Raw genomic sequence first — 72,089 nt, 5'->3', positions numbered from 1 at the left:
GGGGATCACTGCAGTGGCTCTGCTGGACAGAGGTGCAGGGAACTAATGGCTCTGCTGGTCAGAGGCACAGGGAACTAATCCAAGGGGGTGGCAAAAGCCAACCCACTCTGGCTAGGCTTATAAATGCCCTTGGGGAGATAGCCTAGTACTTACCTATGAACCTATGAACCTATTCATCTTGTATTTCCCAGGAAATAACTGTGAGCAAATAAGTATATCTGTTAGTAGTTGATGACATAATACATCACAGTGTAAAACAGTACATATGTCTGAATATCTCTGCTAACACCAACCATGTAACACAAGCAGCACAGACAGCAATACTTACAGTATCCCACTATCTGTCACCCATTGTGACTCCATATTGTCAACCTATATACAGATATCCTGCAGAAACAGGTTGCCATCTGTAGGTGTATAACACCAAACCCTGGACTGGAGTACAACCCTACCTGGAATGGATTCACACACTCAGTACAGAAGGTCATACTGGGCATGCTCCTACACTTAGAGAAATGAAGCCTATGTCTGACAACACAGTGGATTACACATATTTGTCATTCGCAGATGTCTGTGCACACACACCAAATTGTACACCATTCATGCTTTGCACACACACTGGATAGGAATACTCACACATATACAAGGCCAACACATTATAATATGTCAAACATACACACACAGAGATGTGGGGAAGAGAGAGACAGACAGTGACAGAAAGATTTCCATTATGAGCCCTGTCCCACCCACCACACATCCAAATGGCCGATATCACATCATGTGCTGATGTCATTCACTGTAGTCATTCCTTTTGGTAGCCCTCAGCCCAATAGTGTCAGTGGTGCTTGTGATAACTGTGTAACATGATAGTACAAATCAGTATTCATCTAGCATTTGTATACCCAGTCCTGTCAAATGTAAAGTTGTGTGTGTGTTTCCAGAGGAATGATTTATGGCCCATTCACACACACAACTTCCCATTGCCCATGTTAGCACTCCTGCTGATGTCAGTCACCTTGAAATAACCCTCTGGGCAAGTCTCAGCCCTATAAGCTATGTGGCACTTGCAATATGTGTGTAATACTGTAGTGTAGAAAACTAGTCAGGCAGGAGTTCTAATCCCAGACATGGCAACTGTGAAACTGTGTGTGTGTGTGTGTGTGTGTGTGTGTGTGTGTGTGTGTGTGTGTGTGTGTGTGTGTGTGTGTGTGTGTGTGTGTGTGTGTGTGTGTGTATGTGTAGATGAATGATTTTGAGAACATTCACACTCACTATACCTCCCATTGCCCTACTTTAGCATGCCTGCTGATATCAGTCACCTTGAAATAACCCTTTGGCCAAGTGCCAGCCCTATAAGCTCTGTGGCACTTGTGATAACTGAGTAATATTATAGTGTAGAATCCTAGTTAGGTAGGAATTCTAATCCCAGACATGGCAACTGTGAAACTGTGTATGTTTGTGTAAGAGAGTGTGTGTGTCTTTGATGATACCTGATTTTATGGACATTAACACTAACTACTCTCCCCTTACCCCTCTTTTAGCACTGCTGCTGATGCTATTCACCTTCAAAAAATACCTTGGCACAGCTCACCAACATGTAAGCTCCATGGCACGTGCCCAAATGCTGAACAATGTAGTTGCAATATCTACATAGGTATGGGTTTGAATCTCATCCGAGGCAAGTGTTTGTGTGTGTACATATGTATGTCCGTACCTCAAAGATTTTGGCCCCATTTACAACCAGTACACATCTCAGTGCCTGACTTTAGAAGTCCTGCAGATATCATCCACCTTAAAAGTACCTGTTGCCAACCTTAAACCATGTAAGGTCAGTGGTGCACGTGATAAATGCATAACATAATGGTCCGAAAAGATTGTTAGAGAGAGAGAGGTTTGAACCTCACCCCTGGCAAATGTAAATGTGGTATGGCAAAATTATTTTTGGGATCTCTCACCCACTACATCACCAAATGCCAGTATTTACAAGGGCTGGTGATGTTCCTCACCTTAGAAGTACCTTGGGACAACATACATCCTATAAGCTCCGTGGCACATGCAATAAATGCAGTACACTGTATTAACAATACATAGCTAGGTAGAGGTTTGAATCTCAGTACTGGCAAGTGTGTGTGTGTGTGTGTGTGTGTGTGTGTGTGTGTGTGTGTGTGTGTGTGTGTGTGTGTGTGTGTGTGTGTGTGTGTGTCTGTCATCAGTATCTTGTGTGGGGGTTGCTGTGATTGTGTAATAACCGGATCCATTGTGGGGTGGGTTTTGTTACATTATTATGTTGAGGACATAGTATATGTCACAATGTCCACATTACAAGGCCAACAGATGTCAAACACCAAAGAGGTCGGTGTAGACAAGCCACAGCCCTACATGTGACAGTATGGATTAGTGAACAATATAGACACCCTTCTATTACTCAGAGAACACTCTCCACCCATGTATCATACACAAACACACTTGGCTAGGCAACAACCACTGTATTGGTAGTTCCCTGGATATTGCCTCACAGATAGTAACCACAGTGTAATAGCAGTGGACTACATGCCTGTTGACCACAACAGTGCCACTGACATCAGAAAGTACTTTGAAGTGTTATATCTCCTGACTGAATGTGTGTTATCCAGCAAGTAAAAGGAAATGGCACCCTGTTCCATCCCCTCAGTAGCCAAATAAATGTATCCAATGGCCCTTTTGCCATGTTCCCCACTGGACACCTGCAACAACTGTAGAGTCTGCAAACGTACCCCACAAAGGGAATACCATGCCTTATACACATGCCCTGTATGGACAGATGCCACTAGCTCCACTGAATACCCGTATCATACTCTCAATCTAGGTGCAATCACAACCTCAGTTACACAGCCAGGTCTCACCAAATGAGGTCAGGAATGCTATATCAGAAGATAACAATCTGTCCACACAACATGCCTCAGAGACCTCAAGTACTCTTCCACATATCAAAGAACATGCATGTTGGACATATGCACAACCTAGACACTGTTCATGTTATGGAATATAGATCACATACATGGGAAGCAGTGCACATCACTGGCCACCCACAATAGAAACCCAGATGAGTGGATGGTGAATACAATACCCACCAGTGGGGACCACTCCAGGGACAACACCCCTGAGCCACACTGGGGACTATTGTCATGTGGCCTGATGCCAAGGTATTCCCTTGGCCTAGCCTTTTAGAGCCTTCAGGTCCATTCACCTACTACACACCTGTGAAGCAATGAACCTATGGCTCTCAGTACTGGCAAGTGTGTGTGTGTGTGTGTGTGTGTGTGTGTGTGTGTGTGTGTGTGTGTGTGTTTGGAGATGAATGATTTTTGAGGCCATTCACAGTCACTACACCTCCCATTGCCCTACTTTAGTATGCCTGCTGATGTCAGTCACCTTGAAATAACCCCTTGGCCATGTTTCAGCCCTATAAGCTCTGTGGCACTTGCGATAACTGCATAATACTGTAGTGTAGCAAACTAGTTAGGAAGGACTTCTAATGTTGGTCCTGGCAACTGTGATACTGTGTGTGTGTGTGTGTGTGTGTGTGTGTGTGTGTCTTTGTTGACACCTGCTTTTGTGACATTCACACTTACTACACTTCCCTTACCCCTCCTTTAGCACTACTGCTGATGTTACTCACCTTCAAAGATATCTTTGGACAGCTCTCCAACATGTACGTTCTGTGGTGCGTGCGATAACTGCGTAACACCATAATAGCAATACATAGCCAGGTAGAGGTTTGAAATTCAGTACTGGTAAGTGTGTTTGTGTGTGTCATCAGTATTCTGTGTGGGTGTTGGGGTGATTGTGTAATGACAGGATCCATTGCAGTGTGGGTTTTGCTACATTTCTATATTGAGGACCTATATGTCTCAAAGTCCACATTACAAGGCCAACATTTGTCAAACACTGTTGAGATTGTTGTAGACAATCCACAGCCATAAATGTCTACTGCCATGTGCAATTACTATGTGACAGTATGGATTAGTAAACAATATAGGCAACCGTTATAATACTCAGATACCACTCTCCACCCAAGGATCATACACAAACATGCTTGGCTCTTTCTCTCTTCCTTTCTTACTTTCTCTCTGTCTGTCTCTCCCTCTCTGGTAGATGTGGAAAAATACATCTGTTTTGCATAGGCAGCAGCTTGACTTTTGTAGGTAATCCTCATGATCAGCTGATGGCCTGTGCACGAATCGGAGTCCCCTACTTGGTAATTGCATGTGGAACAGCTGTGGTATCATTTCTATAGCCACATGCATGGAAACACACTCCTATAACTGAGCGCTTCATGTGGGTGTTGGTCCTTTACCTTCATTGTGAGCAGGGCTTCATGTGGGTGTCTGACAAACAGCATCAATGAGGGTAGTTGGAAATACCTCTTACAGCAAACACTGTGGACACAGGCCAACAAACAGGAGGGGGTATTCCAGACATGGGGACAGAATGTAAATATTGCTGTTCTACATTTGAAGTAATGTTGGTTTAACAGGGTTTGTGGATATGGCTGTTCTGCATGATTTAAAGTCTGGCATGACAGTGTTATGTGGTTGAGGATACTCTCACCTGCAGGGCTATCTGCAGACTGGCTAGAGTTTGGAGTCTTATATGTGGTGTGTTACTCAGACATTTTCTGTCTTTAGAAATGGAGTAGCATACTGTGATGATTGCAGTCAGTAAATGGTGACATCCATGAGTGTTACTGACTTCATATCCCTCAGAAGAGATATGTCACAACAAACCCTGTTACACCAGCAATTTTCTCAGTTTATCACAGCAATATGTCAATACTGGCCCTGTGTTTGTGCCTCTGTCCCCCAAGTCTGTCATCCTTTGTCCATATGTCATGCAGCAAGAGGTGCATATGTGCAGTATATTATTATTTACTGACATCATTCCTGATAACAAGCCAGTGATATATCAGACTGCTGGACATGTTATGTATAGGAGGCCTTATATTTGAGGACAAAACCTGGACATTCTGTTGTAGTCTGTACAGTAGTGAAGTCTGTGTACTTATGATGATTGTTGACAAAGTGTCAGTATTGTGTAGCACTGTATTGTGAATATGTTACTTGGCCTATGTACAGACTGGGGTAGATGTCAATGTTCTTGGTCCTGTTCTGTCTGACATTGCATGCTGCTCCAGTTTCTGGTACCCTATCATCGTATATGTTTGTAGGGCCAGACTGAGACATGCCCCATACCACAGTCAGGCATCAGACTACATTGTGAATTGGGCCAGTATATGTAGAGTTAGTGTGTGAGTGGTAAATATGAGGATGGTTTTGTTCACACAGTCCATATACTGTACTGTTAATTAGGTTTACCATAATGTGACTGTGACTGTGTTCAGATTGGTTGTGGGTATGCACTTTCACACTGCTGTCTGTTACTCCATGCTGTTACATGCCTGTAGTGCCTGCTATATTTGCAATTACTTGTGCATTCCCTCATAGGAAACTTGCATCAGTGTTGTGGCAGTCTGCCTGTAGTTTACACAGTGCTTGGTGACATGCCAAGCAGCTCAGTGTATTTACCTAGTGTGATGTTATGTCCAGTTATTTGTCAGATGTACTGCTGCCTGACCACCATACGTGTTGTGTATTTCTGAGAAAGCAGTGGGATGCTGTGAAGATGTATGTTACTAAGTAGTGGGAAGTATGTGGGCTTGGGACCTCTACTCCTCCAGTTAATATATGTTAGGACAGACAAGAGGGTGTGAATGCATCAACTGTGTGAGCTTATCTACTCCACTATTTATGATATATCCCCATTTTCATGGCTGTAAACACCCCCTTTGTTAGGCTTGGCCACACATCTTGCACTAAGGAGTTCTATGTATACCTCTTAACTGACCAGATTGTTTCAGACTGTCCATGTTTATTGGACATATTTCTGCTGTATTCCACAGGATCATTACTGTGATTTGTGTGGAACTTCACTATGATGATTTCATGATGTCTGTCATTAACTGATGGTGTACATGTCAGTTTCAGAATAGCCTTTTTACACATGTCTATTGAGACAACCCCTGTTACTGTAGCAACATTCTACATTTATAACTGCAACACTTACATTATGTTCCCTTGCACTAAGAGGTTGTGAGTTATAGTGCTGAGGTATGACTCCACTACATGTTATGGGCATATGTTTATATATATATATATATATATATATATATATATATATATATATATATATATATATATATATATATATATATATAAATATATATGTGTGCATATACATGTATACATATATATATATATATATATATATATATGCATATCCTTATGTGTAAACACGAGTGTTGTATATACCTTTTCAGATGTATCCCACCATATTTATCTGATATGTGTATATTTAGATATAAAAATATGACCGATTCAACACTATTTTCACTAACAAGTAGCAAACAATTGTAGTAGTCAATGCAGTTGTTCACTTCTATTCAGTATGTGTACTGAATAATATAGTTGAAAAAGCAACATACATTTTTACATCTCAGATGGCTTAGTGGTTAAGTGTTATGACTATAGTCTAGAGGGTCCTGGGTTCAAGGACTGTGTATTTTGTTACTAGGCAGAACAAGGACTGTTGGATATGGAGTGGTTAAAGCAGTTCTGAGCAGTTTTAAGAAGGTTTGCATGGCGGTAAGTGGTGCTAATGTACAGTTAAATGAAAAGGTGCTTACACCGTGTAGGCTTCACTTACCAGTGTGCAAATCTGCTTAGCATTTACATTTAAGGAATACTTACACCTGCTGAGCATAGCTCAGCCCTGGTAATCAGTGATCACATTCCAGTCTGATAAAATAACAGGGTAATGACATCTTTAATAAGTGTATTTAATTCCATGTACATAACATGCTTCTATATGCTGTCATTACAGTAGCAAGGGGTGTGAGTATACTGTATGGGACACATGAGTATACATGGTTAGTACCACAATCTTTTCTCTTTGTATGTGTTTCATACATGGGTAGTATCCCAAGTTATATGCAGTCACACTTGCATGTATTGTATTATTATGTTACTACTTTTAACAGTGCTTTTCCAACTAAGAGTAGATTGCAGTACTGGAACCATACACCTCTGCATGCAAAGCTGGACTCTGAGTACAGACTATCATGTTCTTGGTGTGTGAGCTGTATGTTTTTAAGTATCTCCTATTGGATATTGATCTGATATGTTGATATTAACTGTAGACTACTATGTGTTTAGGACATGTCATTGAAGACTGCTGTCATGTAGTAATGGCATACCTATCAGTGTCAGATGTCTATCTGTCAAAACATTCATCCTAATGCATAACCTGTTGGCTAGCTAATTTCTGTCTGTCCTCTGTTCAGATGTGCAGATGTCAGGTATCCATGTTGGCTGCTTACAGGCAATCTCTGATTGACTGACACTGACATGTCTGCCCAGCTGTGTTATGAATGCCACAGCTAGGAAACCCCACACTGTATGCACCACATGCCATGGATACTTCAACCAGACTACCACAGTCAACAGAACATGCTTGGGTATAGGTCCTCTAACCCAGATAGTGGCAATGTTATGCAATATATGTTGCATACATGCCAATTGGAGCACCTCACTGGCCCACTGCAAGAGAAAACCAGATGATTGGATGTTGAATTTAAATGTCACCCTGGGGATCACTCAAGTGGCATTGGTTGATAGATGGCCTGCTGACAAATGTCAGGTAGCATGATACCAGTGTAACCACATGCCCTACTCTCCTTATCTCTCCATGGACATTAACCTGGTACACACCTAGGAACACCTGCACCTATGGACCTCTGTACTGACAAATGTGTCAGTGTGCATTGCTGAGAATAAAATACTCTGAGGGCCTTCTCCCTGACCACACCCCCACTGCTATACTTAGAAATGGTGGCTGCTTTAATTGACATTAAATGTATCTTATTACACTCTTCACCCTATGGGTGACCTGGAGCTTGCAGTACCAGAATAACACTGTTCTACAAATAGGTAGATAGCCGTGGGTTACCCTCTGAGTCCTGGCAAATGTGAGTGTGTGTGTGTGTGTGTGTGTGTGTGTGTGTGTGTGTGTGTGTGTGTGTGTGTGTGTGTGTGTGTGTAATTGTGTGTGAGTGTGCATATTTGTAGGAGACAGCATTCTGAGGCCACATTCTACAAATACAATAAACCTTCCCATAAATTATAAGGGATGCTGATGTTGCTGACATTAGGAGAGCCATGATAAACCCTCACCCTACTATCCCTGTGGCATGTGCAATAAATGCATATCCCTGTAGTAGCACTGATTAGATAGACATGGGTTTGTATTGCAGTCCTGGTCAATGTGTGATTGTGGGTATGTCAGAGCATTATCATGGGTTTCAGTGAGTACAATATCCAATGTGGGGTGTGGCTGCTGGGTATACTGTCTTTACACCATGGTACCCCCAGCACATGTCCCAAGGTCAAATGTATGAAGACCACTGTCACCATCAACCATACAGGCAACTGATTACACTATCCAGCCCAATGATGCATGTGGTGTGTGCAAAAACTCTGTAATTTATTTATTTTTATTTATTTATTTTATTTTACATTTGTTGACCGGGCTAGTCTAACTGGATACATGTCCATTTTCAGTACAGGCCCGGGGAGAAAAGCTCCAAGCATAGGCAACAACATAACTTACAACATAACATACACTTTTTACAATAGTAAGATAATAGTAGGACATTGTTGAGATTCTAAATATGGAAAAACTTATACAGAGTCCATTTTTTTTTTAGGAAAGCTAATATAAAGATTCTTATAAAGTAGTAAGAAGGGAAACTTGTTAGATACTAGTGGGATGTTAAATAACTGGTTAGTTCAAGTCAACATCCATGTACAAAAGGTTAGCAAAGTATGAGGAGAGCATGATTGGGGAAAGAAGTATTAGTCAGGGTTAGAGCAGGGTAATAGTATAGACTCACTGACAAGTCAGTTAACACTGCTAAACCTATGTCTGTCAAATGTGTCTATGACTGTATGTGTTTGTCAATGTGTATATGACAGTATGTCATACTATGTATTGTTCATTATCACCCAGTACATCCCCCATTACCATACTGTACAAGGCCTGGTGATGTTCTTCACTTAAGAGGAAACTCGGGACACACCTCACCCTAAAAGCTCTGTGTTGTCTGCAAGTAAGGCCAAACACATTAGTAGCAATAAGTACCTAGGTAGGGGTTCTACTCTCAGTGTTGCCAAGTAAGTGTGTGTATGTGAAGGGATCTACTTCATTTTGCAGAAAATATATGTCCCAGGATATCATTTGTCTGAGAACTAACTGGCAAAAGGTAACATTTCAAAGCAATCACCTTGTGGAAATTCATTCCATCAACTAGTAGTTGATGTGTAAATTCCCTCTTCCCCACTGTACAGCGATACTGGAGTTGGTATATATAGTTGGGTATGGTTGTTGTGGGCAGAGCCATCCACATTGGGGTTATTGTGTGTATCCCCCCGCTTAGTGTACTGTTATACTGTAGAGTTTATGTTAACAGGTTAAGTAGTTGTTAATCACACTATGTGTGGTGCTACGCCAGCCCACACACTCCAAAGTGGGGGGCTGTGCCACTCACACCAGTACACCTATGTTTACCAACTCCAGGATTACATTACATTCGGGAAGAGGACATATACCCTGCCAGTACCACTGTCAATGATATTAAACTGGCGGACTGATTATTTACTGATGTGTTGTTTTGGCAATTTGGTCTTGGTGGAATTACATAGGCCAAAATGAGCTCACTGCAAAATGAAGTACATCCATGTGAACAGTATTCTGTGTATTACATCAACACCAAAGCCTCAGTGTGTGTGTTATTCACAAACATTTGGTGTGTGCCACACAGTACACTTACCATTGTCCACTGTAGAAAAGCTGCTTACATCAGCCACCATGCAATCTCCTCAGACCTATCAGCCATGTGGCACATGCAGTAACTGTTATACAGACCTGTTACTTGTGTTCAGCTGTATCCAGGATATGACACAGTCAGTGTGTAACCACAGTGCCACACCCCTTATAGGACAGGACAACAGACCAACATCCCACTGACACACTGACACCTAGAACACATAATATATTATGGAGACCACAATAAGTCAGTGTTAATAACAGCTATAATGCATCATGGCTGGACAGCTACACACCCTGACGTGTAAGCAGTAATCATTCCAGCTGAAAGCACGTTAAACAGCATTACATTGCTAAATCTTAGTACATTCACACTGTACATCAGAATCATATTAGCATGTCGCATCGATGGTATAGATGACATGGATGTGGCACAGGTATCATCATAGGCACAGGGTGTGTTGCCAGAGGCCTAGGCTGAGCCGTTTGGTTGACATCATGTGTGTGGGCATTAGGGGGTTCTTTATTAAATGCGCTATGCAGACGTGGTGTGTGTAAGTATGGAGGTGCTCTAGCTGTTTTGGTGATGTGTGTGTATATGAATGCACACATTTCTGCCATGTGGTTGCCCTATACAGGAGTTTGTTGGACAGCTGCAGACCATACATGGCAGGGTGTACAGTTCACCATGTCCGGCCACAGATAGGGGAACTGTGCCTGCCAGGGGTTCCATGGGCACTACCAGGCAGAAGCCCAGATATGGTATTCTCCCCTGATGATAAATGTCTGCTGGATCCGCATCCCTGTTGGGACTGGGCAGGACCACGTGCACGTGGCCTGCTGTGTTGTGCTGTGGACAACACATCCCCTGCAGTGTTGGTGCTGGTACTGCCACTACAGGAGCAGCTGTGAGTTGTTGCATGGCCACATAGACCACCACCTGTTGGTGTTGCTGACCTATGTTCACATGGCTGATGCCCTATTCCCACCACATGCTCTACCACAGACATCACATGTTTGAGGATTCCCACCATCTCACCCAAATGTCTATCCATGACCTCTGCAAAATAACGGTGGGCACCTGCAAGATCACGGATGTTGTCATGTGCAGCAGGAAGAGTAGCCCTCTTCAGCCTCAGACTATCTCTGGTATAACATTCTATATGTGCCTGTGCCTCCATGATAGCCCAAACATGCATCTGGTGACACCTGTTGTGGCACTTCTGCCAGGGGCATGATGGCCAGCAGCCCTCCTACGAGCACCCCTGTATATCTGCCTGTGTGGTAGCTCGCCAGTCATCCGGCTATGGCTGCTGTGTACAGACACACTTGCCATATTCACCACACTTTCCTGTCCCATGCCACCACCCGCCAACTGTCCCTCATCTATGGCCACTGGTGATGGTGTATGTATGGGCATTGTGACTGTGTGCAGGGATGGGGTGGATAAAAGTGGGATGTCAACCAGTGGCACAGATTCAGCCCCTGACACCCCTGCCTGTGTCTCACCATGCCTATCATCATTGTCAGAGTCTGAATGGACACTAACATCAGTTTGCCTGCAGAAGGGACCCTGACCGACCTCGCCACCTGTGAGGGGCAGACAAAAAATGTAAATTAAGACTTGTATGTTATGGTTTACTTCTATACACACACACACACACACACACACACACACACACACACACACACACACACACACACACACACACACTCTTACAGGTGGGGAGGCACAAAGATATTACACAGAGCTCTCATTACCCAACAGTCAACATGCATGACATATGGCACTCATCAGCATGCAGTGCAGCCATACTCAATCCTTGTTACCAACATTATACATCTATATGATTCATGAGTTGTGTTATTTGGTGATGTCCCTTCCCCTGGAACACACTGCACCCATGTACACAGTATTGCTGTGCACCTGTACAGTACACTAGCATGTACTGTGCACCATACCTCACACATGTATGTATTATTGCTGAATGTGTATATGTGTGGCAGTTATGTTTGCTCTGTTGTTCATAGCCCCTATGTGTTTGTCTGACACATACCTGGGATGATATGAGGACCAATGTCAGTAATCAATGCCTGTCCTTTGATTTGCAGATCTCATCATCAGCAGTGCATGTATATGCAATAAAATCCAGTTACACAGACAACCTTCAAAGCTTAATGTGAATCTGAGTAGTGTACACACCCTTGTTGACATGCCAGCCTCTTCTATGATATGCAATGGGGCCACAATGCTGCATTTATTAACATTACACACACCTGATATGTGACATATGACCTGTACAATCCAATGCAGTATCAAACAAATGTGTTAGTTATGCAGATACTGAATGAGATGCATATAATATGTGGTTTGCATAAGTGTGCACACCCTTAACACAATGGTTCATTGAAGCATCTGTTAAGTGAACTACAGCAGTCACTATTCCTGGAATTGGTATACTAGCATGGCCCATCTTCACTTGCCATTATTTGGAAACTCTGCCCTACAAATGTCCCCCAACTCTGCCAGATTGCAAGGTCAGCTCATGTGCACAGCCCTTGGAGGTCACACAGTGGCTTCACTATTGCTGTAGAGTCAGGGCACAATTCATAACCTTCACTGTGTTCAAATACAGCCATTATTAGCAAGCTTTGGATGTATGCTTCAGTTCACTGTTATGTTTCAAGCTGACACCCCTCCCCATCCTCAGCTTTATTGCAGATGCTTGACAACTATGGGCCACACATGAGTGTTATTTTGCAGTGTTCCAAATTCCAAACACAGTGTCTACCGGCCTAGTTCCAGTTAATGAACAGTAAACCTAAAGGTGTAAACTGGCACCAGCAAGCTAAATATTGGGGATGGTGGTCCTGAGGTGGAGTGAGGTGTTGCTTGTGCACCACATGTATCTTTATGAATACTGGATTTAGGTTTCAGCCTTGGTCTCATGACACCATTGCACATTGTAACACATGCCTTTGGGAGGCTTGATGTTATGCTTATGCTACCTGTAGAGAGCCCTGGATGATGTATCATGTGGGAACAACTCTTCTGTCTTATTACCCTTACCCATAGGCCACACTTATGCAGAATCCAGGCAATTGTCGACACAAGTACTGCACAGGCAGTACTTGCTAGACATTCCTGCAAGTCCCTCAGTGTTGCTGCATGTTTCTGGGCAGCCTCCATGACCAGTTTGCAACATGTTTTGCCATCTGTTTTGGATGGGCATTTGTTTATTTTCTACATCAATGTTGTCCCATACGTCATACTCACATACATGACTGTCTGCACTGTTTGCCATGGTATATGCAATGGTGAGGTAAGGCTACTTTTCCCACTCCTGAGTGCTACCTTTCAGATATGGGATCCATTTCATGGCTTGTAAGATGTGTGCAAGCCACGACTGCCTCTGTTGCAGGTGAGTGGGAAAATGTTATGGACATACTTCTTGGACAGCAGACCATTATTTGGTGTGACACTGAGGCCCTGTACTAGATGGAAGGTGTGCACTCAAGAAGAGTGGATGCTGTCAGTACATCACAAGCTGCTTCCACAATATGTTATTTGGAGTGTGTGCACACATATGCTTCCAGTGTTTAAGGTATGTATTCCCCATATTTGTTGTCCGAACATAGGATTCCATATTACACATTCATTGCTCATGTTAGGATCACATTACAGGTTGTAAAAGGTGTGGAATGTGGTACTGTGATTTGCTGTTGTTTATATCAGGAACAGTTGCCATTGTAATAGTGGTGTATACACTGATGTAGCCACTGTATAAGGGTAATGTTTCAGACATGCCACTACTGTAGGCAATTTGTCCCACCATTATGTTCATCTCTGTCCACACATCTTGCACTGACAGGTTGTTAGGTATATTGCGGGACTCTTAAATACCCTTCAGACATGCCACCATAGTGACTACTGTGATGCAATGAAGTTGACACCAACAATAAGTTAATATGTACAGCATGCATTATGGGTAGGTGTGTTAAATGAGTACATGGCAAGTAGCATGGCCATAACATGGCTGATGTATTGGCAAACCTGAACAAAACAACTCCATACTCACCAGCTACAGGCTGCTGCCCCAGTTGTATACCAGAGGGACCTAAATAGTTGTGTGAGAGAAGTAATATCAGTAGCCACACCTGTTGCATTGGTACAGGGTGGGAGCAGCATTTCAGCACATTGACAATACAAACCCACAATACTAGAGATTATGCACATCTGTTCATTACTACACTGCAGTAACAGACTATCTTATCTGACATATGCATGTAAATACTTTACAGATGAAAATGGATAAGCAACAGTGGTCCAGTAATGTGCCCTAGGGCCTTACCTGCATGCTCCTCGTCCATTGTGTGGGTGGCACCCATCTCCACAATGCTGTCTTCAGCCTGCTGGCTTGGCTGGTGTGTGCCCCAAGGCTGGCGAGGAGCTCCTCAGCATGTGTCAGTGGGGGCTGGATGGCATGAGCTCCACCTGTGGCTAACTGGTCCCTCCCTAACTGCAGCAGCACGCTGACGGGCATGGCGGATCAGATCTGTGCAATGATGCCGCACCTGCTCATAATTTCGGTTGTGCAGGCTGACTTCATTTATCATGTGGACGAACTCATTCCACAGGATGGTCCTCTCCTGCAGATCCTGGGCCCTGCGTTCGAAGAGAATGGCATGATGCACAATGAGGTATTGGATGATTGCATCATTTTCCAGGTTTGTGAATGCGGACAGACGTTCCTGGGACATTGTACCTGGAAGACATAAACAGGAAAAAAGGTCACAGGACCTCATACGGTTGTCCACGTACACATCAACAGTGGATATTACTTACAAATAATCCAGACTATACCATAACACTGTAAGCTATCATGGCTTTGACATCTTGCATTACACTCCTGGCCATGACCTGTCCAGTTCCCCCAGTGTTTGGGCACTTAATGGCATAATCCACTATTCACCATTCATTTCTGTATAGAGGGATGACAGCGACCATCTTCCATGTGGATGGTGGCATGTGTGTGTGTTTGACTGTAGTGTGTTATGGAATTGTGAGCATATGCCTGTGTTCATGTAGGAGGCAAACTGTGATGTTCTCATGCCCCTAGAATACCTCTTACAACAGGACTTGTGGACACAGGCCAACTACATGTTTGTATAAGGTTCCAGCCCTAGGGACAGTGTGTGGGTATTGCTGTTATATGCATTGAATACTTCTAATTTTACAGAGTTTGTGTGTACATGCTAGTTTTGCATGGAATGCAGTCTGTCTGCATAGCTATCAACTGTGGGCCTATCCACATGATGGCCAGAGAATTGGCTGTTACGTTTTGTCTGTTCCCCATACAGGTCTTGTCCCCAACATATAAGTGGCATTCTTTCCGTTGATTGCTATCAGTACATGACAACATCCATTTGTGTCTCTGACTTCATATTCCTGAATAAGGGTATGTTGCAACCAATCCTGTAACATCAACAACTTTCACAGTGCATAACAGCAGTATTTCAAATATGGCCCTGTGTTTCAGCCTCTGTCCTCCACTTATATACCAGGCTTTACCCAGATGTCATGCAGTAAGATGTTGATAGGTATGGTCTATCATTATTTAGTGCTGACATTCCTGCTATCATTCCAGTGATGTTGTGGAATCCCACACAAGTTGTAGGGTAGGGTCTATATATATATGAGGGCTACAGCTGGACAAAACATGCGTGGCCCTGTACAGTCTGGAGGTCAGTGTATAGAGAACACTGTTATATGCCCTTGGAAGACATTTTATGGGGGAGGGGTATTAAATGTTTTTAACCTAGGGTGTTACAACATGTGAGGAATATCAGTAATAAGAAACATAAAGGTATATGGCTGTACATTTTCATACGTTTCACCATAGGAATAGTGGTGGGCTAGAGCTTACTGTCTTGCACATGGTGCTGTTTGTCAGTGTGATAGTGACATTTTAAGTTAAGCATTGTTATGTAACAGATCCATTTACACTGTGACAACTGACAGTTTTACCAGTAACCAACAAATTCAGTTTTACCCCAGGGGCTTGACTACAGAGTCTAATTGGAGCCTGTTGAACTACATCTGTAATTAAGTGTTGATTGATTCCTGTCTTCAAGGCAAGCGTGCTTTTACTGTTATACTACTTGAAGGCTTTAGCCTAGACAGCAAAGTATATTAAGGTTGCAAATTACTGTTTCATATGTTTTCTTTGAGAGTTGGATTAATCAATTATTATGTATTTCAAACATCTAAATGTTATAAGGAATGGCATAAACAACTGAAATAGTACAAAAATGAACATTTATATGTATGCAAACTGTGTGGTGTCATGTCCTTTGTATTGTGTGTGGGTATATGTTTCATGCAATAATTCTCATTTGTAGGAAAGAATCAGACACTGGCCATTTGAAAAGGTGGCAACTGTAGGAATAATGGCTGTTTGATATTCTGTGCATCCTCTATATATACTCTCTTTATATATATTTATAAGTAAACGTAAAAAAACAGATACAAATAGCGGTCCACGGGTACCTTGCCTAAGCAGTAACACAAGCGTCCACAACAGGAGTAGTTGTCTAAATGCAATTTAATAAATGCACAAGCGTTTTCGCCGCAACCTCTGTCGCAGCTTCTTCAGAGTAAAAGCACAAAATCAAAGCAGTTACAAGTATTTAAAAGTTAAATGCAGGAAGTGATGTCAAAACCACATCCAAACTATTACGCGAGGTTGCCAAAGCCATACCTCGCAAAAAAAACAATACACTCACTGTTAAAATTTAGAAATGGCAAAGATTACCGTTAACATTTTGAAAACCAGCAAGCTTATTTATAAAAACTATAAATGCATGACATGTTTAATGTTAACTTCTGGCATGTGATCAAATCTAAAAAGGCATGCCTTGGTTTTCAGAATAGTAAAAATCCTTACCAAAAAGAACATATAGTGTATCTCCATGTAAATAATACAATCCTGGAAACACTCACTCTAACAAATAATAAGAAAACCCAAAATTAGTGTGGGAGTAAGGTTCGGGTTGGAAACCAACATTTAAAAGGGAAATTGTATAAAAACACAAATAAAATTGCATTACAATGAAGGGATATGTTATACTTATATACAACAAGGTAGTAAAACATACAAGGCGAATAATAAGGTGATTAAATAGGCTCTAGTCTAAAAAAGGGGGAGTGTCCTGGGTATCTATCTTAAATAGCTCCTTAATTTCAGGACAGAAGAGATATTACAGTTTTCATTAAGTCCTGGATGGTGGAAAGCATCAAGCTTCAATTGCCATTCCAGTTCGCGATTTTCAAGGAGTAGTGAAAATGGGCCCCCTCTTGTTTTTATAGGTACTTGATCTATGGCCATAAAGTAAAAACTATGGCCTGGGTTGGAAACAACATGCTTGGCAAGTGCATTTTCGTGCTTTTTATTTTTAATGGCGTACATGTGTTCATAAACACGGTCACGGACTCCACTGTCCATTTTGCCAATATAAAAAGCAGGACAGCAATCGCACTGGGCGACATAAATTATGGACCTACTTTCACAATTCAAAGGGAAGTGAATGGAATATTTCCTGTTCCTAATGAGAAAAGTTTCACCCACTTTAATTTTGTTGCACCAATTACAAAAGCCACAGGTGTACATACCCTTCCTCTTGTTTAAAGTGTAAGATGTTAGGTCTCTTTGTAACATTTCGTTAAGATTGCTACCTCTTTTAAACACAAGGAGGAAGGGGACCAGCCTAGCTTCTCCACTAGGGTTGAATTATTAGTTATAAAATGCCAATTTTTTCGTATTATAGCCAGGATGGTATTGGAATTCAAACTAAAAGTTGTAACAAGACTTAGAGGGGAATAACGTCTCTCTCCTCTAATTGGTGAACCAACAATAATGTCAAGTTCACGTCCCGAACCAGATGGTATTTCGGGATAAAACAAACAAGAAGGAGAGGTGTGTGATTGGCTCAATAATGGTTTATAAAACCCATTGGTCCTTTTGGAATCAACCTCTAAAATTAATTCATCCAAGAGACGTACAGGATAGCCACGATTGGTGAACATTTCCTTCAAGAGGGCACATTCAAACCGGAAGTCTGTAACAGTGCTGCACATTCTTACTGCTCTGACTAGCTGACCCTTTACTATTGACCGTTTTTGTTGGTACGGGTGGTAGCTAGTATAGTGGAGCAGGGAATTGCAGTAAGTAGGCTTCCTGTAGACTCTTGAAATGAAAACTTTAGTGTTTACATCCTTCACAAGTTTCACGTCAAGGTAGTCGGTCTCAAAAACAGAGAATTTAAATGTAAATTTTAAAAACTCTGTTGTTGCATTCAAGGTATTAACAAAACCAACTGCATCCTGATCACTCCCTTTAAACAGGATGAACATGTCATCCAGAAATCGGGTATAATATTTGACAAGACACATAAATCGAGGATCTGAATACAAGAATTTCTTCTCCCAAAAACCCATAAAGAAGTTGGCAACACTAGCTCCACAAGGGGAGCCCATAGCTACCCCCTGTTTTTGGAGGAAATAGTCCTTATCAAAGATGAAAAAATTAGATGTAAGGACTATTTCAAGAAGTTCGGTAACAAGGTCCACTTCAACTTTCGGGGCCCCGAACTCAAGTAAAAGGAGGCCAATCCATTCGGTGGCTTCCTGATGAGGGATGGATGTATATAAGTCCACCACATCAATTGTCAGGAAGTTGCACTCATTATCAAATGGTATGTTATTAATACTCTCCAAAAACGACCAAGAATCTTTACATACACTTGGAATGAATTTTATATATTTTGATAGAATCTTATCAATGAGTTTAGCACAAGGGTATGTCATAGATGACCTACCATCAATAAGAGCTCTCATAGGTGGATTCTTGGTGTCTTTATGGATCTTGGGAATGCCAAACATCACAGGGGTTTTGGGTAAGGTGATGTCGATGTAATTGTATGTGTCAATGTCAATTTTACCCTCCAAGAAGAAGTCACGGAAATAACCCCTAATCCTATGGTGTGCTGTATTGACTTCGTTAATAGAAGATACCATATATGCAGGAGATGTCAGCACAGATGCCATTTTCTCTTTGTACATATTATCATCAAAAATTACTAAACCACCACCCTTATCAGGTTTGATAAGTCTAACCGGTGATCTACAGAGGTGGTCCAAGAGGAGTAGTTGTTCTTTAGTAGTGTTGAAGTCACTTACATAAGGTGTTTTATATGTGTTAGGGAATTGGTGCCTGAAATCAACTTCGCATACACTTTCAAAAAGATGGAGTGTAGGATGTAGAGGAGGATTGAAGACACTAGGTAGTTTCAAAGTCCCACTAGGGTCAGGGAGGTCATTGTTAAACAAGAGTTTTAAATTAAGCTTACGGACAAAGCATTTAAGGTCGATAATGTCCTTTGAAATGCTACTATGTCTACTAGGGACAAAGGTATTTCCGTAAGCTAAAAGTTCTACCAATTCCTCATCCAGAATGACCTCCGAGAAGTTGTAAATTTTAAAGTCACCTTTTTTATTTGTAATAACAATTGGGTAAGGATGGTCGCCATAGGGGTGGTTGGAAATCTCATTAACCTCCATATCAGTTCTCATTGGTCCCAAGGGGTTCACATTTAATTGTTCTAGTTCCTCTTCCTGTTGTTGAAAGTGTGATTGTTTCGCTGTTCTAAAAAATTGTTGTTATGGCCCTTATTCCTTTTCGAATTGTTATGACCAGCGTTGTTGTTAGTCAAGCCTTTAATTCTATTGCTACGTCTGGGACCTACATCTGTTACCTCAGGGGGGTCATCCCCTGTTGCACAAGGGGCACCTGCCAGGTCATCATCAGGTTCAAGTGGGACCGGAGTGTTACTAGTAGGGGACGGTCTAGTCGTAGGGTAGGTTAATCTAGGATATGCATTATTGTTCTGGTAAGAAAGTCTATCTCTAGCCAGTTTTTTAGTTTTATTCACTTTCAATTTAATCAACAATGTATCAATACTAGTAAGGATACGATTATAATCGTATCTGTATCGGGAAAAATCCATGTCACCTTTAATTTCGTTATCTAGGGAATCAATTTCACCAATTAGTAAATTAATATGTATGGCGTAGTGTTTCATAATCAATTCAAGAAGCTGAATACCCTGCTGTTGGAACAGACTTTTTAAATCATTAAGAAAAAGGGTGTCCACTATAAGGCCAGAAGGTGAAAAGTTATTTCTTAACCCTTTTGGAATCAAATTATCACATATACATTGTTTGAAGTAAGCTGACTCAAGCTGCAGGTTTTTCAGCTTAAGAAGTTTGTTATCAAAAATTTTCAACTTGTCAGCTATTCCTTCATTATTGAAATTGTCCTGGTCATTCCTGTTTGTACAGAGTCCTTGTTGAGTAAAACAAAAAATATCCGTGTTAATCATCCATTCTGACAAATTAGGCACGCCGCCTACGTCAGAAACAAACCCAGAATGAGTACTGGAAACACCGGGAAATGCAGTACCCGGTAAATTGTTACCAACCCGAACATTATTATTGGCATTGACAGTAGGTGCGCTTGGAGGTCGTGTATCCCTTTGAGTCTGTGCTAGCCTACCGTTAGATTGTGTACCAAGGTCCGTTAAAATACCAATTTGCGTAGAGGTGTTGCCAACAGAAGGCTGCTGGACAATGGGTTGTGCTGCGGGTATTGGAACGTCGGGACTGTCGCTCAGAGTACCATGAGTCCGTGTTGTACCAAAAGCAGCAGGAGCTGGAACACTCCGAGTAGTAACACATTCCTGCATACCGTCCATGCGTGCATTAAGCTGGTCTAACCGTTGGGATAGGTTTACCAGCAAAACTGAAAGATCCACATTGTTGTCCTTAGATGGAATCGTCGTAGAATCAAACAGGTGAGGACTGCCAGGGCTAACAGGACCTCCCGTGGCCATAACGAAACAAACAGAATGAAGTAAACGTAAATAAACAGATACAAATAGCGGTCCACGGGTACCTTGCCTAAGCAGTAACACAAGCGTCCACAACAGGAGTAGTTGTCTAAACGCAATTTAATAAATGCACAAGCGTTTTCGCCGCAACCTCTGTCGCAGCTTCTTCAGAGTAAAAGCACAAAATCAAAGCAGTTACAAGTATTTAAAAGTTAAATGCAGGAAGTGATGTCAAAACCACATCCAAACTATTACGCGAGGTTGCCAAAGCCATACCTCGCATAAAAAAACAATACACTCACTGTTAAAATTTAGAAATGGCAAAGATTATCGTTAACATTTTGAAAACCAGCAAGCTTATTTATAAAAACTATAAATGCATGACATGTTTAATGTTAACTTCTGGCATGTGATCAAATCTAAAAAGGCATGCCTTGGTTTTCAGAATAGTAAAAATCCTTACCAAAAAGAACATATAGTGTATCTCCATGTAAATAATACAATCCTGGAAACACTCACTCCAACAAATAATAAGAAAACCCAAAATTAGTGTGGGAGTAAGGTTCGGGTTGGAAACCAACATTTAAAAGGGAAATTGTATAAAAACACAAATAAAATTGCATTACAATGAAGGGATATGTTATACTTATATACAACAAGGTAGTAAAACATACAAGGCGAATAATAAGGTGATTAAATAGGCTCTAGTCTAAAAAAGGGGGAGTGTCCTGGGTATCTATCTTAAATAGCTCCTTAATTTCAGGACAGAAGAGATATTACAGTTTTCATTAAGTCCTGGATGGCTGAAAGCATCAAGCTTCAATTGCCATTCCAGTTCGCGATTTTCAAGGAGTAGTGAAAATGGGCCCCCTCTTGTTTTTATAGGTACTTGATCTATGGCCATAAAGTAAAAACTATGGCCTGGGTTGGAAACAACATGCTTGGCAAGTGCATTTTCGTGCTTTTTATTTTTAATGGCGTACATGTGTTCATAAACACGGTCACGGACTCTACGGTCCGTTTTGCCAATATAAAAAGCAGGACAGCAATCGCACTGGGCGACATAAATTATGGACCTACTTTCACTTTTTAACGGACCTTGGTACACAATCTAACGGTAGGCTAGCACAGACTCAAAGGGATACACGACCTCCAAGTGCACCTACCGTCAATGCCAATAATAATGTTCGGGTTGGTAACAATTTACCGGGTACTGCTTTTCCCGGTGTTTCCAGTACTCATTCTGGGTTTGTTTCTGACGTAGGCGGCGTACCTAATTTGTCAGAATGGATGATTAACACGGATATTTTTTGTTTTACTCAACAAGGACTCTGTACAAACAGGAATGACCAGGACAATTTCAATAATGAAGGAATAGCTGACAAGTTGAAAATTTTGATAACAAACTTCTTAAGCTGAAAAAACTGCAGCTTGAGTCAGCTTACTTCAAACAATGTATATGTGATAATTTGATTCCAAAAGGGTTAAGAAATAACTTTTCTCCTTCTGGCCTTATAGTGGACACCCTTTTTCTTAATGATTTAAAAAGTCTGTTCCAACAGCAGGGTATTCAGCTTCTTGAATTGATTATGAAACACTACGCCATACATATTAATTTACTAATTGGTGAAATTGATTCACTAGATAACGAAATTAAAGGTGACATGGATTTTTCCCGATACAGATATGATTATAATCGTATCCTTACTAGTATTGATACATTGTTGATTAAATTGAAAGTGAATAAAACTAAAAAACTGGCTAGAGATAGACTTTCTTACCAGAACAATAATGCATATCCTAGATTAACCTACCCTACGACTAGACCGTCCCCTGCTAGTAACACTCCGGTCCCACTTGAACCTGATGACGACCTGGCAGGTGCCCCTGGTGCAACAGGGGATGACCCCCCTGAGGTAACAGATGTAGGTCCCAGACGTAGCAATAGAATTAAAGGCTTGACTAACAACAACGCTGGTCATAACAATTCGAAAAGGAATAAGGGCCATAACAACAATTTTTTAGGACAGCGAAACAATCGCACTTTCAACAACAGGAAAAGGAACTAGAACAATTAAATGTGAACCCTTTGGGACCAATGAGAACTGATATGGAGGTTAATGAGATTTCCAACCACCCCTATGGCGACCAACCTTACCCAATTGTTATTACAAATAAAAAAGGTGACTTTAAAATTTACAACTTCTCGGAGGTCATTCTGGATGAGGAATTGATAGAACTTTTAGCTTACGGAAATACCTTTGTCCCTAGTAGACATAGTAGCATTTCAAAGGACATTATCAACCTTAAATGCTTTGTCCGTAAGCTTAATTTAAAACTCTTGTTTAACAATGACCTCCCTGACCCTAGTGGGACTTTGAAACTACCTAGTGTCTTCAATCCTCCTCTACATCCTACACTCCATCTTTTTGAAAGTGTATGCGAAGTTGATTTCAGGCACCAATTCCCTAACACATATAAAACACCTTATGTAAGTGACTTCAACACTACTAAAGAACAACTACTCCTCTTGGACCACCTCTGTAGATCACCGGTTAGACTTATCAAACCTGATAAGGGTGGTGGTTTAGTAATTTTTGATGATAGTATGTACAAAGAGAAAATGGCATCTGTGCTGACATCTCCTGCATATATGGTATCTTCTATTAACAAAGTCAATACAGCTCACCATAGGATTAGGGGTTATTTCCGTGACTTCTTCTTGGAGGGTAAAATTGACATTGACACATACAATTACATCGACATCACCTTACCCAAAACCCCTGTGATGTTTGGCATTCCCAAGATCCATAAAGACACCAAGAATCCACCTATGAGAGCTCTTATTGATGGTAGGTCATCTATGACATACCCTTGTGCTAAACTCATTGATAAGATTCTATCAAAATATATAAAATTCATTCCAAGTGTATGTAAAGATTCGTGGTTGTTTTTGGAGAGTATTAATAACATACCATTCGATAATGAGTGCAACTTCCTGACAATTGATGTGGTGGACTTATATACATCCATCCCTCATCAGGAAGCCACCAAATGGATTGGCCTCCTTTTACTTGAGTTTGGGGCCCCGAAAGTCGAAGTGGACCTTGTTACCGAACTTCTTGAAATAGTCCTTACATCTATTTTTTTCATCTTTGATAAGGACTATTTCCTCCAAAAACAGGGGGTAGCTATGGGCTCCCCTTGTGGAGCTAGTGTTGCCAACTTCTTTATGGATTTTTGGGAGAAGAAATTCTTGTATTCAGATCCTCGATTTATGTGTCTTGTCAAATATTATACCCGATTTCTGGATGACATGTTCATCCTGTTTAAAGGGAGTGATCAGGATGCAGTTGGTTTTGTTAATACCTTGAATGCAACAACAGAGTTTTTAAAATTTACATTTAAATTCTCTGTTTTTGAGACCAACTACCTTGATGTGAAACTTGTGAAGGATGTAAACACTAAAGTTTTCATTTCAAGAGTATACAGGAAGCCTACTTACTGCAATTCCCTGCTCCACTATACTAGCTACCACCCTTACCAACAAAAACGGTCAATAGTAAAGGGTCAGCTAGTCAGAGCAGTAAGAATGTGCAGCACTGTTACAGACTTCCGGTTTGAATGTGCCCTCTTGAAGGAAATGTTCACCAATCGTAGCTATCCTGTACGTCTCTTGGATGAATTAATTTTAGAGGTTGATTCCAAAAGGACCATTGGGTTTTATAAACCATTATTGAGCCAATCACACACCTCTCCTTCTTGTTTGTTTTATCACAAAATACCATCTGGTTCGGGACGTGAACTTGACATTATTGTTGGTTCACCAATTAGAGGAGAGAGACGCTATTCCCCTCTAAGTTTTGTTACAACTTTTAGTTTGAATTCCAATACCATCCTGGCTATAATACGAAAAAATTGGCATTTTATAACTAATAATTCAACCCTAGTGGAGAAGCTAGGCTGGTCCCCTTCCTTTGTGTTTAAAAGAGGTAGCAATCTTAAAGAAATGTTACAAAGAGACCTAACATCTTACACTTTCAACAAGAGGAAGGGTATGTACACCTGTGGCTTTTGTAATTGGTGCAACAAAATTAAAGTGGGTGAAACTTTTCTCATTAGGAACAGGAAATATTCCATTCACTTCCCTTTGAATTGTGAAAGTAGGTCCATAATTTATGTCGCCCAGTGCGATTGCTGTCCTGCTTTTTATATTGGCAAAATGGACCGTAGAGTCCGTGACCGTGTTTATGAACACATGTACACCATTAAAAATAAAAAGCACGAAAATGCACTTGCCAAGCATGTTGTTTCCAACCCAGGCCATAGTTTTTACTTTATGGCCATAGATCAAGTACCTATAAAAACAAGAGGGGGCCCATTTCAACTACTCCTTGAAAATCATGAACTGGAATGGCAATTGAAGCTTGATGCTTTCTGCCATCCAGGACTTAATGAAAACTGTAATATCTCTTCTGTCCTGAAATTAAGGAGCTATTTAAGATAGATACCCAGGACACTCCCCCTTTTTTAGACTAGAGCCTATTTAATCACCTTATTATTCGCCTTGTATGTTTTACTACCTTGTTGTATATAAGTATAACATATCCCTTCATTGTAATGCAATTTTATTTGTGTTTTTATACAATTTCCCTTTTAAATGTTGGTTTCCAACCCGAACCTTACTCCCACACTAATTTTGGGTTTTCTTATTATTTGTTAGAGTGAGTGTTTCCAGGATTGTATTATTTACATGGAGATACACTATATGTTCTTTTTGGTAAGGATTTTTACTATTCTGAAAACCAAGGCATGCCTTTTTAGATTTGATCACATGCCAGAAGTTAACATTAAACATGTCATGCATTTATAGTTTTTATAAATAAGCTTGCTGGTTTTCAAAATGTTAACGGTAATCTTTGCCATTTCTAAATTTTAACAGTGAGTGTATTGTTTTTTATGCGAGGTATGGCTTTGGCAACCTCGCATAATAGTTTGGATGTGGTTTTGACATCACTTCCTGCATTTAACTTTTAAATACTTGTAACTGCTTTGATTCTGTGCTTTTACTCTGAAGAAGCTGCGACAGAGGTTGCAGTGAAAACGCTTGTGCATTTATTAAATTGCGTTTAGACAACTACTCCTGTTGTGGATGCTTGTGTTACATCTTAGGCAAGGTACCCGTGGACCGCTATTTGTATATATTTATAAGTATTTATATATTTATATATGTATGGTTTACTATTGTTTGTTCGAACGGCAAAACATTTGCCATTCGAAACAACGAAAAGTAAACCCGAACAGAAATATTCTGACCGGCCACAATATCGACCCAAATGATCATCACATTTGAGTCGATATTGTTACCGAAACCATCACGTGATAGCCATATAGGAGCTGATGTAAATCAGACTCCTATATGACATATCAAGTTTTTGCAGAGGGGCAAGCCCCCTACACCCCCCACACCCCCAACTACTAATATATTCTTACTCCGAGATCGCAGTACAGTGGGGATATAGATAAATTTTCAATCCTCACTGTACCATGATCTCCATGCAGATAGTCAAATACACTTATGCGAATACAGTACTGCATTCGCATGAGTGTGCTCAACTATCCATCCATTTATGTTTTGTGCACGACATTCTGATTTACAGTAGCAGTGCTGCCGACAGACTGTCATTTGCACAAACCATCTATAAATAAATATATATATATATATATATATATATATATATATATATATATATATATATATATATCATTAGAATGTTTAGTACTTCCAAATTGTACATTCCCTATGGTAGACTGAATGTTCTGCATGATATGTTAGAGAAATCATCCCAACATCTTACACCTCAGATGGCTTAGTGGTAACTTGTTGTGGCTATGTTGTGCAGGGTCCTGGGTTGAAGCTTGCAAGTGCTGGTTATTTTGTTGCAAGACAATATATATAGATATATAGATATGTATACATATATAAATACATTTTCCTTACTGTTGAATGACTGTGCAGCATGATATGTTTGAGAAAACATCACCCATATCTACAGCTCAGATGGCTTAGTGGTAACTTGCTGTGGCTATGGTGTGCAGGGTCCTGGGTTCAAGACTTGCAAGGGCTGATTATTTTGTAGCTTGGCAGAACAAGGGCTGTTGGATACAGAGTGATTGAGGCACTTTTAAGCAGGTATAAGCGGTGGTAAGCAATGCTAATTTCCAGTTAAATATACTTACAGATAGTTAGCCTTAAAAGTGCTTAATCTCCATAGGTATTGTTTAGCACCATGCAACAGGCTTAATCCCACTTAATACTGCTTAAAAGTGCTTACTCCCACTTACCCCTGAGCTAATTTCTTTAAAAGAAAAGAAAAAAGGGGTGATAAGAAAGTGGTGATAAAGGGGGCATGCAAAGGGAAAAACAATAGGGCAAGTAGCTAGGGATCTGCAGGATGGGTGTAGGGAAGGTCCATAGCTGTCCACTTCTTCTACAGCAACAGCTGTGCATATATACTAAATTTGGAGGTATATTTGGACACACACCCCTGAGAGAGGGGTGAGGACAACAATAATGTGTTGTGAAGCCAATTAGACCAGATTACGTGTCCAGTGGACACGTGCAAAATGGACAGCTATATATGGGCAAAATTTTTGGGGGGAACAGATTGCCATTTTTTTTAAGGTGAGAGTAGGATGTTGGGAAGGATAGTAGGTGTATTTGGGGAGGTAGGTTGGATAGGAACACAGACAAGACAGACAAGACAGCATACAGAGATGGTATATGACACGTGTGGGAGGGGTGTTTGAAAATCAGTAGCCCATGTGCCCCCAAATGGAAACAGTGGGACTGAGGTCCCCACCCATGGGCAGTCACCACTGCTCCTTCACAGCCCCGAAGGTGGCTATGCTGGGGGCTGAGCAGAAGGGGTAGGATGACCCTCTAATTGCACCACAAGGCCATCAAGCTGGTGTAGCAGATCTCCAAACTCCTTTCTGAGCTCGCTATGCATCAAACCCTGGACCTGGCTTTGGGTGACAGGATCCTGTCCTCGCCCAGACTCGGGGCAGGATGAGCCCCATCCCATGAAGCGGTTCCACCCAAAGGTGGTGCAAAACCAGCAAACGAGGAGGTCCTGGGGTGGGTCCCAGATGTGCTGGTGCCCGGTGCCATGGCCAGATGAGGTGGGAGAGGTGAGTCTGCTGGGACCGGCCTTCCCAAACGTGCTATGATGTCACAGTTTTAGAACATATGTGGGTTAGTAATAGTCAATACAATCCAGGATTAGTTATAACAGCATGCATAGATATTCCCATTAACCCAAAACAACAGATATGGAACAGTTGCATAGCAAACAGAACAGATGCATCTATGGAACCACAGTGGCCATTACAATGGCATGCAGGTTACATTGATAGCTACAGGCCACCAATGATGGTATTTCAACATGGAACATTAATAGAAACACATTTCAATAATTTGTTGAACAATAGGAGACATGTCCCAATAGTAGGTTTGGTGTAAAACATACCCATTGATTTGGGTGTTTAGATTATTGATGCAGATATAGTGGGTAGGGCGAGATGTCAATTAACAACTTGTATACCCTTGCAGTACTCACAACTTTAATGATCACTGCTTTAACCATTACTCTACAGGTATTATTACAATACCCTATGGCCTTGGCTTGGGCAGTGGTATGTTTGTACACAGTGTATACTTCAACTGTCTTATAGCTAAATTCTACTTCTCTTACTTGGTAGACCTGTGGAGGGAATGTTTGTTAACACTAACTGACTGTTTCTACACATATTCCCAGATTCCTAGTTATAATTCTGCACATACTTCTCAACCTCTTAATGCAAAACATCTCTACAAAGCTTGACAAACTGGGGGTACAAATAGAGACATATTTTAAATATTGTACTGAGAACTTTCCCAGGCTTCTGCTTTATATTGGGAGCCCTGGTACTGGTCCTGCAGCAGTCTCATGTCATGTTTTTTTACCAGGAGTCCTACCATGACCTTGGACTCCTGTATGCCCCAGTGCTGTGCCGGAAGTGCATGCCCTCTCCAACACCTGCCATACTGCCTGCAGTGGAGTACTACAACCAGTTATGAGCTGTATTCCCACCTGCAGGGTTTAAATATGGCCGATTTCCTGCCCTTTGCCATGATTGGATGGTTTTGAAAATGCTGAGCTAAGCTAAGCTATGGGCAAACCTGCTTAGCTAAAGTTGGCAGTGCTTAAAGGGGCAGGCTCAGCATTGCTTACCAATGGGCAAATCCAGTTAGCTGGGCTATCCATTGCTTAGTATTCATATGTACACAGTGCTTATACCCAGTCAGCATTGCTGTGCAATGCTTAGCATTGCTTATCTTTTATTATATTGGTCTACCACCTGTATGGGATTGATTCATCATTTATTACATAATATAGATTTATTTACCTTCCTTGACATCCCCCAATGTGCTGTGATTAATTTATTCTTGTGTGACTATACTGTATGGGGCACTTGTGTTTATATGGGCGTTTCATTATTAAACTGACACCTCACATCTGGGCCTAATACAGTACTCTGGTTAAGAAAAATCAGTTACTTCTTACACAAATATGCAAAAAATTAAAATTTTAATGTTTACACATACAACATAGAAATGGCTTTGGTGAGGCTCAAACTGTGAATGACTACATGCAAGGCATACGCTTAAACTTTATTGCATGTATAAAAAAAAATGATTTGTTGTGTTTTTCTATTTGTACCCTTCAGAATATACATGCTAATGCTTTATTCCATCAACTTTCTGCTTTGTGGGATGATTGTTCCTTATGGCTTTGTCCACATTCCTTACTCTGACGAGTTGGGAGGAGTGTGCTATGTGCTTATGCTAAATCTGTTATTCTATCAACTTTTGGCTTGGTAGGGACAATTGTCCCTTTTGGCTTTGTCCAAATTTCTTACCCTGATGGGTTGGGGGTGTTACGAGTGTTCTCTATCATTTTAAATTGCCGAACGGCAATTCTAGAGTGCAAGGGGCATGTGTATTGTGAGAGCTCTGCTCTCAGACACACACCCTTGCACTCGTACATGGAACCTTGTCCGTTTTACAGCACGACAGCATACCTTCATACATATGCATGCCGTGCTGCTGTGCTTAACAGGAACGGTCCCTGCCGTGCAGGAATAACTTATTCTTGCATGGCTGCTTGCTGAATCCGGGGGATAGTTTGAATAAGTAGCAGAATAACTGCTTACCATCCAAAGATGCATTTATTAATGTGTCTGTTTACATTTATTGACCAGGATAGTCCAACCAGGCATTGCCCCAAGTTAATAGGAGCCCTGCAGAGAAATACGCCACCATATATTTCTTGTACTCAAACACATAACCTAATGCTTTGAACATGTCTAATAAAAATGCCTAACAAAGGCAAACAAAGTGCATAGCAGAACACAGCATACATTTCTTATATTCAGATACATAATACAAAGCTTTAAAGAGTTCATATAAAAATCTTTAATAAAGTTGAATTGCATAAGTAAAAATGACAGGAACAATATTTAGGCAGAATGTGGTAGAAAGAAGATGTGAGCTACAAATATAAATCATAACATCAGTGAGTACCACTGATTAAAACATTAGCTGTACTGACTACATTACCTGTAAATGGCTACAAGCTGAGTAGAACTAAAATATGCCCATAATTATCATCAAAATGCACAATACTCATAATTCTGCTATTTTGAGCAATTGTAAGAAGACAAGAGTGGATTAAAGTGAGCTCCGAGCAAAACAACAGGTTGTTGAGAAAAGGAATGGAGAAGAACAAGGACATAGGATAGAGAAGTGAAGGAAAGGTAAGTATAAAACTGGATGAAACAGGAAAATATGTAAGCAGCGGATTGACAAACACAGATGAGCTCCATTATTTATAAAATAATATCATACTACAGAACCTGTTGGATTTGAAATGAGTTTTCATGTTCAGGCTGCCTGATGGCAAACTCAGCAATGGCATAGTCATTCACCATTTAATTAGACATGCTATGCAGACTTCACTAGATGTGCTAATATATCAACTGCCATTTAAATATGTCTTAGAACCTACCAATTTACAGTGTTTACAAGGGGCAGCTCTCCGCTGTACTCCCAGATGTGGGAGCACTATTCCCATCCTCCCAATCTGTGAATATATTATTGCTAAGTTCCCATCCTATTGGGGGAAAGACAAACACATGTATTCCCTTATCTCTTGAGCTGATGTGTCCTAGTAGTAGTATATTAAGTAACTGGGGAGAGGGGCACAACCCTCATATTGGTGGGGTACAAGGAAGGGCAGCCAGTTCCTGTGCTAGAAATATTTATTTCATCACAAACTCCCAAGCAGTTTCCCAAGCCACAGTCATTTTGCATACAGTAAGTAGGCCTCAGGTGATCTGGCTTCCATAAGCTATAACAGATGACCTTTTAGCTGTCTGCTTCTTGAACTCTTCCTGATGTCAGCAGTGAGAAAGTTAAATAGAAGAAAGCTTTGCCACCATTTCAGTAATAAACACATTAACTTTATTAAAACAGTAAAACCACTAAGAGCTTTTGTTCCAACAGTCTTACAGAACTTCAATGCTCTGGTTTTACGTAATTAATTATTCACATTAAATACGTAATAACTGACATCACATGACCTGAACAAACAAATTAAATTCTAGATACAATAATTAATGTTTTTACCTTTTTATATTTATAGAATAATTTAAACCCAGAGTATGATACACTTGAAATAGCACTTGCCAATATTATTTTGCAGTCCCACTCAGTTTCAACATTTCCGCCCTCTGATAGTCACATCAACATGTTCCAAAACATAAAATATAAACTTTTTAAACAAAGAACACCATGTAACATGTTTGGTCACTGAATTATTGTATGCATAAGTAAAGCCAGTCAAAAAAAGTTCTGTAAGAAAGTTGGAAAAAAGTGTTTAGTGGTTTATTATTTTAATACCGTTTTGTGTTTGCTACTGCAGTAGTAGTAGAAAAGATTTTTTATACTTTTATTTTATATTGATTTTATTTTCCACCTTTGGGTCTAGCTTTAAGTTTTTTGGTCTAGCATTTAGAGAGTTCCAAAATTTAGCTACAATAACTCTGAACAAAAAGTCTTTACGGCAGTCCATTGTTTTTATATCTCTTAAAACTGCTATGATTAAGACCATAGGTGATAGACAGGGATATACCAATATAAAATTATCAGTACAACTGGACGTTTTTTGGGGGGTAAAGGATATGATGGGCTATTTTTGATTAGGAATAGACAATAAGAATTTGGTTTGGAATATTATACTTTTCTCATGATGTGACAGTCCATGAGACCTGTTTAGACTGTATTCATATGTTACTATTTTTTTTAACTCTTTGCCCTGCTTCTCGCCAATCATCAGCCCTCACCTTGGTCAATAATCCCATTCATTCCCATCAAAAGGGAGAAGGTCAAACAGAAGGAACAACCATTCAGAGAGTGAAAGGGTAGTTCAAGGGTTTTTCTTATTTTTTTTTCTCCTGAGCCTTAACTGCTTGCACCCAGTGATGCATCAGGAACAGACAAACAGTGGGCAGTCTACAGAGGATGTCCCCTCAGTTCTACAAAGGGCTGTTACCCCCAAGCAGCCCCGCCTCTCCCTACTCAGTACAAACAGTGATTTTCCCCCACAGTGGAAATCATACCTGCGCAGTGTACCCTCTAATACATGCTAACTCCTCCCACCCATGCCCCTTAACTCCTCCCCTCCCTGCCAAGATCCTTAGTGCCAAATCTGCTAACAGATTCTAGCCTGCATGGGTTGTATGTCTTCATCCCTCTTGAGCTAACCTTGCTAGTCTTCCAGAGCTAAGAAAGGCTACATGGTTATTCACAGAACAGACCCTTCAGAAAATTAAATCGTACCAGCAAAAAATAGGTATCTATCAAATTCACATACTGTTGAAATTAACATAAACTTGAATAACAGGATTTCCTGGTGTGTGTTGGGGGGGGGACTCCCAACATCTCTAACTATTGTAACTTTGAGATCTCACTATCACGTGGGGAAGGAGAAACATCCTTGTCTCCAGTGTTTTATGATCTCACTGAAATAAATCAAAACTGACCAAACACACAAGAATCAGCGACATAAACCATGCCTGTTCCTGTTTCATAAAGCAGACTCTACATGACAATTAGCAAACCTTATATTGGCATAAAGCAGAATGAGCTGTAGTTACGTAAGTGTGGTCAGAAAAAAAGGCCAAGCTCTTGTCTTTTTGTGTGTGTGTGTGTGTGTTAGTTTTATTACATGTAGACTGAACTTGACGATCTTGTAAGAGGTGACTCTTAGGAGTTTGATGTTACCTAAAATTTTAGTCACAACACAAGCAGATAATTTATGCATAGTTCATTAGCTGTATTAAGTGTGTTAATACCTAAAAAGATGCCCCACAAAAGCATTGTCATCATTTTATTTGCATTTAGAAGACTGGAATGAGATGACCAATATTTTAGCTTAGCAAAGGTGCTGCACAGATGGCATGATTTCTGATGATATGTTAGTGGAATAATTTGGTTTACTTTACTCCTAGTCAGTTTCTTTTGGTTTAAGTGCCAAGTACAGGAAACATTTTAGCACTTAACTATTCAGTAGAAAAAGCTCATAAGGTAGCTTAGTTTTCACTACTTGCAACAAGTCATGCATCTATTAAAATACTACTGTCCTTTGTTGTGCACAGCTAGCACGCACCAGGTCTGTTTAAGAATATATTCATCGGGAAGAACTGACATGAAAAAAGTTTTTTCATCCTTTTTCTGCAGCTAGTTTCAGTATCTTGTTCTATTCTGAATGATGAGCATACAGAATCAATCCAAAAAAGAAGAAGCAAAATTCCTATTTCAGCTTCCTTCAACCCTGCGTTATTGTTGTGGCCCTAATAAGGTAAAATAATCTGGCAATGTCGATTACACTTCAAGTCTGAAAATAACTGAAAATGAAGCATGCAATTCAACACCAAGCAGACATAACTGACAAGGTGGGCATATAACAGAAGAAAATGAATGAAAATGTTTTGGCTCAAATTACTTCTGATGAAGCAATCAATCCTTCATATTAAAATGTAGCTTGAAAGCCTGAAATTAAGATCCTGGCATAGAATGTTCCACGAACCACTTACAAAAACAGGTCAAGGAAGAACAAAGAAATGCACAGGCGTTGACATGTTATACAGGTATTCAGCTGTTAGACAACTTCTATTCTGCCCAGAGGGTTTTCTGAAGTTCATGATTTAAATAAATGTAAGTAGCAGGTGATTCAAACAGAAGCAGTTCATATGTTGCAACACTTTGAAACCATAATCTTATTTAAATATTTAATTCAAATAAATTTGAATACAGCAATCTAACTGAATAGAGAGCACATGGTTGAAATTTGTATCTGCTCCAAATGCTAGTGATATAATGTATGATCTTTTTAAATACATTGTTTGGGCAGCTGTGTTTTCATAATCAGTAGACATGTTTGCACTGGTTTGTCAACAGCACCCACCTTAAATCTATGAAAGCCTGCATATATTGTTATACATAAATTTTACTGTCAGATTATGAGACCTGTTCTTCCTTCACAAGATGATTCCCATCTTTCATATGCTTCTTTATACAGATGCGCAAGTGTGTATGCTCACAAAGCTGAGATACCTTTATGCAAATTGCATGAAGTACACTATGAAGAGGTGAACATATGCAGTGGTATTTAGCATAAAAACAAGACAACGCATAGTACCATTTTACAAATAGTAATAAGAAAAGAAAAAGAAAGCAGAGTTTTACCGTGCCTTCAAAACTATTTCAACAACTTTATATTAGTTGAAAAGCAGGAAAGTAACTGAAAAAGGAAAGGAAAGCGGAGTTTTTTTCCAATGGAACTTTTTCAACTCAGATGTTCCCAGAAACAAATACGTGCCATTACTGTTTTCCCAAGGAATGTAGTATTTAGCATTTATGGATCAAATTCTTATTTTTTTGAACTGAAGGAGCTGAGGAATATGTCCTCATTAAAAAACAAATATGAAATTCCCTGTAACACAGAGAGAGAGAGAAAAAAATAAATATTTATCTTTTTGCATGGATCTCAACATTAAAAGCGTGCTTTGCTCTGCTTCCAGTTAGACAGCCATTTTGTAGGTTTCATTCAGTTGTAGTCAGTAATTGTCAGCTTCAGGAAAAATTATTCATAGAGGTGTCCAAGTGTCTGCTTACAAGTGCTCAGATGTTAGAAGCTTGCGATACACTTGCTCGCTGCCATTGGCTTGAAAAATGCAAATGCTTGAACTCCCGCTAGCCTGATCTCCCATAACTACTTACCCCTCCCAATACCCCACCCTATAACTCTCTATAGCCTTACCACAGCCCTACCTCTAACCCTAAAACTCCCATTCAATTCCTAACCACAGTTCTTGCTACCTAAACCTAAAATTAACTTTTCACTACCTACTCCTAAATTCCCTGATCATTTCCTAGCCCTAAAACGCCCTTCCTGCTCCCTAACTATAAACCCCTCTCTGGCTCCCTAAATCCTAAATCTAAATACATTTCCACTCCCTCCCCACAGCTACAGAACTTACATAGCTCAAACTCCAATAATGTGTTCAGGTGAGGTGCCATAGCTGCTTGCCTGTACTCGTATCTGACTTTGAGTACAAGCAGCAGTCTACATGAGCTACAAGACACTTGAGTGTCTGGCTTTGATATAGTGTTTTTTGGGCACTTAGGACTCAAAACTGTGTAGTAGAACCACTGTCCTACTATCAATGGAAAATACTTTCATTATATTTCAGGTTCATTCTTACCTGACGGATTTCAACTTCATACACTATTAGACAATTTAATAGAAGAGGTATGGAGGTGGTGGACCTAATTAAAACATAAGCAACTCAATATTTTCCAGGTAGAACTACTTTTCAGTGATAGTTTAAAATGTTTAAAAAATAAATGCTTAATGCAGCAAACCTCAGGGGAGGAATCAAGTGTAATCAGTTACAAGACTTTCTAGAAAATCAGTCCCCAAGTTGTGCCTTGCTATCTTAGCACAATTAAATGTCTTTTTCTGAGGTTATTGCATTCAGGTACCCCCTCTTCCTAAGCACAGACAATCAACGATCCACAGTGTCATAGAAAGCATATACCATTTAAGCCATGGTGCTCAAATTAATCTTGGAGTTGTACTCTTTTGTTTGACTCAGAAAAACTAAGTGCCTCACCTTAAAACATACAAATGAAATAAGGGCACAACTGAGCCAGCAAAGGGTAACTGTATCCCAAGCAATTTCTAACAGTTCTATTATAAGCTACGTCACTAAAATGTCTGTCATTTTAATTTTAGTATATCTGGTACTTTGCATACTTTTGGAGAAAAAATGACATCTTTATGAAGGTAGCAGCATGGAAACTTGCTTTGCCCCATGCAACCATATGTATGGTTTCTGAGTTCTCCTTTTTGTGTTCATTTACATGCATTTGTCCAAGTAAATAACAAGTGGAGGGAAGGAGAGGGTGGGGATCCAATGGATTGAAAACAGACTTGGGATCAAGGTATTCTTTATCCACCACTGGTAATTAGTCAAATTGTTTATGTCCTTTTACCCCTTTATATTCGCTTCTCAGGTGTCCGTTGCATGAACATCCTACCAATTTCTCTTCCACTATTCCTGGCTTTATCATTTTGTGGTTTCCTACTCACTTTCATGTTGTTAAACCTTAAGCCTGTAGGGACCTTATCTTATATGGTTGCCCCTTTTTTATCTGCTTTCACATTATGGTATGCAGACTGCCTGACTGTGTTCAGGTGGTATCATACACTATAAAAGTTACCCATGATATACACCCAGTTTCTCATATACTGCACTTCTTTGATTCTGTCTAGTATGTCGCACTCCTTTGGCATGTTCAATAGTCAAATACTATGCCACTACCAGAGTTCATACTTGTATCAGGCAAATCCCCATATATAAACTTAATCTGTTTCTTCAAAGCCACTACAAAAAAATAAACTTCTTTTGAATTTTATTATAGATGAAGCCAACTAACCAAAAAAGGCAGTGACAAGAAATTCTCAGTGGCAGTTCAGTTTGTTCAAAATGCAAATCTATAATTATGGCTGCACTTTGCATACTGTTACTATAAGCATGCAAGCAAATTCATAATTGTGGTAGCATTTTGCAGTCTGTCACTACAAGCATGCAAATTATACATTCATAAACAAAAGCTGTTAGTTATTTCTAATTGAAATGAAACTTCCCTAGGGAATTAATGCTTGATTCTTTTTCTGTTAATCTTAAAAGAAAAAAAAATGCACAATGGCAGAATTATTTTTGTATGGTTTACAATGATCTTCTGGAGGTTCCTTGAGCCAAGAAATGCCTCTGCTATTCTACAGGGAAATGAATAGCCTAGATTTATGGTTTCTGAGTTCTCCTTTTCATATGTTTGTTTACATACATTTGCCCACATAACCGTAGTCTCTAGGGAAGTCAGCTTAAGTACATGTGCAACATTTTATGTAACAATACTGTATTCTACTCTATCCAATAAATTTGCTGATTCAATTAAAAATTATTAATACCTAATAAAAATGTGGAAAGGGACTGCAGAAATTGAGGTACATTTAATACAGCATCAAACTTCAACGTTCTCAGAATTTGCAATATCCTGGAGGTTGAGGTTCTTAGACCTTATTATATATCCCATGCATCTCTCCCTCACAGTTTTACACTGGCATTCTGGTGACTTCTAAAATTACTAGCACAATCATGTCTGAAATATTTGATATTTAGTTTGTACGATACCAAATAAGAGATCATTTTCATAACTGCACCACTCTTGCCATGAAAAAAACAATCTTCACTTCTCCTTGACTCTCCTTCAAGCACCCACAGTTATGGTGTTGAGTTCTTATAATGTCATTACATTAAATATTTTAGTTTGTTTTCATTTTTTAAGGAACTCACTCACTCCATGATGTCTACTCAGTTAACCAACTTTAAAAATTAAAACATAAGTACCAGGAAAGGTAAAATAAATTGCAGCTGTTTAATTTTAAGTGGATCACACTGTTGGAGCAAAAAGAAGGAATGAAAACATATTTTTGGAATAATAATGACTAAAATAAGCAAGTGCTGATGTAATATAATACATGGCATTAAAATACAAAATATTTATTTGTTTATTTACTTGTATTTGTTTATCAGGGTATAGCACTGATCAATTCTGATCAATTTCAGTCTCACTCTGGGGTCAAAAACTGACCAGACATACAAAAAGAGACAAGAATACAATACTACATAGGTGACATTAAAACAGTATGATGGTAAATTAATGCATTGGATACATAATATATCCAAAGTATTAATTTACAATACATAACAAAAGTTTCAAAACATTCAAGAACTTAAAGTAAATAAATTAAAGATGTGAAAAGGATCTTAGTTGCAGAGTTACAGTACAGAAGAGAAGAGTTAGATTAATTAAATGCGATTTTAGTAGCAAATGGAACTTAGAATAAGAGGAAAAGTCTTTCATTTCAGGTGAGAGGGACTTCCACAGTTTGGGCCCAAGAACTGAGAATGTATGGTCAGGGATTTGTAGCTTGGAGTATGGGATTTGTGTTTCAGGGCTTGATTGGTTCAAGTTTCTTAGGCTGTAAGGGGGTTATGTCTTATTAGTTTTGAGGTTAAAGAAGGGAAAGTATATTCACACAGGAGTTTAAACTGCTGTGATGCTTGGAGCAGGTCTACTCTTTAACTGGGAGACAGTTTACTTTTCAGTGTTATAAAGTTATACATAAAAAAGACAATAGGTCAAAACTCATTTGATGAATGAGTGCAAACTGACATCACAAAAAGAAACTAATACAAGCATAAGCAAAAGCAACAGCCTGGTAAAAAGAAATGCAAAAGGAATAATGACCTAGAACAGTAATTGTTCCTCTGATTCATGATTCAGTTCATAGGCTAGCAAATAAATGTTTTGCCCATCAACAACTTGATCCTCTATCCATGCTGTAGACTACTGACCCTTTTGTTCCACTAGTGTTATCAGCATCCCCTCATAGCCCCTTACATCACCCCATACAGGAATCTACACTTTTCAGGAAAGATTATCCTTATATTGGTCTTTTGTTATTGCTGTATAGGGGAAGGCAAGAGACAAACACCAAGGTATTGCTGTTCAGTGGTGGTATAGTTTTTCTGATAGTCACCTAAACCACTACATCTCTTTGAAACCAAAGTGCAACACATGTATGATAGCCTTTATATATGGCTGCACACTCCCACACACCTTCACTTGCTGATACATATTCCAAATATGCAGGGCTCTTCTTTCTTCTGGAAATCCTCTGGTCTTCACCAGGGGATTTAATAATGGTGGGATCCTCCTCGCACCATTTGCCAAAAAGAGTAAGTCAGTGTTAGAGAGGTATTCTCATCTCCCTTTGCCAAGTATTTTAAGCAGCTGGATCTGCTACTTAAATCCAGATTACTGATGTCATACACAAGGCTTCATCCCTCTGTGTCATGGGAATGGTATCAGCTGCGCAAGAAATTCCCTCTTCAAAGTGTGTTGGTAATGTTCTAAAGCAAGTGTTCTAGTTGAATATAACCTCCTTACCATATCCTATGCCAAATTATACAGTTTTTGAAGCATAAGTGTGTTATTTTTGCATTTTATTTTATTGGTAAGGACAGCCCCCTGAATTTTTCTTAGAGCTGAAAATCCCTGCCATGACATCATGAGACTGAATTCACAATGCCTCACTACCTAAATGAATGTATAAACTGCTGCATTACCATACTAGATGCATCAGAAGTAGTTTCTTTCTTCGTAACTCCTCTACATCTAGCATGAACTTATATGGTTTTACACAACTAATTAATAGCCCCATACATTATAACAAAACATCAAATTCCCTATTAGACTGGATCCTAGTATCAGACCCTTTTAAATGCACCACCACAGGTACACTGTATGATTTGCTCAGTGATCATCTCCCAATCTATATGACAAGCTATCTCACACATCCACTTAAATAGCATATTTATAAAACAACATGCAACTTTTCCAAGTTTAACTAAGGAATGTTCATTACTACACTATTATCTATTAACCGGAATTTCCTAAAAATCCTCACCTTAGACAATCTTGTAAATGAATTCAGTACGACTTTTCTAAATACCCTAAATAGCCTTGCACCTCCTAGAAGAAAAAGATTAAAAATAAATAATGCAATTTGGCTATCCAAAAAGAGTAGAATGCTAATTCAGAATACAGAAAAAGCAAGGAAAGAATGGCAAAAACATAAAACACCTCAATATCTTGAAAACTTTAGAATGCTTCACAATCATAATAAAAAGCAAATAAACGAAGACAAAAAACTATTCTATAATAACTTTTAGAATAATGCTAAACACAATCCTAAATATTTTGGACATCCATTAAGGAAATCTTACATCCTGGCCAAAATTTCAACCCAAACTCTTCTCCCAATAACCCACCACTCAAAAAGTACAGTTGTGTACACTTACCATAAATGTAGATGTTCAAGTGTATTCACTGTTGCAGTCATTACATTTGGGTTATCTGCTTGCAGGTAGCCCTCAGTCGGCCTGATTAACAAAGTCTTGAGTCCTACGTCGGTTGCTGTCCCTTCTTCCATGACGTCAGGTCATCAGGAGTATAAAACATGCAGCCGACACCATTACATCAGTTTTTCTTGCCCAAGATGTCATGTGCCCCCCAATGGGAAGCAATTAAATATAAAAGTACAAAGCTATACCGCCAACAAAAAAGCAAATACACCAAAAAGGCTTTTAAGCATAGTAAAGGAAAGTAGAGGTATAGTCAAAAGAAGTTAGGGGGCTGGAGGGAGGGTGACCAGGACTGCAACAGTGAACGCACTCGAACATCTACATTTATGGTAAGTGTACACACCTGTGCTATGTTTCTCGTGTTTCACTGTTGCAGTCATTACATTTGGGTAGATTCCCAAAGCTATGGTTGGGAGGAGGAATTTAGATAGCATTAGGGACAGCTATGAGGCCCTGCAAGACTGCAGTGGCAAAGCCAGATCTGGATTTAGAGAAAATTGGCAAATGATAATGCTTGGTGAAATTATGTACAGAACTCCAGGTAGCAGCTTCTAGGATGTCCCTGGTAGGGATGCCTCTGAGAAAGGCTGTAGAGGTAGATGCAGCCCTGGTGGAGTGAGGTCTGATCCCCTAGGGGATAGGTTTTCCATGGTGCTTATAGCAGAAATTAATGCAATGGCTTATCCATTTAGAAATAGTTTGCTTTGAAATAGCCTTCCCCTCTGCCCCTGCAGCAAATGCCACAAGCAGTTGTTCAGATTTCCTTTGAGGTTTAGTCCTGTCCAAGTAGAATCTAAATTGTCTGTGCACATCTAAGGAATGCAGTATCCATTCCCCTTTATTCTGTGGATTGGAAAAGAAGGTTGGCAAATGAATGGACTGATTAAGAGCCACACTGGATACCACCTTGGGCATGAATGATGGATTGGTTCTGAGGGACACCCTGTCTGCATGAAAGATGATGAAAGGCTCCACTGCTATAAGGGCCTGTAATTCAGATACCCTTCTAGCTGAAGTGATTGCTAAAAGGACAGCTGTTTTCCAAGAAAGAAATTTTAAGTCTGCAGTAGCAGCTGGCTCGAAAGGAGGTAGAGTGAGTTTCTCCAAAACAAAGTTAAGGTCCCAGGCTGGGGTTGGAGCTCTCCTGGGTGGTCTCAAATTTTTGGCCCCTCTGATGAACTGCTTGAGCAGTGGATAAGAGAAGAAGAAAGGTTCTGTGTTATAATGAGCTGAAATGGCTGAGGCGTGGATTTTAATGGAGGAAAAAGACAGGCCCTTGTGAAGCATCTCAGTTAAGTATTGTAAAATCTGAGGTAAATTGGGCACTGCTGTGCTCATCCTTTGAGACTGGTTCCAGGCACAAAATCTTTTCCATTTTTCAGCATAAGATTGTCTAGTACTAGGCCTCCTTGCCTCTAAAATGATATCCATCACAGGTTTGCTGAGGGATGGTAAAGAAGAGATTAAGTAATTAGCCAGGCTGCAAGGTTCAGTGTTAGTAGCTGAGGGCGTAGAATCTGGTTCTTCTGCTGAGACAGCAGGGAAGGAGTTTGAGGCAGGTGCCATGGAGATAACCATGACACACTGCGCAGGAGGGGGTACCAGTGTTTGGCACGGCCAGTCTGCAGCAATCAAAATCATCCTTGGTTTGTCCTGTTTGATTTTTAGAAGTACATTGTAAAGCAGGGCCAGAGAAGGCATAGACTGATAGGTTTTTCCAGCTGAAGGACAGAGCATCCACTTTCCAGGCTTGTTTGTGGGGAGTCCTTGTGCAAAATTTGTCCAACTGGTAGTTCTGGGGAGAGGCAAACAGGTCTATATCTGGGCTCCCCCATTTGCTTGTCAACATGTTGAAAATCCTTGGTTCCAGTTTCCACTCATGTGGGTCCATGAGTTTTCTGCTTAGTCCGTCTGCCAGTGTATCTAATTTTCCTGGCAGGAACTGAGCTTGTAGGTGCACTTGGTAGCTCAGGGCTGTGTTCCACAATGCCATAGCTAGTCTGCAGAGGGGGTAAGAATGTGTACCCCCCTGCTTGTTTATGTACCACATAACAGTGGTGTTGTCCATCTTTACCATTAGTTGTCCTGGAAGAATGTGGTCCTTGAAGGCTGTCACAGCATTCTGTACAGCTAACATTTCTTTTTGATTGATATGCAAGTGCATTTGACTTTGGTTTCACTTGCCCTAAATGCACTTCCCTGCCACGTGAGCCCCCCATGCATAGTCTGATGCATCTGTTGTTAGGGTTTAGGTGGCAGGGGGTGGTGTGAAAGGTAGTCCTTTGTTTTGGTGGCAGGCCTCTGCCCACCAAAGGAACTCTAGGCGTAGGCAAGGTATGATAGGATTCATTGTTTCTAGGTCTTGAGAATGTTGACACCACAGGCTTTTTAGATACCACTGTAGTTTCCTCATATGCAGTCTTGCATATGGAATTAGAAGAATGTAGGAGGCCATGAACCCCAAGGCTTGCAGTATTTGTCTTGCAGACAGCAGGGTGTTTGTGGCCACTTGTTTGAAGTAGGTTGTCAAATGAATTTGTTTCTCTGGTGTGAGGTAAGCCATCTCGGAAGTCGTATTCAAGCTTGCTCCCAGGAATATAATTTGTTGACAAGGTACCAGGTGTGATTTCTTTTTGTTTATGGTGTACCCCCAGACAAGTTAGAACCCTTTGTACAAAGGCCAGATGATTCAAAAGTATGTCCTGGCTTTCTGCCTGAATTAGACAATCGTCCAGGTATGGGTATATTTGAGTCTTTCTTTGCCTGCAAAATGCAATAACTGGAGCTAGGCACTTTGTGAATACCCTGAGCACAGTAGATAAGCCAAAGGGCAGTGCAGAGAACTGATAGTGCATGTAGCCTGCTTTGAAGCATAGGTATCTTCTGCAAAATTCCCTGATTGGGATGTGCAGGTATGCTTCTTTTAAATCTATTGTTGCCAACCAGGCATCTTTGCCTAGCATAGGAAGTAACTGGTGAAGTGTCAGCATCTTGAATTTTGGAATCTCCAAAAAGGTGTTTAGAGTAGACAGGTCCAGGATAGGACAACATGAATTGTCTTTTCTGGGTACCAGGAAAAGTCTCGAGTAGAAACCTTGTCCCTTTTCCTCTTCTGTTACCAGCTGAACAGCCCCCATGCCTAAGAGAGAAAGTGCTTATTTCTGGGCCTCTGCCCACTGATTTGGGGGTAGGTCCGGCCATCTGCTTGATGTTGGCAACATGTGGAAGTGAAATCTGTATCCCTGGGACACTATATTTAAAACCCATTTGTCCTGGGTAATGAGTTCCCAATTCTTTGCATGAAGAGCAATCCAGTTGATAAGTGCTTGGAAATTTTAAAAGGAGGTCATTGAAACAGTTTACCATAGGGGGTGTCTTATTATTCCCAGATTTGGAAGTGGAGGCCCCCCACTGCTTAGTCTTGTGTGTCCCCTGGGACGGAAACCTGGGGTTTTTGCTGTGTCTGGGTTTGGCTTGAGAAGACCTTGAAGAGGCTGGGAAGGACCAATGCTTAGAGGGCCAGTCCCTACTAAATCTTGGAGGCTGAACTTGTAAGAAATATTTAACAATTTGCATAGATTTAGCTTTATCTTCCATCTTTTTAAGAACTTCCTCAGCCTTGTTGCCAAACAGGCGGTCCTGATTTAAAGGAGCATACAACAATTTAGCTTTAACATGATCAGGCAAAGATTGCTCCTTAAGCCAAGCATGCCTTCTGAGCACAGACCTAGTAACAGCAACCCCTGCAAGAGGCCTCTAATGAATCAAAACCACATTGCAAAGTATGTTTTCCAACTTGTTCAGCAGAATGCATTAAATCCTGTAATTCTTTATTTTCCACACAGTCAGGAATCAACATAAGTTTCTGTTTAAGCAGTCCAATAACATGCTGCTGTTACTTTAACATATGAAACTGACAGTTTAAAGCCCTAATGGCCAAGGTTGCAGAAGTGTAAACCTTCTTACCCCATCTATCCAGCGCCCTGCAGTCTCTATCAGAAGGGGTAGGATTTTTAGCAGTAGAAGCCTTAATGCCCTTGGACCCCTGTGAAATAATCTCTGGATCTGCAATAGGATTTTTAAAAAGGAACTTGTGGGAGTCAGGGACCCTGTAGTATCTGTCAGGTTTTCTGGAGCAGGAGGCAGGGTATCAGGGGCCAAACTAGATTTCGAAAAAGCATCATCAATAATGTCTAGTACAGGAGGAATAGCTAAAGGCCTATGCTGAGGTAGGAGAAGGAAATCCCTAAGCCTCTTTTTTGAATCAGAAAAATCCTGGCTTTCCCAGTGGAAATGCTCCCTTAGAGTATGTAAGGTTTCCCCAAAAGAAAAATCCTCAGGAGGGGAAGCAGAGGGAATGGAGTCCTCTGCATCAGAATCTTCATAAGTAGATAAGGGTAAATCCAGATTATCAGAAGAATCAGAAACAACAGAATCCTGATCAGAAGACTCATAATCAACTTCAGTCCTAGGCCTCTTAGAAGGGGGGGGGGTGGCTACCCCTGATTAGAGTTATTAGAGGCCTAAGAAAAGAAGGAGGCATCGGTTTAATATGCAAGTCCGTAGGCCTGAATACACTCTCAGAAGCCGATGCCTGCAATGTCTGCACAGCGGCTCCGGACCCATCCAAGGTAGAGACACCTGCAGGTTCCATAGTTGAAGCATCTTGTGGCATACCGGACTCCGAATGGGTCTCAGTAGAGGCCTGCGAATCAGAAGTAGCGGGTATCAGGGGCTGTGAAAGTGCCTCACTGAGTACCGGTGAACTGGTGACTGGCTTAAGAGAAGTGTCATTGGCAGTTTTGGACCTCGGTGGCCTGTCTCTGTCTTTATCTTTGCGCTTTTTCAGAATCCCAGTAGTCGGATGGCTAACCGATGACATTTCTGGATAATTAAAATGAGAACCGAAATATTTAGAGGTGAAAATATACCGACGATGGATAGTGCGCTGATTAAATAAAGCACAAAACCAACAGCAAGGTACGTCGTGGACAGGGCCTAGGCAAGGAATACAGTACGAATGAAAATCTTTATGTGGTATTTGCTTCCCACAAGTAATGCAATTATTAACTTTTACTGACATCGGTAAGGAGCAAGAAAAAGTTTCCCCAATGGGGTACTTAGCTTTAGTTGAAGACTTCGGTTCTGCAACTCAAAAATGAAAATTTCAGGAGTTGGCCGACCGGCACTTGGAACTGCTTCTACTTCGGGCACCACACAGCAAGAAAGACTGATGTAATGGCATCGGCTGCATGTTTTATACCCCTGATGACCTGACGTTATAGAAGAAGGGACAGCAACCGACGCATGACCCAAGACTTTGTCAATCAGGCCGAATGAGGACTACCTGCAAGCAGATAACCCAAATGTAATGACTGCAACAGTGAAACACGAAGAATATCTGCAATACAGTTCAATTTTTATTATGATACAGCATCTCTAACCAAAGATTCCTCAACATCTAATCCCACCCTGCCCAACAGCCACATATCACCACATCCACTTTCACCTTCAAACCTCTGCCCATGTCCTATATAAAACTACTCTCAAAATTAAATCATGTTCTTCTTTAGCTGATGACCTATCCTGTCTCAGTCCTTATAAATAGGTCAGTCCAGGAATCCCACATTCACTCTCTCTGGAAAAAGTCACACATTATCCCACTGCACAAAGAAGGAAATTCAACAGACATTAATAACTTTACACCTATAGCAATCTTATTTCCCCTCACCAAAATATTTGAAAAAAATGTATTCAAAAACAATTGCTAGACTATCTCCTGCAGGAAGAGCTCCTATCTCCTACATAATATGGCTTCTGTCCTTCCCATACTACTAGCACTGCCCTTCTAAACTATATAGATACTATCAATAAAGCTTGAGATAATGGCAAACTTGCCTCTTCCTTATTTCTAGACTTCCCTAAAGCTTCAGATACAGTTTGTCACAGCAAATTTCTACTTCAAATGTCCTCTATATGTGTCTCTCAGCCTACCTTTCTGGGGTTTAAAAGCTACCTGTCTAATAAGTATCAGTCCTTAAAACAGCACTTCACATTCTCTCCTTACCACTCACTCACCACCAGTGCACCAACAAGGCTCTATCCTTGGTCCCCTCCTCATTACCATTTTCACCAACACCCTCTACACATCCATACAACAGGCCACCCTAATACAATACACAGATGATTCCACTCTCATTTGCACATCTGTAACAAGGTACACCTCCAAAAAATTACTCAGGAAGCTTTAACAGCCACTGAAACTTGGCTTCATAACTCACGACTCATGCTCAACCTAAAAAAGATGAAACTACTACTTTTTTTTATCCAAATCCCTCTCTCATGAAAAAAATAAATTGAAAGTGTTCTCTCGATAATACAACCACTGAAATCACTTCTCTTAGCAAATTATTAGGGGTGATAATGGATGATAAGCTTACAGTCAACTTAGATATACAAAACTCATCAAAAATTATGAATGCTTTACAGAGCCAAAAACTTTCTCACAGACACAACTAAAACTACAGTTGCCACTACTTATCTCCTCCCAACACTTAGTGCTCCCATCCTTACTAACCTCGAGGCTTCATAAAAATTAAAACTTGAACGATGGTATAACAAAGTTAGTAAATTTGCAGCAAATACCCCTTTCAGAACCCACCAATGTATAGTACTAAAAAGCCTAAATTGGCTTAGAACTATTTCATCAACTAAAATACACACAGCTTCTTACCCTCTATAAAATTATCCAGCATCCATCTGCCTGTCAACCACTAAAAGCATTCTACACAACTATGCTCCCAGTCGGTCACCGCAAACCAGTGACCAAAAATTCCTGTCTGTCTACAAACCTATCAATTCTGCTGGGCATTGTCTGTACTCATACAAGGTTGCTAAGACCTGGAACTCCATACCTGTATCCAACAGGTCAGTACCCTACCTCCCAACTTTCAAAATCTCCCTGAAAGACTTCCTAGCTAAAATATGGCTCTGTTCTTGCTCAAAACCAGAATAAACTATATCCCTAAATGTAAACAAGTACCTTTTCATTCCTTGTACTTCCTTACTCTCCCTTCTTCACTTACTTCCTTACTACTAATTCTCTTTATTGACTTTCTCTCTAAATATACCATATGCATGTTTTTCCCTCACTTCATATTGCAATTCCTGTTTGTGTTAGACTAACTTACCTTTAATTTCTCTACAAATTGTCTAACATTTCTATAAATATTAAATGATTGTCATATAATTTGTATCACTTCTTAACCAGTGTTTTATATTATCACTAATTTGTTATAATTATTTAAACTGCAGATGTTTTTGTTTTATTTTTAAAGATTGTAAAATTATTATTCTTAAAATGTTTTGTAATAATTTGGAGCTTTTATCGCCGGGCCACCGCTGAAAATGGGCTTCTACCCAGTCAGACTTTCCTGGTAATCAAATGTATGTAAACAGAAAGTTAAGTTGTCAACAAGTTCTTGCAAATGGAACACCTCAAAGTGAACATTAATACATGATAATGCATTAGTGAAACCACAATGTAAATAAGTTGCAGCTCTTCTAATGAGGTAATTTATCTTTTGTTAATCATAATGCCTTGAAGTTGTATGTAAATATCTGCTCAGTACCTATTATGATATCATTCATTGTGTGGAAGTATTTATAGAGAAAAACTGTGTGACATAATTATGTAGCTGTGGTTATAGAGAAAAAAATGAGTAAATAGTGAAAGTAAAAAGTCAAACAGCACATTATAACATTTATTTATTTTTTGCAAAATCAATTTCAACTTTGACATTGGGTTTTGACCCTTAGAAATGGGTATTTCTGATGCTATGTATTTTGAAGAGGTCTCACCAAGTTGAGACTTCTAGTGAAAGCACAAACTTTGTATTGCCTATCACTAATTTTTTGTCCTCCTCTACTTGTGTCATTACTCCCTTAGCAACTTCCCCTCCTCCACTTGAATCAATACAACCCTTTTATCTCCCTCTTAAACAATATTTCTCATCTCTTTTTCTGACTGCTCTCATCCACCACTCTACCCCTCTCATGCATCCCCTATATACACAAGTTATAAACCTTTAAAATTCACCAATTTAGAAAAGGCAGCCTAAATGGAACTAATTCTATACCCTGCTCTCTCAGTCATATACTATTACCATCATCCTTCTATACACTACTACTATCTCCCCTCCCCTCCTACATAATTTTATAACGTACTTCATTATGTATCTTGAACTCCTTGCAAACCTTTCTTTGCTGAAATGTAAGAACAGTAAACTTCTTTATAACAATGTTTTCCCTTCTGCATTATCAATATGTTTACCTCCTGCAAAATTTTACATTTGGAAGAACTGTATAGACTTTTAATTATTGATGTAAATACTTTACTATATATACCTGTCCTGTAATTATGCTTGTTTTTCATGAGAAATACAACTGTTATTTTTCTGAGAACTGTCTGAAATTCACTTATTAATATAAATGTACTGTAATGGATCTTACAGCCAATCTTATCTCTAAAACAAGTAATACCTGCCTCTCTTCTCGTTTGCCTACCCAAAATTTCCACCCTCTCACCTGACCAAGCCCCCCTTCCCTCTTTGCACAGAAACCACTACTTAAATCAATACCATTTTCTCTCTTCAGTCAGTCCCTATTAGCAGGAGCGGCCTTAGGTCAACTGGTGCCCTAGGCCAAAGGGCTCTATGGCGCCCCCCACCCCGCCACACCACCAGGTGCCCCATCCTGGTCTACCTACACCAACTAAATACTGGAAAAGCGCCCCTGCTAGAGCAGCACCCTAGGCGGCCTCCTAGCTGGCCTATGCCTAAGGCCGGCTATGCCTACTAGTTTCATAAAAAGACTACTGCTCAAACTTAAACCTTGCTCTACCTCTGCTGACAACCTTCCACCTACTTACCTAGAATTAGCAGCTGACTCTATTGCTTATCCTGTCAGCAATCTGATAAATCGATCTATATCGGAATCTAAAGTACCTAACATCTGGAAAATGTTCCATATCATCCCCATTCACAAAGGTGGTAATTCCATAGAACTTACAAATTTTAGTCTCATAGCCATACTTTCTCCCATCTCAAAAATAATGGAAAAAGTGTATCCATATTCACCTACTGAAATACTTGGCAACTTAACCTACTTACAAACACACAACATGGCTTCTGTCCTTGTCATAGTACAACTACAACCCTCCTAGCCTTCACCAATCACGTAAACAGAGCTAGAGCCTCAGACTGCTATGTCTGCTCTGTTTCTTGACCTGTCAAAGGCTTCTGACACTGTGTCACACTCTTTACTTTTGAACAAGTTATCTAACCTAGGAGTTTCCCCTCATACACTAAAGTGGTCCCTTAGCTACTAAGATAATTGTAAACAGGCTATAAAATGTACTAATGTTATTTCCCCCTTTCTAGCAAACCTCACCGGTGTACCTCAGGGATCCATTTTAGGACCCCTACTTTTTAACATCTTTACTGATGATCGACATTTTGCTTCCACTAGTGGAACGCTCATTCAATATGTGGATAACTCCACAATAGTTTGTACCTCTAACACACTACTCCAGCTTCTCTCCAACACTCAGCTAACTTTTTCCTCTGTTGAATCCTGGCTCACTAAATGCCACCTATTTCTCAACCCTAAAAAAGACCAAGTTGCTTTTTTTTGTACCAAAGAACTGTACTACTATTCAAAACTTCTTGAAAATTCTCACTTCTGACAACACTACCATTGAAACTGTCCATCACACTAAGCTACTCAGTGTAATCACTGATGATCAACTAAAGTTTGATCTCCATATACAACATAACATAAAGAAAACCCATCAGAAACTTGCCATATTATATAGAAATAAACATGCCCTCACCTCATCTTCCAAGTCACCTTTGCCAAAACTTTCCTTCTATCCTTCCTTCTATATAGAGCACTAATACTTACCAATTTAGAGGGCACTTCCAGATCCAAAACTGAACAAGTTTGCTACCAGCTCAAAAAACAGAACCCATCACTGTCTGGGTCTATAAAAACTAAACTGGATAGAATTCCCTAACAACTTACTTTATACCCAACTTATAACACTACACAACATGGTCTACAAACCCCTAGCCTGCCTAGCTCTAAACAACATCACAAACCAAACAGATCACTTAGGTCCACAGATAAAGATCTTCTCACTATATCCAAACCCTCTAAGTCAGCTGGACTAAGCCATTACTCCTTCTATGCTGCAAAAGCTTGGAATTCTCTTCCACTAACTGTGAGAGCTACTTCTAACCTACTTGCCTTTAAATCCACGCTGAAACAACATATGATTAACTCCTAGCTTAGACACTGTGACAATCCAGGCTAACCTTTTTCTCCAAATTAGGCCATACTGAATCTCTCTCTATATTCTTAGGAACTTTTCAAACTGTGTCTTTTTACTTGTACTTATTAGTTATTATGACTAGTTACCAAACATTCACATCAAGATGCTTAATTCTTGGACTTTTACATTTATTATGTTACTGTATAACTTTTACTTTATTTGTAAATCCATTTTACACTTCTTGTATCTTTTGTAATCCATATCGTTGTATGTTTTGTTATTTGTTCAAAGTTTGTATATCTCTGTAATTTGGAGCTTTTCTCCCTGGGCCTCCCCTGAAAATGGGTTCTTCTTGACCCAGTCGGATTATCCTGGTAAACAAATGTCAAATAAATAAATAAATAAATAAATAAATAAATAAATAAATAATCTTTTCTCCCCAGAGCCTCCACTAACTATCTGCCTAGTCAGACTTTCCCAGTCAACAAAGACAAATAAATAAATAAACTTTATTATGAGAAGTACAATAGGAAAAGAAATTGACTGTAAAACAAGGATGCTTTCAAACATGACCAATACACTTTCAGTAACAAACCTTTCTGAATATCTCATTTGACGTGTTTGCCAAGAATATTGTGTGAAGTCCTCTCACTTTTTTTCCATTCAAAAACTAAATTATGTACAATTACCAGGTTCTAATCCAAAATTAAAGGATAGGTTCATATGTGGTTACTAGGCTATCTGCCTAACAGCCATTTAAGCCTAGCCAAGCTAGGTTCATATGTGGTTACTAGGCTATCTGCCTAACAGCCATTTAAGCCTAGCCAAGCTTACTCCAAATTTAGCAAATATTGCCGACAATGTCAATACCCCAAGGAATGTTATGGTTAGGATACAGGCTTGAACACATTAAGCATTCATAGGCTGCCCTTGTCTACTAGAGACACAGGTGCCAAACCAGAGTTAAATTTGCAATTTCTCATCTACTGGTCCAAGTTACATTTAAATAGGATTAGGGATGAGCTTTGCTTCACATGGATGGGAAGCCTGCTCCGAAGGAGGAGTAAACTTCGAGACACATGCTTGCCCCTTCAACATGTCCTGCCTGTGTTGCAGCCAAGGTTTAGCTCCTTAGAATGCTTATTTCTGGTGCTATTTATTTATTTTGTGGATCTGAAACAAATCCATCAGTGTAGAATCACAGGATGCCTTTTTTAACTCATATTTTTATATGTGGCTATACTTTTATAACTTTTTTTTCTGAAAAGACTGAGTTGAAATTTTTTACTTAGGCTGGTATATGGAACTGTGAATGAATGGGACAGTATTTGTTTAGATGGTAAAGACTGCAGTTTTCCTGCCTTTAATGATTTTGGATAAAACTGATATTCCATTGGCATTGCTGAGAAACTTTATCCCAAAGAAGGACAAAGTGATAAGGGTTTGCAACAATTATTGTCTGCAGTTTTCTTAAAATTTAATTTGGCAGATGTGACTTGCAAACAAGGAAATAAATAAAAAAATAAATAAATTAAAAAGAAAAAACAAGTTAATATCTCACATTTACAAGAACAATATTCAATGCATTCAAAGTCTTTTCATCAATCTACAACAAAAAATGTAATGTATTTTTCTGTAACAACTTTTCTTTTCTTGGTAGCAGCACAAAGTAGCATCAGCAGTTTTTTTTTCATCTTCCAGGTTTAGTCTTTCAAATGATGACAAGCAAATTAATTTAATTTATGTGTTAATTCTGTGAGTAGACCAGTCATCCTCACACCATTTTCAATCACAACCCAGACTGCAGGGGGCAAGAAACGATTGCATTGGGTAATTTAATGTAATCAATTAATGAACATATTTTAAGAAGGTGGAAAGAAAGTGAAGTAGCGGGAAGAGGCACACAAAGACATCGTGAGAACATATAAACCCTACACAGGCAGTCAGCATTAAACACAGATCCAAGAGTTGACAGTCAGAAAGCTTAATGACGGAGCCCCTGTGCTATCCAGGTCCTTCCTGGGTGTATGTTTTTTGATATATTTACAGAATTATAAACATTATGAATATGAAATTAATAATATAAACATTCAACATCACTTAAGCTATACGAGTCATAGCTCAAGGCATCACTGAAAATAGTCTCTTATATCATTAAAAGTTTCAGCTGATACTAAGCAACAGATTGTAAGTCACTTGATTCTGGCAATATTAATGTTGAAATACTGCATATGTTCATAACGCCTAAAATAATTTAACAATATCTCCAGTGAATGCATTCCACAATGGACAGAGATGGAGCATCTTTCTGATCTCGCTAAATAACCTTTTAAGTACAACACTAATGCACAAGTCTCAGAATGGAGTTCTTCAAGTAGTAGTATTGCAGACATAGCTTCTATGCAAGCTAGGACAGAAAAAATAACTACATTCTGTGAAATGATTTCAAATGTCATGCTGCAGCTTGAGATAAGGAAGCAAAGCCATGCTTGTCTGTAAAGCTGCTCTGTGAAAAAAGATACTGTCAGACATTGCACGACTAGAAATGTAGTTAAAATATTGTAGACACAGATTAATAGAGCACTACCACTTGCTTTATGACTTGTTCTGAATGAACAGAGTATTGTTGAGCATAAGGAAATTTACTGGATGTGAGAATGTGATAAGTAATAATCATGAAACAAACAAAAAAAAAACTACCAGAATAGTAGCTGGCATTTAAATGGTGAAAATAAAGTTTATTGGATGATGTAATAGTCAGCTAAATTGTACTGGGAAATATTTCAAAAGAACCACCTAATTTGCTGATTTTGTACTTTGCATGTGTATTTCAGCTAGCCATTAGACTGCCGTGATTCTCAAGGTGTTGCTATGCTGTCCACAAAATAAAACATTGCTTGCTATAACAAGACTGTCTCCAAGAATTTTATTTGAGATGAACTGCCAAATGATTTACACCTTTAACTCACTCATGTATGGAAATATGAAAATTTAATCTGTGGCAAACGATGGTTAATATCTCCATGGCTAGATAAACTTGTCTATTTTATTTCTCTTTCCCTCCCCTCTTACCTGTTCTTTATCTTCATACTCCACTCACAAAAAAGAAGCAGAGGAGGCATTCTCTTTCACTGGTTAGGTGATTACTCAAATCCATTTCTGTTCTATTTTGGACCAAAATAGCCTGTCAGCTAGGCAGTTTATTTATCATGCTAAGGAATGGTCTTCCCTTCTATAGTCACACTACATGCAACATTCAGGAGGCATTTACTGTTATGTGGTGGTTCTGAATACAGTTTCATCCTTGACTAAGGTTTCCAACAAGGTATTCCTGCAGACACTGACAACGTGACCACTTTGATCTTTGGTCACTCTGTGTGTTTTGATACCTGAGATAACAAGGTAACTCTTGTTCCATAAGTGTGGGTGAAACCCATAAATGGAATTTGTTAGAACACCATCATACTCATCAGTGCAGTGTTTAACATGTTTGGCTGAGTTGTCAAGCACTATTTTGCTAACATCTTCACCACAAACGGTGTTGGAAACATAATCTAGCACTGAAGCCCAGCAAAATTTGTCAGCATTTTCAGAAGGAACCAGACAGAACAGAATACTTTAGTCAGTTAGTCACATCAGTTCTGTAGTAGTCAGGATATGTGACAGTGCAATCAAAGACCCATTGAAGACCTCACAAGGAGCCTAAGGGTCTCCAGCCCTCTCCATCTTCACATGCAACTATCAAAGACACGAGCAGAAGAAGAGGAAGAATGTGTGTGAAGTACAATATCAGATCACATATGAAGTGTCATCATCCTTTACATTACCCATCTGGTTATCTTTGCTATAAAAATACACATGAGGCCAAGGATGATTCCATAATCCTCAACTGAAGAGCCAGACTTTGAGGAATAATTTCACAGAACACAATTATATTTTCTGTCCTAGCTTGCATAGAAACAATGAATGAAATAATTCTACCTGAAATCCATTCAGAGATGTCTGCCTTAGTACTCTGTTTAAGAAAAAAGTTATTTTGGACAAATAATGACAATCAGCTTGGTGGTGCACATATCAAAGGTCCATATGGTCCAATATCAGACTTTTTCTGAGCCCCTTCCTTGGGTAACTTCACCACTTAGTGTCAAACCAGCAATGAATTTATCATGGATGATTCCAAATAAGATACAAACAACCACCTTCTGGGTGGATAGAAACTACTGGATACCCCAAGAATATACCTTAGGTAGATACTACCTGGTCATCTCATTATCAGTACCCATAGCAGGACACAAATATCAGACAGATGCCAATCCCTTAGTGAAGTCCACTGGACAAAGAATTCTGGTGTCTAGATTAGTGACGCACAAAGATATTTCCCTCTGCCTCTTTGGGCTTTTAAGCCACAAGTAATCAGATGCAACTGGCTCGATATTAGACAAACTCCAGGAGGACAACCAGACCCTTGAGATGGCTACTATAGTCATATCAGATCTAAACCCTTGCCCAACATGCATGACATGCAAAAAATCTGTTAGCAGGATCCACATTCTCTCTAGGATATCACTGATGGAGAGACCGGGTCCACAGTTCTTCACCAACATATACAGGATAATGAATTCACATTTTGTTGACCCTCAGCTCTTCGTAAAGGAAGTAAAGGATGAAATTTCAGAATTTAAGAAGGAGCAGGAGGTCTTTTCCCATTGCTAGTTACAGACATCTTTCAAACTTCCGGTGCAGGCCAGGCCACACAAAAATATTTTTTAAAGAAAGAATATCATCCCCACTCCTAGAAAACGATAAAGGGCAGACCAGGTCTAAAATGGTCTTGAAGTGCCATCAAAACAAAGATCTGAAAAAGTCACTAAAGTCAGCAAACTGTTTCAAGTACGTTATCACTTGCAAGGTATACTATATTATGAACAATATAATGGATTGCCAGTCAGTGTGTACATTGCATTTGGCCATCTTTGCAGTTGACTTCAGGTGATATTACATGAGCATGAATTTGTTAATCTGATCACACACCTTGGTCCTGAATGCATTAACCCTGAGTGGTGCTTTTATGCCTACCGTTTTAATTCCTTCTGTATACTCCTAACCTGAGTTTTTGCCGTAAAGATTCATTATTGTGATTTTTACATGATTCTAAGCAACCATGGCTTAGACCATTTCTTCAATCTTGCCAAATCTCTTCACATCCCTTCTATACCTCTTTGTAAATTAGCCCTGTTACATAACTTTGTAATACCAGTAGCAAGGCAGACTTTCCTTCACTGTCTTTCAACTGTGCCACATTTTAAGAAACTGAAAAGTTCCAGTCCCAGCCCTCTGACAGATGAAAGGATTTGACTTTTACACAAGATCATGAATGTAGTTCAATTTTTAACTCCAGAGTGTTTCCTCCAAGAGTTAAATCACTAAAGCATGCCATATTATTTCTTTCCAGATTAATGCATGATGCCGAAATTAAATGCAAAAAAGTGCAATATCGTCACAATTGGTAGACACTCCCCTCAACATACAGTACTCTCTGTAAAATGAAAATGTATTTAGAGACCATGAAACATGGGTTGATAAATACCTTTCTTTTGATCATATGATAACAGTAGTCAGAAAATTCCTTCTACCTAGTGCAGTTAATGTTAATTTGGAACGAAGCCATTTTCAGCAAAGGGCCAGGGAGAATTTCTCCAGATACATGTTTTTGAAATGTGGGAGGAAACCAGAGTACACAGAGGAAACCCACACGAATGCAGGGAGGACATGCAGACTCAGCACAGAAGGCACCCCAGCAGAGAATCGAACAGAGAATTGCTGTGAGGTGACAATGCTACAGATGCACCACTGAGTTGTCTGCATTTCATCTCATAGTATGTTGAGGCTGATGTTTGCAGTCCTTACATTTGGTGGGGTTTGCTGTAGGAGCTTTTCAGAATTTAAAGGAGAGGGTCACAAGTTTATGGACAGCCTTCACTGCAGAAGAGGACACCAAATGTGTAGTGCAAGAGGCAGCCATAATTTAAGAATCATGTCAGGAATGCTGTGCCCTCTTGTACGTTTATTTACTAGCTGCTCAGGGGAATTTTTGTTTATTAAGTTAGTACTGTATGGGCATATCCTAGACTGTAGATATAGGTATTCCAGATTAATGAAAGGTAGTTAAAGTAAGTCACCCAAAATAAGGGAGTTTTTGCTATTACGGGAATCATTTTAAACACTGATGAATTGTACATGATCATCATAGAACAAAGAAGGTATTCTGTAACAAACTATTAACTGATAATTAATCCTTCCAAGAGGAACCTGTAGTTTGGTGAGTTAATTTGTGAGTTCCTAGGGATCTTCCAGGAGGAAATATGTTCACTGAGAAATATGAAGACTCCACAACAGTTGACATATGGCCTTAAGGCATGAAAAAGTGCAAAACTCTGGTTCAAAGGAAGTGCTCTCTTTACATTTAAATCAATTTCAATAACTACACAGACATGGATGTTTTCTAAATGCAGGAGTGCCTCAAAGTCAGGCAGTGTATCTGGCATTAAGGAGAGCCACCTTAATGTAATGTGACCAGATTTCAGGATTGTTGTGTTAGTAATGTTGGAATATCCATAAACTGGACTCTGCTTAAAAAGCGAATAAGCAAAGGCTTTAGCCACTATGCAGAAACACTGAAATGAGAGGTGCAGGCCATCCTTAGCAAAGCAAGCTGGACTGTCAAACAGCTATATAAACTATTTACACCAGATGCCTGCAATAAATATGAACATATACAGTAAAACTCCATTTTTGAGATTTTGGGATGTTGGTAATTGTCAGCTCATCGCTATTGTCAATGAACTATTATCTAGTGTGTCCAGTTTCTCTATTAAACGTTGTACTTTAGTCCATATATTTAAGTCAGTTTTCTTTAAATATGATCTCTGTTCTCTGGAATTTATCTTTTCAGTTATAACTATAGAAATCTTGAAAACTGAACTTGTTTTCTAATCCCTTGTAACAATCTTCCTTGCAATATCCAAAATGGTCCATACGAGATGTTGATGATCTACTTTCATTCCATTACAGATAGGAGCATTAAACAAAACCAAGTCTTTGGTAACTGAAAAATTATCTGAGCATGAGGAATTTTAAATGTAATTTATCTTCTCCCAATATTCCTTAAAACACACTCATATGCTCCCAATCAGCCATAATTTATGTTTTACATCTCCAGCACACTGTCTAGTATTCTTTAGTTTTGCCATTTTGTCAGTGGTATACACTGTTCTATGCAAACATTTCAAAGTGAAAATCATCCAGTAATGGCCAGTCAACATCTTTTCAACAGATTATAACTTTAGGAATGCATTACTTTCTAACATATGATTGCTATCATTCTGAAATATAAAATCCACAATAAAAAGTGGCAGGGCCCAGAAACGGCAACTAGTCCAACTTTATTCACTAAAACAACCAAGATTAGCTCTATCGTCTGTAATAAACAAACTTTATTGAAATTTGTTTATTGCAGACAAAAGCGCTAATTGTGGTTGTTTTAGTGAATAAAGTTGAACTAGTTGCCGTTTCTGGGTCCTGCCACTTTTTACTGTGTATTTTACAGTTTGTGGTTGATGTTTGTGAATTTCATCATTCTGAAATATGAAATTCCAAAATTTATCATTTAATTCTTTCTCGTAAGTTATAACAATCTTATATAAATTTGATTGCCATGCACATTTCAAAAACCAGAGAGATGCACAGGAATAGCACATCCAGATAAGAAACAAAGAATCTCAAATAACCAAACACATGGTCATAAAAATACTCAACAAAATAAAATAAAATCAAGTTCCACAAGTCCAGACAATATTGCTTATGTATTCAGATATGTATGTGTGTGTGGGTGTGTGTGTATGTAAATATCTACACACACACACACACACACACACATATATATATATATATATATATATATATATATATATATATATACATAAATATATATATATATATGTGTGTGTGTGTGTATATATACAGATATCTATATAGACAAATATATCTAGTTATGTCTATATATATATATATATATATATATATATATATATATATATATATATATATATATATATATATAGCTAAACATACAAATATATCTCTGTATATAGATATATATAAAAATATATATGTAGGTGTGTGTCTGTGTGTCTGTTTCTGCACAGATTCAAGGACAGTGTTGTTGAGCCCATGGCAATACTCATAAATAAGCTCACAAGATGATATATGTGCCAAAATTCTGGAACAAGGCAGCAGCTGTCCCCATACACAATTAAGGGGTCACCATGGATCCTGATAACTTCAGGCCAATTAATTTCACAAGCAGCTCTAGAAAGTCATGAAAAGAATCCCTATGGAAATGGTTCATAAAGATATAGGTGATCTACTTCTTGACTAGGATAAGCATGCATTGACAAAAGTAGATCATGGGCCAGATTCAGGAAGCCTCCGTGTAAGAGTTATAACTCTTACACGGAGGCTGCAGTTAAACTGTGTGATGTCAGCATGTCATGCATATGCATGAGGTGCATGAGGCATGCTGAATCACACTAGTAACTCTTACACGGTCCGTGTAAGAGAGTAGAAGCGTGTCTGTAGGCTAAGCTCTGCAAGTGGACACGCCCGGAAAACTAGAATGGCTGAAAGTAAACAGCCACGAGAAAGGCCATGAAAATGTGAATAAACACACTATACAACACATGCCCCGACTGGCCATCAGTGTATAAAGTGAAGAGATGTCATAAAAGTAAATGAAAACCTTTTTTTTTTGTTAAACCCGTAAATGTTTGCTACTGTGTGCGGGTGTGCTACTAAGCGCAATCACAGTTAGCAGTCAGTGGAAAAGGATATAAGAACTAAATATGCAAAGTAAGCCAAGAAATAATAGCTTAGTGGTAGAGTACCGCCCTATGAGTAGGCAGGCAGGGTTCGAGCCCCTACAACAACCTTTTTTATTTTTGTAAATAAGCACTAAAAGCCCCAGACAGTATTGTACAAATGTAAATGTATTCCCTTTTGTAAAATGGAATGAAATAGAGCATATATTTTGAAGTAACATAAGAATAAAAATAGTCAGAAATGTACTGATAGCTAAGCTGCCGTGAGACAGAGTGCCCGTAGCTGAGTAGTGTTTAAAAAGCTGCAAACTGCGTGCCCGTTGCCAAGCAGCGGGTAAACAGGCTGAAACTGTGTGCAATTAGCTGAACATGTGTGTCACTAGCCAATTAAGATTTATCCCAGCGCACACCGTTTGCGCCGCTCCCACAAGCTAACTGCCAGTGCGCATGCGTTACCTCCGCATAAGCGAGCCCAGAACAGGTTTAAAGTGCTTAAAAGTGCTTTTGGCATGTTTGATTGACAGGTCTTCAACTCATTTCTGTCAGGAAAAGCAAAAAGCAGTTGCCAGATTCGAACACAGGATACCATGCACTAGAGTCAAGGAACTAAACCACCAAGCCATGACAGCAATACCTAGAAAAGCAGAAATAGCATATATATGGGATAAAACCCAGAATGGAGCATGAGAAAGCATTTTCAGTGAAGTAGATACAATTCCAAAGCGGCCAATCAGAGAAATGTGGGAAAAGCGGCATATATAAGCCCCATAGGCGGGAATACACAGCATAACTGATTGTAGAACAGACTTGCAGTCAGCATGAGTAGAGTAGGTGAGGGGCGTTGCTTTCGAGCACAGCGTTGGGGCGTTGAGGAGTCCAGATACATGGTCTGGCTCCTTGTCCATAATCACGAGGCCCAACTCATGCAGGGCCAGGTCTCATGGGGAGTATATAGGGCTGAGGCGTGGGACCAGTTGGCTCGTGAGCTGACCAGTGCTACTGGCATTCCACGCACTGGTGAGCAGGTCCGTCACCACCATGCGGACCTGAAGAGGCGCAAGCAGGACCAATTGAACCGTTGGATCCAGGAGGCCCGGCAAATGCCCAACGCCCCACTACTGAGTAAGTCACATTTTACCCATGTATGTAAGGATTTCAACCAGCTGATACCATGGAGATGTGTAGTCCAATATTATTCCCTTTGTATTACAGCTGCAGGTGTCCGCTCTGCGAATGTCGAGATGCACGCCAGAAGGCTGGTGCGGCTGCGCCACCATGCAGGTTAGTAACCCCACCCAGTACTTGTAAATAAATATTATTATGTACCATGTATCAGAACAGTGCAGTGTATTGATTAAAAGTAATATAATGTGCAAGCAGGAATTGAGAGTCTGCAGGTATGGCTGCAACAAGTTCATCAGTATGCAAGTGTAACTGGAAATATAATTGATAGAATTAAACAGTGCTGTAATACAGATGTCCCATCATTAATTAAATATACTGTAACCTGCAGTATAGTCTCAAGAGTACAGCTTCAGAATCTGAGGTAGTCACATGTGAGATATATCCCTGTTGAAATGCTGAATCATGACAGAAGTGAGGCTGTTGGAAAGTGTTTGAATCACCACAGGTCTAATATGTGAACAAAGCCTAGAAGTACCAACCTGAACTGTGAAGTTGCAGAATGTATGAGAGTGACAGAAATGCTCATGTATGAATAAATAAAGTAGTAATAACCCTGAATATATAAGCCTCAGTGTGTTTTACAGAACTAAATGCATGTGGGAAGTACAAATTAACATCCCAAACTGATTTCAGTGTGTCTGAATCTGAATGTCTAGCTCAAAATCTGTATATGGTGATAACAGTAAACAATTTGCAGATAGAATGAATGATTATCTGACAGACTAAACAGCCATAGTTGTCCCCTGTCCTGTCATCAAAGTGTAGCAGGATGATGTATCTGATCAAATTCAAAATAAGTAGGATAGTGATGTATGTGTAACAGGTGTAGCATGACAGTCAAATAAAGATTATTTTGAAACATCAGCCTCAACTTAATTGTGTATCTATGATAAATGTGAATTAATGTTTAACATATGAATGTGTCATCACTTTCTATCCCCACCCAACCCTGTAATTCCATATAACAACATCCACTAAATAATGGTATGTGAACATTTCATTAATCATGGACATTTGTCCGTTCAAACATATATGCATGTCTGTTCGTGCATGTGCCCTGTTCATACCTGCAAATCGATGGCCTGTTGCCATTAATCAACCCTGCATGTCGTTTGACTGTGTTTTGCTGTTCAAATAATGCATGTGATATTGATATGCCCCTTGTTCAATGGTGTCCATATCTGGGTGTTTGTTTGATGGGAATACCAATGCATGCTGTTACAACTAATCTGAATGGAATAAAATGCCACTAACCCAAACTAACATAACTACTCACAAACCTAGAGCGCTTGGGAAGGCAGGTCCCAGCGGACCCACCTCTCCCACCTCAGCTGGTGACTGCACCTGGCACTAGTGCCCAGGCGGACCCCCTCCGGTGGCCCTGTGCCACCTTCGGGTGGAAGCGCTGCAGGGGATGGGGCCCGTCCCCCTCTGCAAGTGTGGCGGAGGGTTCGTCCACTCACCCTCAGCGGTGTCCGGTCTGTGGTGCGTGGGAGATCCAAGACACTGTTCTTGGACCCCTACGCCAGCTCGAGGCTCGTGTGGCACAGCTAACGGCCCGGCCGTTGCCCGCCACAGCCCCAGCACAGCCCGTCCTGGGCTGTGAAGGAACAGTGGCAACTGCCTATGGGTGGGGATATCAGTTCCACTGTTGCCATCTGTGGGCTCGTGCATCTCGGATATCCCAACCTCCGTCCCGTCAATTGTGTAACCCCCACGTGTGTCATACACCGTCCCTGTATCGTCTTGTCTGTCTTGTCTGTTAACCTACCCAACCTACCTCCCCAGCTTTACCGACTTCCTTCACCTGTCATACCACTCTCACCTGTAAAAAAAAAAAAAAGGGCACTCTGTCCCACAAAAAATTCGCCCCATACATAGCTGTCCATGTCGCAGACATGTCCGCTGGACATCTAAACTGTTAATTACAATTGGCTGTACAACAAATATTAATGTTGTCCTGACACCTCTCTCAGAGGTGGAAGGTTTCAAATGTCTCACCAAAATACATAGAAATATACAGCTGTTGCTGCAAAGACATGGGCATCTATGGGCCTTACCTACAGCCTTCCTGCAAATCACATGCCTCTCTGCCTACTGTCTTACCCTCTTTGTGACCCCTTTTCACCACTTTCCTGTCACCCCTTTTTCGTTTCTTTCAAAGAAAATAAGCGGGTGTCTTTGTGTTAGCGGAGCTCACCGCCAGTCGCATCGTGAGCTCAGCAAGCAGCGCAGACCTGGTTTAAAGTGCTTAAAAGTGCCTTTATGGCACTTTGATTGACAGGTCCTGTACTCAGTTCGAAAGTTTGCTAAGAAAAATAAATTCCCACTGTCAGTCTCGAACCCAGGACCTTGGTAACATTAGTCCGTATGACCTACCACTAAGCCATGCCTGCTTTACAAGAACACACTGCTAAAATAAATATAACATGTAATAGTAGGAATCAGTATAAAGGTAATATAGGAGATGTACTATCCAAAGCATGTTTGGTAGAGTTTTAATGGCCAAATTACTGGATTCCCATACTAGTTCAGTGTGAGCAGAAACAGCACTGCTACCTGTTAGCTTGTACATAATAATGTAAGGTAATGTACATATGTGAAGGTATGTATATCAACACATACATATATATAAATATATATTAATACATATGAAATATAATCGTAGGTCTCAGTAGCCATACACACTCACTACAGGAAACAGTGAAGATATATGCAGCAACCAGAATCTGCAACACAGCCTGGCTCCTGTGAGACCTACTAAGCCCTTTAACTGCTTAAAGGTGCCTCTAGCACTGTGATTGATAGGCCCTATACTCAACTCAAAAGCAGAATATGAGCATACTAGTAGGCCCTACCACAAGACCATTGTAACACTAGTCTGTATGACCTACCACTAAGCCATGACTCTCATACAGGAATATAGTGCTAAATAAGTGGAACATGTAATAGTAGGAATGAAGATAAAGGCAATATAGTATGTCTACTACCCAAAGCATGTCAGGCAGACTTTTATAGTCCCAATTACTGGATTCCCATACTAGAGTAGTGTTAATGGAAACAGCCCTGCTAATTGTTAGCTTGTACCCAATAATGTCAGCTAATGTACATATATGAAAGTATGTATATGTACACAGATATATATATATATATATATATAGCAGCAATACATATGACATATAGTTGTAGGTGTCAGTATGCATACACACTCACTACAGGGAACAGGCAAGATAAATGCAGCAACCTGAATCTACAACACAGCATGAAGCATGGGAGATGTACTAACCTTCACACTCACAGAACACTGTCAACAGCATACCAGCATGGTCCACGCCCTACAATCTGAAAGGGCAACGCCTATCTCACATACCCTTTTATAGCAGTGTCCTGAAATCACAGTGAGACATGCAATTAGTACACACCCAGCTGCTTGCAATTAGCAAATGCTGCCTTACAATTGGTGCAGAGGCCATCACATGGATCTATGCAGATACCTACAAAAGTATTCAGTACCCACACTCCACTCATGCAATACAGTCATTGCACTAACCGAATGAGAAAGAGAGAGAGACAGACAGAGAGAGAAAACAAAATATACTGACAGCCAGCAGCAAAACAGCAGCAGCAGCAGCAACAGCAGCAAAATACAAGCAGCACGACTGACTCACCAAAAGCTGCCACAAACACAGGTAATGCAAAGTAGCAGGTTAATCCTGTGTATACTGTGACACCTCAAATGTATCACAGTTCACTATCAATAGGTATGTCCATGAGATAGGTTGTGTGTAGATAGTCATGAAATATAAACATATGTAATATTGTTGTACATGTGGGCCATAACTAACACTTCCATAGCTTAGAACACAAGGCCAGTTGTGCATATGATGCAGTAGTTCCCAGGGTCAGTAGAGGTTCCTCCTCATTGGTGTGGGACCACTGTGTATGTATGGCACTGTTCAGGTACATATCCTGTAGTATGGCCATGGATTAATATCAGTCTGTCATGTGGTGCTATGTCCTCCAGGGGTGAATGTAGCACACATCCAGGGATACCATTCCGTAACAGTGATGATATGTGTTCTGCAATGATGAGGGTGGCTCTCACCTGGACATGTGAGAGGATAGGGAGGTTACAGTCATCTGGGATAACTAATAACACGTGTGTAGGACAATGGGGGGGGGGGTACCTGCACCTAAACTGTCTGCAAAATTGTTGGCAATATCTGTGAATTTGGTGAATGTGAAGCATCTTAACACTGCAGACAACAGATGCCTTCCGTCATGTGAATCTACCCTGTACTGCTGCCCCTCACAAACACACATACACACACATGTCAATTGGTGTTACCAGTGGCGGCTTGGGCATATCTAACCCACACCCTGTGCATATGATGACACTGTGCCACCTCCTGCATACTACAACATCGGTGCAGGTAAAGGTAAACACGTTGCTGATGCACAGGGTGACTACTATAGATGTGTATAAGTAGTAACATGTTGGTAACTGTTGTGTGTTGCAGTATAAATGTGTGTATATCCCATCAGTCCTGCTGCAGTAACTGTATGAATGTCCTCAATTGTTATCTGCACCCATACTACTTAACAAAGTGTACCTGCTGCACACCATCACATGCTAACATTGACTATGGCAATGTGCATCTTGTGCTGTTATGTAGATTCAGCTACATGTATCTGTTCTGTCACACATGCATTTATACACACCCTGCTACCCACACACATGCACACGCTCACCTGCCATTCCCATTATTTATCACCCTACATGAGTAGCTGTTGATACATGACAGGTACACATTTCAGAAGTGCACTATGTTGTTTACTACTGGCATCCCCTTCTCTACCTGTACTCACAGGGTGCAGGCAACCTCATCAGTTGGAAGATGTAATGTGCATCAGGTACTGTAGTACCCTGATTGCCACAGCAAACATGCTTCCCATACGGAAATGCACACACAGACACATCCCACATCCACACACTTGCCACATTCAGGCTTCAGAACACTATCTAGGTATATTCGGGTACATGTGCATGTTCAAGTAGCATGTAACACTATACTGAGTACTGGCACTTAGTTGTCTGTAGTCATGTTGTCTGTATAGAATAAAAGAAATGTTTTATTATCCTACTCCGTTTTGTGGACATTACTTGAACAAGTGTTACCTTACATGTGTTATCAGTACCAACACCTTCTGTTTTGTAGTTTTGTTTGTATAGGGTGCTATCAACATCACTGCTTGTTAAGGGTAATGACCACCCTGCAGTGCATAGCCCCATGTGGCAAAAGCCACATCCCACCCCATCATTGTGCACACACACTAACCCCACCAACAGTAAAACACATACTTTCCATTTGCAAGGTTCAAACCCACACCTAACTGTGCAATGACAGTAGAAACAGACACATTAGCAGAGTGTGCTATTTGCAGTAGTTGGAGAAACCTTTACTAATGCTGTACTTAGAGGGTGCTGACATCATCTGTGTGTAGGAGGAGGGATGTGCACCCTGTAGTGTGTTCTCCCAGTTGGCAAAGGCAGTTAACCCTCCCAGCATAGTGCACACACATAAACCACACTCATACATTCCCTTTGCAGGATTCAAAACCCCACCTAACTACGTTATGACACTGAAGAAAGACACATTAGCAGAGCACGCTATGCAAATTACTGGAGGACTTTACTACAGGTGATATAGTTATACAGTCCTGACATCATCACTATTTCAAAGGGGATCTGCATCCTGTGCGATACTGTCACGGTTGCTAATAGGGACATTTTCCACACACACACATCGATGTGTTGGAGGTTTGCATATGTGGGGATCCAGAACACCAGTGTGATTAGTATATGGTTTGATTGCAACAATGAGGGATATACTCCCAGTGGTGATTAGTTTTTACTCATGTTTGTAAAGATCAGCTGTAGTATATCTGCCCCTCTTGTGGGAAGGTTGGTTACCTGTTCCATAGCCAAAGAATGTCTGATCAATGGGAATCTTAGAGCTTGGGTATTGTGGCCTGTGTAATGTACACAGTCTGTTCGGGTAGCTGGCATCACCCAGTATGATGGTGTCTGCAGAGTAATCTAAACTCTCCTGTGTCAGCATGAAGGCTGTGTGGGAGACCTGAGTTTGAGAGGGTGCTGTAAGAGCTCCTCTGTGTCTCTTTCCATGTGGTCCAGGGAGTGCGTCCCAACAGGTAGCTGACTGTGACCCTCCCTTGCTCTGTCTGGAGGCGGCACGTCTGTCAACAGCTCATGTCAAGCAACTGCACACCCCTCATAAATGATGTGGAAACCTTCAAAGGCCCTAGGCCTGTTGAAAATATGGACCAGACTGCAGATACCTGTATAGAGGCATTCTGTGGACACATTCAGGAATGCATGGATCATGAAGCCACATATGAGCATGACCCAATTCTCCAAAGGCAGATGTCCTGGGCGCGGACACCAGCCATAAACACACTATACAATAGAAGGATGGCGCCACTACATGATACAACAACCTCCCAAAATGTGAAGGCACCACTGAGGAGTATTGGAAGACAACTACAGGCACCCATATGATTGTCTAAGGCCATCTTTGAGAGAGGATTCCACAAGCCACTGAGGATAATCACAAGGCTGCCTGTAGTTATGTTAGTAACCTGGGTGGTACTACCCAGATATGCTCAGAGGTAATACAATATGTCACACAAAATATAAAACACACAGACATTGCCATCATCCTAGTGGACAGGTTCAATGCTGCCTTCTCAACCCACCACACCAAAAGGGAACATATGTCTCGCATCACAGTGCTTCCCCCCCTGACATCACAGATGCTCAGGTAAGAGATGCCCTTCCCAAAGCAGTAAACACTGCATCAATGGGACCAGACAGTGTCCCAGGCTGTGTCCTACATGAACCACAAGAAGAGCTACACCCAGACATAACACCACTGTTCAATCCCAGCCTTAATACATGATATGTGGCCAGAGAGTGGCATACAGCAACAGTGGTCCCTCAACATGCAGGTGGTGCCGTCACGGATCCTGGACACTACTGCCCCATATGTCTGACTAGCTTTGTCTGCAAAGCTATGGCAAGAATCATCAAGAACCTCACATATCTAGATATTGTGGACCTACAGACATGTCACCATACACAGTTTGGCTTTGTCAATGGCAAATCCTGCCTATCAAACCTGTTTGCTTTGTTTGAAACAGTCACCAAGGCCACTGTCAAGGGGTAGGAGGTCCACACAGCCTACCTGGACCTTGCATAAGCCTTGGCTACAATACCCCACTTGTGCATTCTAGGGAAGCTCACCAGTGTACATATTAACCCCTATGTCACTATGGGTATTGCACAGTGGCTCAAGGGCAGAACACACATGGTAGAATTGCTGGAGCCATGTCAGCCTCCAACCTGGTACAAGTGGTGTCCCACAAGGCAAAGCCCTAGGGGCTGTCATGTTCATTATATATTTGTCATAGGTACAGGCCAACATGGAAGTACTGTGGCTCAGCAAGTCACAGGTGACTGCAGACTCAACACCATAATCAACTCAACAGCTAACACACGCATCCTCCAAAGGGACTCTTGCAAACACATGACTTGTGCCACAGCCATGGCCTCAACGTGAATGACAGAAAGAGTCTAGTCATCCCCTTTGTCAAACACTAAATGACCACAATGTACCACATATGTCTTAATCCAGTAAGTGCAGACCAAGGAATTATGGACCTTCGGGTACACAGGTTGATAGCATTCTACCATTTGACAACAACATGGACAAAGTGGTTAGGTAAGCATGTGATATGGGCCACATCATCATGGGATCCACATGTAGGCCAGGGGAGGACATTGTGCCCCTTTACTCATCCCTCATCATGCCCATAATTGACTATGATGAACCTGTCGGCATGCACCTTACCAGACACCTGCAGCAACTGGGGCTAACACATATCTACCTCGACAAGGGGATCAAAGTGCTCAAACAGATGCCACATACTGACTGGTTAAAGTAGCAGCAGCTGTACTCAGTGACATACTGCCTCTTCATAGGCAATCTGTGCCTGACATAGAAGGCCAGGTCATACCCTCATGTAATGGCCATGCTGCATCCCAGAATATCCAGATCCCACCAGGATACACACTGGAAATACTTGAACTTCAGGAGTGATATACATAGGACATGGTGGAGGGCACATTCACAACTCAGAGGCACCCTTCATTCCTGATTATTATCCCAATAGAGGTTAGGTGGACTGACTCAGTGACTATCTTCAAGAGCGATAGTAATGACTGGATGTGACATTGTAGGGTTACGCTGGGTATCACTTATGTGTCACTGTGAGAAAGAGGCACAGTATACTAACCTTGGAAAAGGGCATAGCAAGACACATTCACAATGCATGTTGAAAGGCACGCACATTCTGGCTAGGTGGATACATGCCCTGGGCAGATATCCTGTACGAACCTATGGACCTATGTCTCTTTTTCACCATTGGCCCTATGTGCTGTCAATCACCAATGTAATCTCAATACTCGGTAGCATGTGCAAGGTCAGTTGTCAGTCACCTCTATGGCACAGTTGTGGAATATGTGTGTCATGTAGTAATGTCACAGCTGCCACATGTACACAGTCAACCCTATCCCTACCCATTGATGTTCACCACATGTATGAGATGGAAACACATGGCCAAACTGTAACAGCAACATACAAGTGAGTCTGATGCATGGACACATATGACTCAGTCATTGTCCATGCCACCACAACTGATGTGGCATGTCGCTCACTGGGATACGTGATAGGGAACATGGAAGGGATCACTGAGCAAGTGACACAGGCTGGTAGACCCTGACCTTGGTTGGCATCAGACCCTCACCAGGGATTCCGACAAATTACTGAATGCTAATGAATAAGTGTATCTACAACACCATAGCTGAATGGTTCTTAGCATGCAGTCACTGCATTGCTATGGAATACTGTCTTACCACTCCCACAAAGGTGAGAACATGCAGCTCCTGTACATTAACAACATGTAGACTTTATGCCCCAGACCAGGTGTGCATCCCTCACTACTAGGCTGATAGCATCTACATCTCACACTGTATATACACATCCCATATGCAGCATCTGCACAGAAGACCACGGTCATAATGTTACCCTGTGCATATACCATGTATTCACATGTGGCAGGCATCACACATGGTAAATATTGAAAGTCTCAGGTACATATGTGTATTTGGCACACACATACATCATGTGTTCATTGCCATAACCGGTGTAATCAATGTCATGCATTATTGTGAGGGACAACCCACACACATGGGCATTCTGTGTGTGCACAACACACATGGCATGTCTGTAATCAAAAGCCATACATAATTGTGATATCGTTTAGAAATGGGTATGTGCATCCTGTAGTGTGTTTTCCCAGTTACCAAAAGGGATGTTTCTTTCATACATACTTACCCCCTTCACACACACTTGCCACCTGCTGGATTCAAACCCCTACCTAACTATGTTATGACACTAGAGGCGGATGCATTAGCACAGTGCGCTATTCGCATTACTGGGAATGTCCTCTCCCTGATATACTTGTAGGGTGCTGACATCATCAGAGTTTAGAAAGTGGAATGATCATCCTGTGGTGTGTTTTCCCAGTTGACAAAAGGGATGTTTTTCATACACACTTACCCCCCTTCACACACCCTTGCCACCTGCTGGATTCAAACCCCTACCTCACTATCTTATCACACTAGAGGCGGACGCATTAGCACAGCACGCTATTCGCATTACTGGGAATGTCCTTTCCCTGATATACTTGTAGGGTGCTGACATCATCAGAGTTTAGAAAGTGGAATGATCATCCTGTGGTGTGTTTTCCCAGTTGCCAAAAGGGATGTTTTTCATACACACTTACCCCCTTCACACACACTTGCCACCTGCTGGATTCAAACCCCTACCTAACTATGTTATGACACTAGAGGCGGACGCATTAGCACAGCGCTATTCGCATTACTGGGAATGTCCTTTCCCTGATATACTTGTAGGGTGCTGACATCATCAGAGTTTAGAAAGTGGAATGATCATCCTGTGGTGTGTTTTCCCAGTTGCCAAAGGGATGTTTCTTTCATACCACACACTTACCCCCTTCACACACACTTGTCATCTGCGGATTCAAACCCCTACCTAACTATGTTAAGACACTAGAGGCGGACGCATTAGCACAGCGCTATTCGCATTACTGGGGAAAGTCCTTTCCCTGATATACTATAGGGTGCTGACATCATCAGAGTTTAGAAAGTGGAATGATCATCCTGTGGTGTGTTTTCCCAGTTGCCAAAAGGGATGTTTCTTTCATACACACTTACCCCCTTCACACACACTTGCCACCTGCTGGATTCAAACCCCTACTTAACTATGTTATGACACTAGAGATGGGCGCGTTAGCACGGCGCTATTCGGATTACTGAGAGAATCCTTTCCTCCAATATACTTATAGGGTGCTGACATCATCAGAGTCTAGAAAGTGGAATGATCATCCTGTGGTGTGTTTTCCCAGTTGCCAAAAGGGATGTTTCTTTCATACACACTTACCCCCCTTCACACACACTTGCCACCTGCTGGATTCAAACCCCTACCTAACTATGTTATGACACTAGAGACAGACGCATTAGCACGGCGCGCTATTCGGATTACTGAGAGAATCCTTGTCTCCAATATACTTATAGGGTGCTTACATGATCAGTGTCTAGAAAGGGGGACCATCCTCTGGTGTGTTTTCACATTTGCTAGGGGTAACATTTGGACCAAGTGTGTGAGCATGCCCAGTTCAGCCTTCCTGTGGCATGTTGTGTGAAAGATGTCTCATTTATCTGTGTGTGAGCATGCCCAGTGTGGGCTTTACATATGTTGAACTCTGCAGCCCATCACATTTGTGGATGAGTGTGACCTTCAACAAATACCTCCGGTTTATGGTTGTGTGTTCTGTGCCATGTTGTGTAGTTACTGTCCGAATGCTTTTTGTGTGAACAAAACTGGGAGTATACTGTGCCTGCAGGTTTTGCATGGGATACTTTGCACACAATTGTCAACATCCGTTCATACTGACCTAACACTGTAGCACTGTCTAGTGTAGTGTTTCAGTACTTTCACTGT

The sequence above is a fragment of the Protopterus annectens genome, chromosome 4.part1 (assembly GCF_019279795.1).
Source record: "Protopterus annectens isolate FY-2018-M chromosome 4.part1, PAN1.0, whole genome shotgun sequence".
Lineage (NCBI taxonomy): Eukaryota > Metazoa > Chordata > Ceratodontiformes > Protopteridae > Protopterus > Protopterus annectens.
The sequence above is the reverse complement of the archived record's forward strand: the minus strand, read 5'-3'. Positions refer to the sequence as shown.